This window comes from Neopelma chrysocephalum, unplaced genomic scaffold (genome assembly GCF_003984885.1).
Source record: "Neopelma chrysocephalum unplaced genomic scaffold, ASM398488v2 Primary Assembly neopelma1_88, whole genome shotgun sequence".
Taxonomy (NCBI): domain Eukaryota; kingdom Metazoa; phylum Chordata; class Aves; order Passeriformes; family Pipridae; genus Neopelma; species Neopelma chrysocephalum.
The window spans coordinates 4627527-4699615 of record NW_020897750.1 but is presented as its reverse complement, the minus strand read 5'-3'; the positions used below and the strand labels follow the sequence as shown (position 1 = coordinate 4699615).

At 41.3% G+C, this 72089-nt stretch overlaps 1 protein-coding gene across 1 annotated transcript; it reads left to right on the top strand.

The window, feature by feature from the left end:
• Window positions 1-30047: 30047 nt before the first annotated feature.
• On the top strand, window positions 30048-61940 carry RASGEF1B (RasGEF domain family member 1B). The gene is made up of 14 exons (XM_027692837.1): window positions 30048-30186; window positions 43231-43413; window positions 45260-45382; window positions 48338-48475; window positions 51161-51373; window positions 51473-51547; window positions 52827-52922; window positions 53489-53591; window positions 54309-54388; window positions 55652-55747; window positions 57571-57666; window positions 58903-59026; window positions 59667-59739; window positions 60925-61940. The coding sequence occupies exons 2-14, from the start codon at window positions 43237-43239 to the stop codon at window positions 60947-60949; spliced, it is 1419 nt and encodes a 472-aa protein (XP_027548638.1). The 5' UTR covers window positions 30048-30186; window positions 43231-43236; the 3' UTR covers window positions 60950-61940.
• The last annotated feature ends 10149 nt before the right edge of the window (window positions 61941-72089 follow it).

The window sequence follows — 72089 nt, the reverse complement described above, 5'->3', positions numbered from 1 at the left end:
GGGTACTAGCATAGCTTAAACTCGGCAGAGTGGTGGGCATTCAGTTCTACTACCCAAGCAAGAAAGGCAGGTAGTATGTTGTTACACTAGTACAGCAGTAGCTGGGCAAAAGGGAACTTGAGTCTCAGCCACTGTTTCTCTTCTGCATATCGTTTCTCCTCATGTAGAAGTAACTTCTCCATCATTGCACAGTTGCTGGCTGCTTGGATAGATTCTGATCAGATACACTGGGCAACAAGCAATTAGAAGGCATGTGCCTTTACTCCTTACAACGAGACAGAGGGAGGTGCTCCCTGGTGTGGATACTCACAGCAGGACCAAGCAGAGGGAGGCAAGCAGGCTCCTCTGTCTGTGCTACTCAGCCAAGAACAGCCTAACCTTGAGAGACTGATGAAGTCAGATATCACTGCAGTGTCAAAGCTAACATGTCATTTGACCTTGAGTGTCAACTGTGATGTAAAAGGAATGTGACTGGAATGACCCGGGAGCAGTAGTTGGCTGTCACTGATGCAAATGTACTGGTCCTCTCAAGAGCTGCAGCCTGAGATTTAAAGAGTATCATGGGAAGCTCTCACAGGCTAGAACTGCAGCTTTGCCCAAGCTTGCTTAAAAAAAGCAGAAAAACTCCTGTGTTCCTCATATGATTGCTGAGGTGAAATGGTGAATAGAAAGGCCATTCAGGAGGAAAAAAAAAAATCACATGGAGAGCTATTTATCCTTTGTTTTTCCATAAAAAGACCATCTGCATGCAGCGGGAAGTCAGACAACTAAAAAGAGTGAGAATAAATTTGCCTCCATCCATTGGAAAATGGAGAAATAATGGGAAAAAATTGTGGAGCAGAACTATGTCATGCTAGGGATTGAAATAGAAGAATGCTGTCTGCCCATTTACACAGAAACAGAGTGACTGTCCTCTTACCGTGGGATTGTCCATCCCTATTTTTCTGTGATATCCATTGCTTCCCATTGGCTCATTAATATGGCTCATTGATCTCAAAAGGAAGCATAGTTATAAGTAATTTTCAGAGATTCCATTTCCTTTTCTCAGTTTTGTGTGGCTCCTTTCTGTTATTATCCTCAATAGTAGCCTTAGACTTTTCTAGAGACTTTTCTTTCTTCACGTCTCTTTCCTTCAGACTCAGCAGAGGAGGTGGCATTGTTTGGAATTTCTGTTGTGAAGTGTCTGGCCCCAGGCACCCCCACCACACTCTTCAAAGGCAGAGGAGAAGATGGCGTGCTTCCACAAAACAGTATTTTTGATAGCCAAGATGAACCAAAGGATGAGAAATCTGTATGTTATTCTTCCTGTTTTATTGATCAGAAGATACGTTATTGAGGTTAAATTTACTGAGAATTGACTGCTCTCATTCCACATGCAGATTTGTGACTGGAGGGCCATCCTTCCTAGCATCCCCTCAGACCCACCTTAGGGAGGGGGGGGAAAAAAGGCACCCAAGTCTCTCAGATCCTTCAGAGAAGTCTCTTCATTTCAGCTCACAGACAGGAAGCTCTGTCACTGTAGGAGGGGGGAATAACGTGACAGGATATCATAAGACCAGCTGCTTCAAAAAAAATCCCCAAACGAACAAAAAAAAAACAACAAAAAACTCCCCCTGAAAAACAAAATGAGAAAAATGTCATCTGAAGTTCTCAGGCTGCATCCCAAAGGGGACTGTTAGCACTAGTTTAATTTTGGGCTCCAGTTTCTTTATTTAGAGTTTACTGCAAGCAAGGTAACGGCTTGGGTGCAGTTACTGCACACAGATCCCCTTTGCCTCCACTTAAGATGAGCTTGCTTTAAACTCTCAGTAGGAGACAGCAGAAGAACTTCAGGTTTCTTGGGAACAAAAGTATCTGTTGGCGGTGTTGCCTGTAAGTATTAATCTCGCTATCTTATTTATCATCTTTTTATTCCATGCTAAGAAGTATAAAGTCTCAAATCAATGCATATCCCTAATGTCTAAATGGGGATATGTACCCTCACGAAGAGGGTGGAACCCAGCAGAAGTGGAGCTCCTTCTGAAATGGACACAAGAGCTCTTGCACAGCCACCTGGAAAAAGCCACGACAGTCCCTTTGGCATAAAGGGCTGGTCTTTCATGCACCAGGATTGTCCATAGGCTGGATTTGGCAGTTATATGAGGAACTGGCGCAGCTGGCAAATCTTGCATTCTAATGTGCAAATGGGAAAAGTATCTTTAGCATTACTGATCATTGATAATGGGCAAACCTTGTCCTTTTGAGCACTAGAAAATATCAAAACACAGCCATAATGTAGGAATAAAATAAGAAAAAATAATTTTCAACTGTTTAGGCAAGATTTTGAATTGCTTACACAAATTCTTAGTGTCTGTGTGTGTGCCTTTAGGTAAAGTTAGGACTGTGTCAAAATTCCCTTGACACCAGAAATGTGAATCCCCCCAGCCCAGAAGGGTTAGGTTTGGTTAGGTGGGTTTGTTTTCTGGGTTAGGGGTGGCACAGCTAATGAGCTGATTAAGCTGGTGGGGTACACTGTATTTACAGCCTGTCTACTGGAGCAAAATGAAATTTCCAGATTTTCTTCTCTTTTTCTCTCTATTTGTAGACCTTTCTGGAGAAAGGATAATACTCTCTTCTCTTCTAAGAAAATCCCCCCCCTAATTTTTACAGGCCTGTTACTGCGGTTTTCAGGGAATTTCCGAAGAACCTGGTTTGCTTTATTGAAGTGAGAGGCAAAGCTCCAGCCTGTTCTACAAGACAGGTGAGGCAGAGCCTCTACCTTCCTAAGGAATTCCCATTCAAAAATACAATTCTTTTTATCACTTGTACTTTCTTGCTCAGCATTTTTAAAATTAGTTACTTGTGATGTAAGGCAGGATCTTTGCACTGTGGTAGACCTATTGGTAAAATAGCAAGTTGTTCTATAACCATAACACCAGCATCTCTTACCACTAGTAACAAGGACCAACTCCAAAGCCTCAGTTCGGTGCTTTGCTGACCTGGAGAGAGTATCCCCTTCTGATCCACTCTGGGGATGTGCCCGGGTGGTCTGGCAGGGTCCTTCCAGCCCTGGAGGTGTCCTATGCAACCTGGCTTGTCTCCAACCTTCCCATGGCAATGTGCAATCTTTTATTACATTAATTTGGGGCTAGATCCTACAGGGGGAGGATTTAGTGCTTTATAATCTTGCAGTTGCTGTTAGTTTATTAACCTGGCCGGTAACTTCCTCGTAAGGAGAACTGGTTTACGGTACATAAACAGCAAATTGATGAAAATTAAAACTCTGAAGGAGTTTCCTGAATTCTTGACTTTTTCAGAAGTTATGGTATTTAATGACACAATTAGAAGAAGCTGGAAAGTCTCCTGAGTGCTTTAAAAAAATTATTCAATGTCAGGATGTGCTTTTAACTCCTCAGATTTTGGTAATGCCATTTAAATTGACTTCTAGCATATGCCATTCTCTCTGTAAGGTCTCTTCAAATTTTGACTTAAAGATCTGAAGAATAATGGGTCTCTAAATTATTCCTTCAGGGATAAAAGGAGCATGGGGTCTTTCGGATGATTTTTTTTTTTTCATTCTACCCCCTGGTGACTGCTGAGTGAAAGATACTGTGTGGCAGCAGGCAGCTCTGAAGAGGGGAAGTACTGGCATAGCTGGTGCCAGTTTCTGGGTTTTTTTAGGTTTCTGTTTTTCCACGGCATCAGGCTGTTCCAGCCTCTTGTCAGTAAACTTGAGTGTACCGACTGTATCAGTTGGTTTTATTATTAGCCCAGGGTTACTGTTGGACACTGGATATTTACAGAGCCAAGTAAATACATTGCAAGAGGAGGCATCACTACTAGTGGAAGTGCATTTGAAATATGCTTTTTCACTAAACCCTGCTGTAACAGGATTTTAGAGGACCTGTACTCGGGACATTGAGCTGACATCAGAAGATGCACAAAGTGGAGTGGTCATGCTTGAGGAGGACATGAGCATTTGAGTGCTGGGCTTGTTCTGTTACAGAAATAGGTCCCAGGGGACCTCTGGGTCTCACCCTGAATCTCTGTAAGAACTTGTGTCTCAAGGAGTGCATGGCATCTAAATTTAAGATGATCTCTGCTCTAGAGATAGGGACATCACATGATGCTGAGGAAACATGAAATGCTGCAAACAGGCAGGGACAGCCCAACTTGTGCTGAAACAGCAGCCAAAGGGATGCTGAGCTCCTGAGGCACTGTCCATACAACAGATTGTACATTGTCAAGTATCCCTTCGGGCCTCAGGATTTCTGAGCATATCTCTGAAGACTTGGTTACATGCCATGGACCTCTGGCCTCTGTGGAAGCCTTTTTCTTAGTCTGTCCCCAGCAATACTAGCTACCCACCAGGGCTGTGCAGTTGCTATGATGCCACATCCAGTTATTCCTTAACTGTTGTGAAGTGCAGTGTTTCGGGAGTTTTCAGACAGCCAAACACACAGGTCTAGTTCAAGGCCTTACCCTCGAGTACTGCCTTTATGTTAACAGTAACCTTGCAATGATCTTAATTCAAACTAGAACTAATAAAAATTAAGAGTTTAATTAAAGTGTACAAAGCCCACTGGGGGGGAAAAAAAGCACAGAAATAAAAAGCAAGTTTTATCTGCTTATACCAGGATAATACATAAAAGGTGTCCCTCCTTTACTTAGCTACTGTGTTGCAGGTGCCTTCTGATCATACATCCCTGGAAGCTGATGGCCTAGCTGCAGTCTAGTTGGATTTCTCAGGGAAGACTCTTTCCTGGTGCAGTATATTTGCTTTGTAGTCCTTCTGTCTTTCAGAATTTTTCCACAGGTTCCACTCACATTCAGTCCCTTTTCTGCAGACCTTGTTCACTTCTGGCAGCTTACGACTGTGACAGCTCCTCGTAAACCTGAATATTTCACTGGAATATCATATATTACTTTCTGTATGGAATAAGAATTTCCTGACTCAACAAAGGGTTAAACTCTCTCTCCCCTGTTTTATCCCACAGAGGTACTCTCTGGAATATACAGTGTGTCATATCTCCTTAACTGCTCTACATGTTTGTATTAGTAATTATATTAGCTATAAGACTAAATATCAGAAGCAAGAATTAATTAATTCAGCCCATTTCTGAGACTTGGATGGACTCAAACATGATGATGATGAAACTTCCATCTAATTGATAGCTTGGGCAAGGGACCCCAACAAAGTCTGCTTTGAAGGGCTATTCTTTTAAATGCAGAGGTCTATGCCTGCTCTAAATGTGGCAGGTTATGGGTGTAGGATATGCAGCTCTGAACACAACACTAGTATTCATATTGTTTTGCCTGTGTTGCAGATTGTGTGTGCTAGCAGTGGAAACCAGGTAACCCCTTTCTGTCTTTACTTATGATCAGGAATATTGATTATAATAAGATTGGCTTGCTGAGTCCCTGTTTTCAATTTTTAACTTAAATTTACCAAAACCAAACACTCAATTCCCAAACAGATACTTGTGGTGTTTTCTTCTTCACGTTAAAAAAACCCAAACAAGACACAAAGAAAAAAAAATACACAAACCCAAAGCTATGCCCATTCATCATAATCTTTCAGCAGAGGGGTAGATGTTTGAGGTAGATATGAGTTTTCATGTACAGACTTGGAAAAAGAAGCATAGAAAACAGAGTAAGCAAGACAATAATGACCACTCAAGAACATTTAAAGGGAAGTAGGAGCACTTTGTAAAATACTACAGTTTCATTTCTCAAGGACTTTGTGAAGGCTTTATTTCTGGTTCTGCATCATGTGAATTCCCAGTAACTAGGCTTCAGTTTGCAAACCCTTTCAAAGCAAAGCTCAGCCTAGACTGCTCATTTTCACCATTTTTGTGGTTTGATCATATGAAGTTAACATATTTCCCATGGTTTCTAGCCCAAAAAATTAACCTAAGGTTCATCTGAAGCTCAGTAAAAATTCGTGTGGAATTGCACTTGGATTTTGAGGTGATTTCACTGAATCTGGACTGAATTTCAACAGAATTACAGTGTGTGCTGGAAAACACCTGTCTCCTACCTACTTCCTGGACATTTAATTTTTACAATTTAACTAGAATTTTCTGCCTGGGAATAGTAGTGAAATACAATTACGGTACCTTCTCCTATCACTCCCTGAGCAAAGAGAAGCAAAGGGGAAAATAAGGAGAAACCAATTTCATATTCACAAAATATGAAACAGTTGCTGGTTTTTTTCCTTTCCTTTGTTCTCTGGTGCTATGCTGTTTTCTGACTATAGGGGAAAGTTTCTGCAACCTAAAATGAACTTTAGTTTCATATTTTGAATATTTGGTGTTCAATACTATTTGTCTTTGAGTGTTAGAATACTATCACTGGACTGAAATAAATGGGGTAGACCATCTCTTCTGCAGTCATCTCCATAAAGCTTGATGATCTTAAGTTAGGTGCACCTAACCAGGTAAAATGAGCCATTGTCCAGGAACAATTGTGTCAGGATCAATGCTGCTAGGTACTGATGTTCTGGCCTCCATTCATCAAAACACTCCAGGAATACACAAAATACCCAAGAGATCTCTGGCAACTGCTTGTCAAATTGAATCATGATGGAATAAAGATTTTTTTAAATGCCATTTTTAGAGACGCTTACAATTAATGCTGCAGCTCAGTGCTAAAAATGCCCTTGAGCAGTGAGGGAGCAGCTTAAGCATTGAACGCAGTATTCCTTCTCTCTGAGTAGTGACAAAGGTTGACTCAATCTAACCATTCAACCCCTCTGTGCTCCTTCCCTACCTGATTCCATTGCTTTGGTTCATCTGATCCTTTCATGAGCTGGTTCACCCTGCTGGGGGTCTCTGCCCTTGCTTAACAAAAAAATAAAATAATTGACATAGGAGTGCCAGATAGAGGGCAAAAATTAGGAAGGACCTTTTGGGTGAGTAAATGTTGTCAGCCTGCACTTTAATATACTCAGTTTAAATGTCTGAATTGAATAAATGCTTTTAGCTGAAAGCTGTCTTTTGTTGGAAACCAAATGAAATTGAAATTAATTGCTTTAAGATGACAGGGCCTTTAAGGAGACTGACCTGCCTATAGTGGTCTTCTCAGGATCTTGATTACCTTTAAATCAAGGATGCTTTAGTGGTCATATTACTTTTCACTTCACATCAGACCCCAAAGACCAAAGTTTGCCTATAGTTCACTGTCAGTTGTATGCTTCTGCTAAGGTACTAGTTCTGGGGAAAAAAAGGTAAATAAAACGTTTCTGGGGTGACACATACAGCTGACAGTTTCCCCTGAGTGCAAACAAACAGAATATATCTCTGATCTACCTGTTGATAACAGCTGTGCATCCTCCAAAATTATAGCTCTTCAGTCTTGGGACAGCACGTGCAGTGAAGTTGCCTGTAGACACCTTCTGCCTGTGTATTACTTCCACAAAATAAATCGATGACACAAAAGGCTTCTCAAATCACAGTTGTCTCCCAGTGGGAATGCACTTAGCAGTTCCTCATGACATAGCTTATGGTTTTGAGAGGAAAATCCTGCTCCTGTTGGAATTATGTGCTCTGCATGCAGTGGGAATTTAACAAAAGTGCTTTGACAAGGCTGGTACATTCAAGGAAAGCAAATCTGTGCTTTGAAAAAATTCTGTTCACTTCATCCTCTGCCAGCGCAGTCTGTGCTGCTAAAACTCATCTTCTGCCAGTGTAACTGTACTTAAATAAAGGGTGTCACCACCACACAGCCTTTGTAATTTGGCTGTACTGCCAGAGATGTGTAGAACAGCCATCTGTAGCAGGATGCTGGCCAGACACTAGGGATATGTAAATGGCAGTTTGCAGCTTATGGGCTATCAAAGAGAACAGGCTCAGAACAATTTGTCCCCGCATCCACGCCATTGTTTCAAGTAAAAAACAGTTCTTTCACTTTAAACCCGTGCTTTTGTGCCTGCCTTAAATTGGTTTAGATGTATACAGTGCTGCCAAAAGGCGTGGGGTTTTGGACCTCTCAGTGGCTCTGCCAGCTTAAGTGGCTTCAGCGCTGACGAGAAGACCTACTGCCGGCAGCTCGGTGTGCAGCTGCAGTGGGGGCTGCAGGTTGTGCCCTGGGGGGGAAGAATGGCTGGAGTCCCAGTCAAGACACCATGAAGTGGCACCGTCCCTTTGACACTCGGGCGCAACAGGAGCCGATGACTCGGCAGGAAGACCCCAGCTACTGCCCTCTTAGACTACAATGGTATAAAAACCCAGGGTTTCCTTTTTTCAGGGTCCCTTCTCAGTGACACCAACTCAAGCTGTTTCTGTTCAGCTGTTACTGCAAAATGATTAAATTGTTTTAAGGATCCAGACTTCTGGGACTATACTATGGGAAACCTGGGGTCCAGCCAGTGAGGAAAACCTGTCTGACTGCGTGAGTGTGGGGTGTGTAGGGAGTCAAGCGGGGCACCGTCGGGTCACTGGAACCACCCGCTGCGAAGGGGCTTTGTTCCCAGCAGTGACAGCCTGGGGTGGTGTGAGTGTGGCTGCCTGAGTGGTCAGACAAGGAAGCTTTCCTAAACATCGGGCTAGTTGTTCATCTTCAGTTGTGGCAGTAGTTAGTGAGACAAAAGGGTGAAATGGACTGGGAGACTGGCACAGATGTTTTCCTGTCGGTTCTTTTCCACGTCCAAGCGACAATACTGCTGCAGCTTTACAGACAAACTGTGTTGGTACAATTGCAGGCCAAGGGTGAGCTGGGAATGAGCTGTTAGGAGCAAAAACTCTTTAAGCCTGTGCTTGCACTGAGAGGAATGGCCACAGCAACAAGGCACTTGGCTCTTTTCACGAGTTTCAAGAGAGGTTCTTTCTCTCTGTTCCTGCTCCACGTGGACAAACACAAGGCTGCTTGTTATATTGTTTACAGCATTTCTGTGCTGGCTACAGCTGACCTTGTCTGAATAAGTGCAGATTTGCTGTCATGTGTGTGAGTGCATGATCAAACAGCCATCCTAAATGTAATACCAAATGTCGAGAAGATTTAATCATATGAAGTGAAACATCTCCTGCTAATGATACAACCTAATCACAGGATGCTGTTTTGCATGCATCACTGTCAAGTGCTTTAATAGTTTTAGTCAGAAGGTATTTCAGTGATTACTGAAATCACAAGCTGCTTGTGATTAAAATTACTACAATTACACTGAAGGAATGGGATTTGTCTAGTTCTCCAAAGGCACATTCTGAAAAATAGAAATAAATTTCTTGTATAAACAAACCTAAGACAAAGTTTATTTGAAGGCAGTATTATTCCTAGTGACCCATGTGTCGCTGTCTCTGCCAGTTTGTTTACACCTCTTGTATGTTGTCAAAGAACATTTCCCATTGAAATACAGACAGACTTCAAAACATAAAAATAGCATGCCTGTCAAAAAGAAAGATAAATTTTATTGGTAAAAATAACCAGAGAAGGATATGGAGAAGAGATGTTCATTTTTCCCACTCTATTATTAAGCATGCGTGGTTATGTTATTTTTTCTGGAAAAAGCAAAAAAAGTTCAATATTTTTCCCCCAAATCCTTGCGTGTTTACTGAAAATTGACAAGTTAGTGGGGTGTGGACTGATTCAAACTAAGGCCACAAAGTTTAAGGGGTAGTTTGATTCCGTTAACCCCTGCCTAGCTGACACTCTCCTGCCCAAACTCTAGTGGAGTTATTAGGTAGGAACCGCTGTCAGGTAGCAGCAGCGTATTAATTTTTCTAAGCCTGAGGTCAGGCAAGAAGTCTTTATAAGAACCTCGTCTGGTCTTTTTATCCATGCTAATTTCTCACCATGTGTTCTTTTGAACATCAACACAGTAGTAATGGGCAGGGGTGCAGAGGGAATGTCTCTCTTCTGTGTCTGATGAAGGGATGGTTGGGGGAGATGTCAGGGGAACAGCCTCCTAAATAGCAGGAAGCCTGGCAGAGAGGAGGAGAAGAGCTTCTTCTGCTACAGGAATGGGGACAGGGCAACCTGAGACTGTGTCAGATAGGGCTGTTTACAGAGAAGAACTCTGCAGAGCTTAGTTCTCCCCTTACCCCTGTGTCTATAGAAGGTTAATTTGCAGGGCTATCAAGCTAAGCAAAACAAAGCACCCTATATATTTTCACTCAGTCCAACTGAAGGCAAGAGTTTCTGTGTCAAAAAATTGAGGACACAAGAGAGAAAAACAGATTCTGCTTCTCTGAGATTCCACTTAAAAAGACGAGATACACAGTTCCTGGCCTCAGTTCTTTGCCTTGATGTTAAGGCAATGCAGGTTCTCTTGAATTCTATTTGAATGTGCTGATAACTTGCAATTTTCTGGAAATCTTAGCTCCTAGAACCAACTACTTACATAAGAATCTTAGTTTACGTGTTTGTTTTGTTTTTCTGAAGCAGAAAAGGCATTTAAAGTCCCCAAACTATTAGCTAGAAAGCCTCAAAAACATGAAGATGACTAGATACATTTTTTAAAAATTGATTGGTAAGTAAACATGAAGACTTTTTTTTTTCCATTCAGGCTCCAGCTTTTGCATCTTGGGAATTCTCATTATTTTTTACTGGGTAAAGGTAGAAATGTTGTTTTAGTTCTAGCCTTCTTGTATTGAGGAATATTTAGTCTGTGTTTGGCTCTCTTTCTTTAAGACATTGCTGTTTCACAGGCAGTTTATCATAAGTTTCAACCCCTGAGGCTTTTTCATTTTTCAGAATCTGCTTTCCTTTACAGTTTTGTTTTAACTTACTGGGGATTCATCAGAACGCAGTCTTACTTGCTTGCAGAAATAGTTAGGAAATCAGCTGACTTCGCTCCCCAAAATATTTTGCTGAGCGAAGGATTATGAGTTATGAATGATTATGAGTCTTTGAAAGGAGATTCCGAGATCCAAGCATGTTTATGTGGCCAGGAGAAGCTGGCAGAGGCATTGGCTGGGAAATTGGGATGCGGGGCAGGGGTGCATGCAGTCATGTTTTGATTTAGGAATAATCTTCTAAATACTTTGCATTTTGGTAAATCTCATGGCCTGTTCACTTCTGAATTTCCTTTACTCGTCACTACAAAGAAGAGTTTTGAGATGTGTTTAAAGGAATGTAATATATTAGTTAGAAAAAAGTCCAGAAGGAGCTTTTCCTGTACCTGAATTACAGCTCAGGAAATAACCTATCTGTATGTTAATAAAGGCAGAAGGAAAGAGATGGAGGTGGGCTGGACAGCAGGGCCTGGCAGTGACCTGGAGAAATGGAATGGCACCAAGCCAGATTTCTTCAGTGAAAATTATTTTTATCTGTTTAGGGGTAAATAATTTTAATGGTTTATCATTATCCCTTTGCATATTATAATTAATTATATTCACAGTAAATAACACAGAAATATTACTTCCTCTACCTTACCTACCTGAGGGAAAAGGTTGGAAAAAGAGGATCATATAGGTTGTCATTTCAGCTCTCTCCCATGTCCCAGTAGCATCCTTTACTTTCATGCAGTAAATTGGAGGAAGGAGGTATTTGATGTGAAGATGAAGCAAGCTCCTATTTGCATTGTGTCTTTAAAAGAACACAGGTTTAAAAAAAAAATCTTACATTTGTTTCTGCAGTAGTAATAATCAGAAGGTGGATGGTGGTGGGTGGGTATTTTGATACCATATTCTCAAAGTTGCCTAACCCAAAATAGCCAATCTAAATATAGGAAGAAAAAAAATCATTTTATCCTTCAACCACTTAAATAATTTTTAATGAGGAGTTTGATCTTGCTTGGAAAACAAAGAAGGAAGCAAACACGATCTGCAACAGTCTGCTTTCAATGTACCGTACAGTTTAGCAGCTGTTCTACTGGACAGCATAACCTTGAAAGCATCATTTCTGATGCAAAAAAATTTGCAGTTTAGTTAAAAATATCAAGTTCAGGCGTATTTTGTGGCTGTCATATTGGTCGCGTTGTGGAGTTCTGTGTAGATTGTTGTGAGTGTTGGATTAAACATGTGCAGTTGAGAAGCAAAAGGAATAGCTTTCAAATCTTCAGCCTTAAGAACTTAGTGTGCTCTTCCTGAAATGCCAGATTAACTCCTTCCTGTTTCTCTATCCGCGTCACTAGTTACAGGGTTCTGAGTGCCAAGTCTTTGTCAGGGCCAGTCTTCTGTGCCCTTACTAAGTTCTTCATGGTGATGTAAACACATGCTCCAAACCTACCCACTAAGCATTTTGCCAAGTTTTCTTTGCAGAAGAAAATAGGTATGAAATAATTATTCAGAGTTTGTTAGCAAACCCACACTGCTGCTGTATAATCTTCCTTAAATCCCGTGAGTTTGGGGGAGTGTGATATAGTCAATCTGTCAGGGCTCCCCGTGTTCACATTTCAGCCATCCTGCCATCAGCACACCTCCATGAGATTGGTTAGAAGAATGCATTAGCAATATCAGTTGTGGCATAACAATTGGCTGCCTTTGACTGCAGTTCATATCGAAGTTCTAGCAGACTCCAAAAGTCTAGGGGTTGACCTTGAGTCTACTCTGGTGCTTTCTGCCAGACCCTCGGGGTAGGACCATTCTCCCCAGCTGTGCTGCAGAGGACATTTTTTACATTTTGCCCATCAGGACTGCAAGGTATGTGTTCCATTGATCCATCTGCCCCTCAAGCCTCAGAACTGGCATTTGTATGATTTGGCTAGAATAAAAAGAAAGGGATTTTTTTCCCCAATAGATACTGGTGTTTGGACAAAGCTTTTCCTTCGCTGTCAGAGTTTGTTTGAAGTACCAGCTTCCAAAAACCAAATATTCTTTTGGAGAAGAAGAAATTTCTTATGTTTAAACTGCATTTGAGGAACTTCTATTGAAAGGAAAACAGGCAAACTCTTTGCCTTTTTAATAAAGTTCTGTTTTCTCCTGTTTGCTGCCAATGGTATCCTTCAACATGTGGGTTTTATCCGTGACATGTTTCTTCCCAGCTTTTGAGAGGCCTGGTCAATAACTGGGGCTGATGGAAGAGACTGTCATTGGGTCAATGAAAATTGTCTATGACTGAATATATGTATACCAACTTTCCTGCCACAGTAATTGTCAGAGTTACTACAGAATGAACAAGCTCTGTGCTCTCTGCACTGATAAGGAAAGGCCTGGGTCCAGTGTTTGTTTGCAGTGTGGGATGCTCAATGCTGCTCTATTCTACCCTGCAGAAAAGAGGAGTTGGTTGAACTTCAGTTTGTCTCTCTCACAGTCATCAGTAACTTGACAAAAAGGGGTAGGAACTTGCATTAGGAAAAATTCAAATTTTCCACCATAGCTACTCCACACTTATGTTGTGATCTCATGTGGATTTGAAGTCAGTGATAGGTTGCATTCCACCTAACTGAGGTTGCAATATTTCAATAATGTGTTCAGATAACTTAGGAGTTACCCAGTGTATCAAGTCTTTTTTCTCTCTCACAAGCCTATTCTGGAATTTTTATTACAGGGATTACTGCAGCTCTTCAGCACTCCACGTAGCTATCCCTCCTTTGTAGAATGGTCTCATTGTCCCTGACAAACTTTGTTTTGTTTCCCAGGGGCTTCATAGCAAAGCACGTTATTCTCCTTTTATGAAATGTATCTGTTTTCCAGGCTCTGAAGATACACTCAGAGCATACCTATGCAAATCGATTCCCTTCAGAAATTTGATCCTGAGCTCTCTGAAATAAGTGTAAATATAAAAGAAGTGCCTCTCAGATTCAGGATTTGAGAAGCAAGACCTGCTCATGGTCGGAATTTGTGTGCTCAGTTTAGTTTTTGATACTCCAAGGAGTTTCCCAACCTGGTTTGTTGACTTTTTTTTTTTTTCTGCTAACGCTGCATACAGCTAGACTTGACTGTTATTTCTAAGTTCTGGTCTCCAAAATCTCCCAAGTATGCATGCTGTAGTAAAGCTTCTTACCTTTTGTCCACAAGCATTATTGTGGAACAACAAGCAGAGAACTCTGCAGGCTGTCTTCCTTGTTGGTACAGTTCCTCCCACATGCATGGGTATGTATACTGCAAGGATGTTGCTCTGAGCAATCTGAAGATTGGTTGACAGTGTTTCTTTATTTCTTGCATAACAGTTCTAGATGTTATCAAATACAAAACATATTTGAACTTTCTGGTAAACATTTAGCATCTCTTTGAAATGTAAAAAAAAACCCCAAACATATCATGGCCCCATTCCATAAAAACAAGCGGCAGTGTTTTTAGATGCTCTGGGGCAAAATCATGTGGAAACATTTGGAATGTTCTCCTTCATTTCAGCCACTGCAGAATAGTCTGCCAAATTCTATCCTTAAAGCGTATAATTAATAAAATCACATAAAGAAATTTAGAAACAGGTATTCCAATAGTCATGTGAAGAGCTGTAGCTACAGTCATGTTCTGAAAGGTGAAGGCTATAATATTAAACCAGCTGGGTGACTTCTGTTTGCATTTAAAAGTGTCAGAAATGTGCACGACTGACAAAAGATTTCCAGTGGCTTGATTCTAAAATGCTCAGCTCTGAGAGCTCCACTGCAAGGAGCAGCTTCACCTGCCACCCATAACGTGTGAACACAGGCCCACAGTGACTCTATTTGCCAGCAGTTCTTTTCTTGGGAGGTTCTTATTGTGACTTGCAGTTCATTTACCCTTATGAGTAAGATGTTTTCATTCCAAGTTGTAATTGGTAATACGAGCTACAGACATAAGGGTCTTTCAGTGCTGTCTTTTATGTGATTGTTCAAGGTACAGCAGACAACATAAAATGACGAATGATTTCCTGGTGAGGAGACTCATACAGGACTTTTACCCCTGAAATTATTGGAGTGAACTCACTCTGATGAATTTGCCTATCACTGGACTGAGCTGAATCTACTCAAGAAGGAAAATATGGACAGCAATGGACTGTATATATATAGAGAAGCTCTCTGAGGATAGTGGAAATGGAAAGAATGTCAGCATGTAGGGGATGGGAAAAAGAAAAAAATATCTCTGTGGTTGAGGATACAGGATGTAATTTTTAAAGTTACATAACTTAGTTTATTTGGGAGTTTAGGCCACTCAATTTAAGCTTAAATTTCTGATAAACTTTGCATAATTTGCAATCTGTTTAGTGGTCACTGCTTGGAGGCAAGAAAAACAAACCTCTCCTCTCTTTTCCTTCCAAAGGCAGGAAAAGTGGCACCTGCCTTTGAAATAACATACAGATGAAAGACTACCTGCCCAGCAGATGGGCTAGGAAAGATAGCCTAGAACCACAGTATAATCTTTCTAAGCTCAGTATTTTTTATTTGATCTGTGGATTTACATGCCTGCAAGCTAGATGGATCTGACAGGATCAGATAGTCTGTAGCCCTGAGTTTTGTTCATCAGGTTGTGCTCTCCCAGTTTAAAATTCTTGGAAGGTAAGAATCCATAATCCAATTGCCATCAGCTCACAGAAGCTTTATGACACTTCCTCAGATGCTTATGTGCACTTTTGCTAAATCCCACTAGCTGTCAGAGTTGAACTCTGAAAAATAAGTTGAAGAGTAAAGGGTATGAGAAGTTGTTGTCGTACCTCAGTCCCAAACAGCATTGGAAAGTTTAGGATGTATGCAAAGTGGGTAACTCCTGAATTTACTATTTATACTTCTGGAAGCCTTATTACGCCTCAAGAGTCCTAGGGATCAATGAGCCTACATCAACTTCAAAATAGGAGCTCTAATCTGCACTGTAATATTTACTGTCACAACAGTAGCTGCAGTACAAAACAAAGGACACTTGAGAGTTGGCACCAATGGGTTTCCCTGTAATGTCCAACTGGACAAAGAGAGAAGAGTAAGAATTAAAAACCCTGCTGAATTTTCTTTGAAGTTCAACATTACTTGAAGGGGCATTAGAAAGAACCACCTGTTCCTAGCTGGAGAACTTACTAAAGCACCTTAAGCCTACTCATGGCAATCTGTATCCAGCTCACGAGTTGAAAGGTGTAGCTTTAAGCTTATGGGGGCAAATGAGGTTGTTGGGATGGAGGAGTTTCTTTGCCCAGTAAAATTTTGAAAGTTGCCTTTGTTCTGTCTAGCAAATTTTTCCATCACTTTCCATGGGATAAGTGTATTTTGTAATCAGGGTACTATTTCCTCGGTTCCTTTTTCTGCAGTGCGTAGCGGTAGCAGTTACTTGTGGCGAAGGCAGCTTGCGTGGGATTTACAGGGGTTATTAGGAGGCAAAAGCTGATGGAAGAGAAAAGCAGAGAAACTGAGTTGGTACCTCAGGGGAAAGTACAGTTCATCTTAGTGCTGACATATGTGCAAAGCAGATTGCCATGTCCACCCCCAAGCAGGGCTGGAAGGGGTAAGAGACAGAGCAAAACAAAACCCCTCAGAGATCACAGCTGTGGGCATGACTACTACAAAAGCTGGTTCATCTCCCAGGTGTTGTTCCATTTCCTCATGTCCAGATTGGACCTTTGGCATTACTGAAGAAAACAGCTTAATCTAAAGGACTAAGGTTGAGGGTAAAGTCTATAAAGCATTAATTGACTTAGAGCCATTAAGCCTCACCCTGTCTCGTATCTTCAGAGCCAACCAATGTTGCAGCATCCCTGTGGCAAGGAGATTGTGCTGTTCAGTCCAGACCTGGGTTGCAGGAATAAAACTTTCCCTTTGTGCCCAGAATGCAGACAAAGTTTGGGAGCTATTAAGCTGAAGGAAGTGAACAATGGAGAGGGAGGCAGGCTTTTAAAGGAAGTGTGTGGTGGGGTGGTAAAACTCAAGCAAAGCAAGTATGTGATATCCAGAAGGGATGAAGACATTTATTGGATCCACATGTCACAACAAAGGGTAAGAGAAAGAAATATGCTTAAATGTGGGCAGATAGGGAGACTCGGCATGTCTCTCAGACAGATCCTGAACCCCCAGAAGCAAGAATTCAGCTCCATCTCTCTAGGACCTCCCTCTAAGTACTCTGAAGCCTTAATGTAATCCCTTAGCCAGAAGCCTTCACCATCTACAGAGCTAAACATGGTCTCAGGAAATGGCTGGAGAGCATGATCCTGTTAGAAGCAGAGAAATCACCTTTTCTCTTCTGCGATTTGATTTTAGCCAGGAATTCCAGACTTTCCTTGTTGCACACTGGAAATAATTGCACATGGAGTGTTCTGTTCTGGAGTACCTTATAGTTTTACTTCAGCGTTTTTTGTAACTTTCTGAGTTAGCTTCAGAACACTCATCCCCAATTTTTTGTGCTTGAGGAATGGTTTGTCTGTCTGCTTCACAACAGCAGTAATGACCTTGCAAGGCAGGAGGCAGAGAATGGTTGAAACTTTATTTCCCCTATGGAGCTTTCTGAGAAAACAGCTACCTAATTCACTCTGCTGATACTTGGTGAATCAGTGGAAAAATTGTATGTTGTTTGTTTATACTAATAGAAAATACATCCCAGACAACACTGTGTTTTACAAGCCCCTGTGCATCTCTTTGTCTGGTTGCATATGCCACAGAAAACAAGTTAGCTCCATTTAGAGCTATGAGAAGTACAACAAAGGAAAAGACTGCAGTTTTTGAAGTAGCATCTATTACTCTTGAACAGCTGGAATAGTTTCATTTGTTCATGTGCTGCATGACTTTCGAACTCAGAAGCATCTACGTAACTTGAAATTTCATTATCCTTAATACCATTTTCACCCAGAAAAAATACTGCCAATGAAAGTGTTCATAAGAACACTCAATTAAAGAAACCTTTGAAAAGTCTAAGCCAGATTATTTTTAATGATTTTTTTAAATTGCTTTTGAACAAGCTATTGTGTTTCAATTAATAATTCCATAGGAAATCTATCACATTATAGTTCTGTATGTTTTCTGCAGAATAATAAGATTTTTCCCATTTCTGAAACAGTAGCTGAGCAGTAACTATTCCACAGATATGTGGTAATAACACATGGTGGTGAAGGAAGGAGGGACAGGGAAGTGTATGCAGGGAATCCTGTTACCCAAGGCAGTGTGGTAAACTCTCATACTGGACACAATCCAGATTTGGAAATGCACAAGAGGCAGAAGGAAGAGTCCCAGGAGTTATATCTGTCTTCTGTGAGCAATAAGTTACCCATCATCAGGTGGTGGGGTAGAACCTCATGGGTCTTGTCTTGAGCTAAGCTATTGTGTTCAGCACTTTGTGTTCTGTGACCCTCTTGGCCTCTGGAAGGGAAGATGTCATTAGCAAGTCAGCCTCGGCATCGGAAGACTAGAGCTTAAAAGTGCTTAAATGATTCAGGGGTAGGTGTTTTTCTGATACAAATACCTAGTTCTGAGAGCTCCAGATAGGAGAGTCTTAACTGAGAAATGATGTCTTGAGTGGTGTGTTTCTGATGAAGCAACTGAACACCCTCAGTTACTGCTGCTGCCAGGACCTGAAGGAGAAGGATGCCACCCCTGAAGGAGAAGCATATGGGAGCCATAGGCTTCATTCTCCTAATGATTACTAGGTTTTAACTGTGTTAATAGTGAATTGTAATCTCCAAAGAGTGTTTGGACAGGTGGGCTGATTAATGTGCTGGATTAAACTTTCATTAAAATTTTTCCCCTAATTCTCATTGTTTGAGTAGGGCAATTTGGGAACTATGTCCCTCTGGGTCATACCCACCTGGGTATTTTTAGCTCCCCTTTAAAACAGATCAATTTGACAACTTCAGAGGGGTATAAAAAGAAATGTTTGTAAGGCCTTGACCAGAAGGGAAGTATTTGCATACCGTTATAGGACATTGTTTTAATATTCCCCAGTAGAGATTCGTGCTTACCTTTGTGTACAAATTTTGAACAATTGTTAAAACACGAATACAGGTAGCAGTGCCCCTTTTGAGCCTTTTCTTCCTTTGGATGAATGCAGCAAAATTCCTGAAACTTTCCGGGTTACTTCTGCTGCGTCTGATCATTGTGTTTAAAGCTCATTGCTGCCTAATCCTATAGAGAGTCCAGCAGACTGGAATGATGCTTGTGAGCTGTAGGTGATGGAAAAGCCTCTTCCTAATGGGTGGTATTGGGAGCCTTTCCTTGTTCAATTTAGTTAAAAATAGGCACAGCTCTTTGATGAGATGTCGAGTATGGTTTTGGTTTTTCTGCCTTCCAAAGAAGAACACACAAGAAGTCTCATGGCAACTACAACCAGCTGCTGGAGCCACGAATTTTTATGAAGAGATTTCTGGCAACCACATAAAATAATGCCTTTAGCTGACATATCGGCTCTCTGAAGTAATTTTTATATCAACAGCACTGCAGATGGGGGATTTGTTGCAGTGCCGGCTGATATTTGAAGTTATGAGCTCCTACAACAAAAGACCCTTCTACTTGTCCATGTTTTCAAGTTTGCAGTTTCTCTTCCACTCCGGGCGATGGTAGTAACATAGAAGAAAAGTGGAAGGGAGAGGAGGAGAGAATATTATTTCATGCCCCCCAGGACTCAGTTGGAATATCAGTGTTAACACCAGTGGAACTTCTTTCCATCTTACTACATGTTCCACCTTCTAAGCTACTGGAATTCTTCACACCTGTGGCTTCTTCAAAATGGCCTCTAAAAATGACGGTCTTCAAGAGTTCACCCTTCAGTGACTGATATCTCAGTCCAAATTAGCCCATATTATGTCATTCAGCAATACTAGAAGAAAAAGTTCTGTTTCCCCTTATAAGCATCACCTGCAAGCTTTCAAGACTCAGTATGGGAAAGTCTTAAGTGTTGTAGCAAAGGTTGTGTGCAGGCAGATGAAAACAGAATCTATTCTGTAGAGTGCAGGAGACACTTGTTGGTGAACGCTTCTGGAAAGACATGCCATAGGAAGCAAGCCAGTAGGCTCATTTTATTACAGTCATTCTTCTCCATGTTGTTTATTGAAATATGAATTCTTTGATTTTCACTTCCAACTCCATGGCATTGAAAAATACCAGAATCCAGAGTAAGATTCTTCTTCTAGTTATAGAATTAAAACTGTTGTAGTGATTATTCACCAAAGATATAACCACCACCCCACTTTGCCAGCACTGTTTTTATTTCAAGAGGCTGTGTCCCATCAGTGTTCTGCAGCTCCTCTTAATGCTGTGAAGTGTTGTGGTTGCAGTTGTAAAGGGTGCTCATAAATGTTTGCTAACTGTTAAAACCTGGTTCAGGTGGTGGTTTTAATTTCTGGTTGTATTTGAAAGCACCCTGAACTCAGGGTGCATGATGATGCTCCTTACTTTGGAATTGTGGATTGTCTGATAGCTACGTAAAAATAAGCTGGGTTTGCACTTAAAGGCTTATCCTGGATGAAACTGAAAAAGGGAAACAGGGGCATAGAAGGGAAATGATGCACATGCAGCTACAGAAAGCATTGGTGACAGAACCAGGAAAAGAATTTCGCACCTAGTTCTCTAGGTCATCAGTACCCATTGGCAACATTATCTCTCAAGGTTTCATGAAACTTCTTTTCCTTTGACCATGTTTCCTGATGGACACACACCATTTGGTTGTGGTTTTCTGCAGAGTGGACCAAGCCTGTGATGTCTATAAAGCTGAAGTCCACTAATCTGTTATATACTCTAGGAGAACAGCATGTAATCACCCACCTGCCTTTGCTCTTGAAGCTGCTCAGTACAGGCTTGCGGTTTTTCTATGTGGGTGACCCAAAGAGTTTTAGCAGACTGTCAGGTACATGAATTTCACACTGTTCCTTGCTGGTGTTCTTCCTGTTTGATCATAGCACAGCTATACAGAGCCTTAACTGCAATAAAATGGTTTCAGTGAAAACTGTACATAATGATCTCTGATTTCCTCTTAGGAACTACGATCCTACTTAATTATTTTCTGCATACTGGAGTTTTGTTATTACTTTATGCTTGGACTTCTCTTTTAGCCAGTTCTCCCCGTTTGTCCAAATGCCCTCACTCCTTCCCTTTTCGGAGGCATAATATTTGAGGGCATTTCTTAAGGAGTGGAAACCTTCCTGGAGCTTTGTGCTGCCTTAGTCAGAATACTTTCAAGGATAATCTCTGATCTGTGCGAGTGAGTAACTGAAACAAGGCCCATATGTCCCAAGGGAAGGAGAGCTTGGAAATGGGAGCCAGCATTGACTGTTCAGCAAATAACAAAACCCTTTTGGCTTTGTTCACATCAAACATTTGTGTTTGCCAAGAGAGGCAGAAACTTCTGCATGACTATTTAGAATGCCACCTGCTCGTTTAGCATTATGAATTGCATCTAAGCCTACTCTTAAATTAATCCTGTCCTCAAAGTATGGCTATTAATTTTGCAGGAGGAAGTGCGCTCTTACACAGATTATTCTCAGCAATCTGTACTATTTCTTCTTATTTCTCCCCTATGCTGGAAAAAGGAAGATATAGGCCCATCTCTTGATCAATGCAATAATTAATGCTTATTCTTCATAAATAGAGAGCTATGGTAATATATAGTTGACTCTTTAACTAATGGGTAAAAATCAATGTTGTATTGAACCTCTTTAGCTGGAATCAAATGGAAATTGTTTTGTGTAAATATTTTATTTATTTTGAAATATGAAATAGAAATCATTACAAAAATCACAAAATATTTTTCCTACATGATCCTAAACAAACCAGAGTAGATGTGTTTTGCCAACTTCGCTTTCCTATGCCTAGACCAAGGCCCACTACACAGGCTGTGAGGTATGAAGGTGAAGTGGATAACACACTCTCCTCCCCCCTCATCTGTTCTTTCTCCCAAACAATTGACAGATGAGCTGAAATACCTTGATGTAAAAATAGGGTTATTTTTGTGGGCCTTTTTGAGCCTTAAATATATATTTTGGTCATATATACATACTTCTTTCAATAACCATGAAACTTAGGTAAAACAAAATGAAGGAAATATTAGATTGTTTGCCTTATAAACTTTGTTTCAATGCAAGGGAGCAAATATTTTCATGCTACAATCTTTCTGATAAAATCTCTGGAGCTGGCAAATTGAACTGAATTGCTGAAAAATGACAGGACAATTCCAGCTTTTGTTGCAATAGGAAAGGTGAGTACAGTGTCACTCCAAAATCCCAGAAACCTGGAAATTGTGGCACTGCTGAGTCCTGGAGTGCACCCCCTCTGTTGGGGGCAGGAGGTGGGGCGGCTCCGGGAAGTTTTATTCTGTAGAGCTTTGTAATCCTCCTCTTCACTGGAAGCTGGAAAGGGACAGCTGGGGACACAGCAGGCAACCTTTCAATTAAGTGGAAAGAGAAGGAAATTTTCTACTGACAGTTTTATCCCTTCTTGAACTGACAAATTTGAAAAACTGAAAACTGCTAGGAAAAAAAAAAAGAGGTAGTTCTTGCAAAAACAAGCTGATAATCTTCTCCCATGGAGTGAATTGAAAAAGATTTGAGATTTTTCTACTTAGTTATTTCTGAATATTAAAAATTGGGGCTTTTTTCTGAAGCCAACCTTTTTTTTCCACACTTTGGCTAATTGGTTAAATAAGATCTTAAATAAAGCAAAATTTTTGATTTGAAATTTATGCTTTTAAAAACTATATAAATAAGAATTTCAGCCTGAAATATATTTGGAATTGTTGGTTCATGAATATGCAATTTGGGGGTGATTTCAAATTCATGTTCTGATTTGGGAGGAATTTTCAACACCTTACAAATACTTGTGGAATACAAAAGCCATTCCCCATGCAGCTGCTGGATGCTGTGGTGAGAGTTTGGAAAATGTGGATCCATTCCCTGAACTTGACAGAGGTTATCCACCAAATTCCTTTCACTTAGGCTGTCAAACTGCTTTCATAGTAATATGTCTTCCTTTTTCTTCACTGACCAGCAACTGAACTGACACCTGAAACATAATAAAGTCTTAATTTTCTTAGATTTCAGGACATCCTTTCTGTTGAAGTATAAAAGCCTATTTTGCAGCACATAAGGGTGGAAAACATCCCAGCTCCCTTCACAAAATTGTATGCACAGAGAAATGCGTGTGCATACTTTAACCATACTTCAAAACAAAAGCCTTGAAGTCTTTGAATCCTTTGTGCACTGGTTGTGGGTAGAGATGATTGAACTCTGGCCAAAGATTTTAAGAGGGCACTGTTAAGTTTATTAAACATCTGGGAGGCATACCAGGTTTCCTGCAACTCATCTGGCACAGAAGCCTCTTACTATTACCAGTGCTTTGAGGTTTGCAGTTACAGTTACTAAGAGCCCTCACTGCTGCAGGTTGAAAGGATTAATTTCCTCCATGACATGCTCTGACATGGTTGGTATGGTTGGAAGTGACAGAAGAGAATGTCTTCCAAGCTAATAGATCATCCATTATATTAGAGGCCCAGACTGGCTACATGCCAGGCACACACACAAGAGAAATAAACAGTGCCAGTAAAAACTTAGAGCAAATATAGTAGGATCAATTTTTCAGTTTGATAATCCATTAAAACGGAGGCTATTTTGTCCTTGTGATACTCGCAGTACAAGACTCCGCCCTCCAAAAGCAGTTCAGAGCTCTCCAAATGCTCTTCAGTAGCCCACAGAGTGTTTATGAAGATTCCAAAATTCAGAAGAAGGATTGGTTTTGGCTTTGGGAGAAGGTGGCTTATTTGTTTTGATCTAGGGTTTGGGTTTATGGAGGGGGGGATGTTGGGTTTGTTTTGATTTGATTTGTTTTGATTTGTTTGTGCTTTTTTTTCCAGAAGATTTCCTTTTTTTTCCTCTTTGCTCTTTCCTGTTATTTTCCTAAACCAGTGAGTCTGTTCCTTACAGCCCAGATTCCAATTATATCGCAGTACAGGGAAAGATGTTCAAAGCTTCACTGGCCAGAGATCAGGTCTCACTGCCTGGAATAGCAAAATGTGGCTGTTCATTCATGCAGGATGAATCCGTAGCTGAAGTCACCCCTCCAGCAGCCTTTCCCAGCCCCTAGGATGGCAAAATTTAGTGCACAAGGGGGTTCCTCTTGGCTGCCTGTGGGAGTGTATTGAGTCTGCATGACATTATTATTCAAACCCTTAAACCTTTGTCAGATCGTTAATGTCTTAATGCTTATGCAAGGGTCAGAGACTGCTGGCAGATGTCAGAGTAAATGGGAGGCTGTCAATAGGAAAATGACTTACCATTCACAGTGTGATTGCTGCAGTCTGTCAGGTAGCATATGAGAGGATGTCAGACTGAAAGAGGAAAGGATGGGGAGGCAGGAGAAGTTGCAAATGTTTCCTTTTCTTGAGGAAGGGAGGGAGAAGCCTCCAGCAATAGCAAACATAAATCAGTAACTAAACAGAAATAAAGATCCCAATATCAAGCTTTGGAATAATGCTACTAAAGCAGAGGTCTTTTAAAGCTTGAGGCAGATGGCATTGACACATTCAGAAGCATTTGCAGTTATCAACCAGGAACAGAAGCCAGACTATGTTTATCAGTACTTCAGTACTCCCGTTTCTCCTGTCTTTGAACACCATGTGTATAAAAGGAGACAAGGCCCTAAATGAGATATTTTACCCATAGTTAAACACAGTAGTTGTGCAAGGTATGTTATTTCTTCTAGATAACCTGCTTTACAGTCAGGGATACTTCCCAGTCCATGAGGTTCTGACCCCCCAAGTCACAGAGGACTTGGGGATCAGGATTTAATTCTATTCTTGGTGTTAGGTGTTCATGTGCTGCATCATCTGACTTTGAAAACACCTCAGTTTCTTTGTCTTTAAGACAAGGTGGAATATTTTTCAAATTTGCATGTGGCTGTAAAGATTTATTACTTAAGATGCTTTAGGGAGGTTTTATATAAATAAAAAGGAAACTGTTATTTCACTCTGGACAGTTTATTCCTTTGGGTGAATTAAATAGAGGTAATTAATAGTGCAATTATTAATTATTAATAATTGCAATGAAAAAACAGTGTATTTTAGAAATAAAAACTGGGATTAATCCATACTGAGTCAGGATCAACTTCGCTCACTTTCTGTGTCTCCTAGCCTGTAGGAAACATCAGGGACTAGTGAAACATCAGAGAATCGTTTTGATTGGAAAAGATCTTTAAGATCTTAGAGTCCAACTGTTAACCCGCCAGGTTAACCTTGACACTGCCAAGTCCACCACTAAACCATATTCCCAAGTGCCAGCATCTAGACATGTTTTAGATACCTTCAGGGATAGTGACCCACTTGCTTGATCACACATCGAACTGCACTTCTTTTGGTGGTTTTAGTCTTGTAAAGAGTCCCAATAGTACTGGCAAAGTTATGTTCACTCCAAAGTAAATAGAGCCATTTTCCTTCACACAGTGTCTTGGTGCTAACATGGAGGGCATGGAGAATATAGAAGAATCTCTCCGTTTCTCAGCTCTGATGCCCACTGCACTGAAGAGGATCACTTCAGTGCAGGTCCAGCTCAGTCCCTGAAGCTTGGGACTGATGTTGTCAGTTGTGAGAAGGTCTGTGAGAGTTATGCTGACAAATTCTCACCCATGCTTGTAGGGCAGGTAGAGAGTTTTCAGAAATTAGGAGCTTGTCTGAATTGGGCAGTTCTTGCATTAAAGGCAAAACATTAAAGACAAGTTACAGGGAGCATATTCTTTTAATTTTCAAGACCTGTCCAAGGCTTTGTCACAGAGTGTTTTCCTTCAATAGGTAACAGTAAGAAATCAGAAAGCTGTAGTTAACACAGGAACAGGAGTAATAACAGTAATTTTTTTTTTGTCCACTACCTTTTCAGGAAAGCATAAATAATTTCACCCGAATTTTGCCCTAGCCTGAAGCAGGCACCTGCCATCAACAATTCTAGCTGATTGCTTAAATTCTGACAAAGTTGTAAACAGCTCAAATCAGTGTCTCATTACAAAAAATCTGTTACAGGAACTACTGTATGCCTACCATTCAAGTGCCCCGAGCGCTTTTACATATCTTAATGTTCACACACAACGCTTGCACTGTCACACTACTCCATCTAAACATTGAAGACTGGGCTTGAATCCCTCTGCCAAACCACTGAAGTATGCACTTTATTTCAATCTTGATGCTGAGGCAAGGTTTAAGTGATCTGGTGGACTGAATTCCTCTGATCTACATTTTTGCAATGTGAACTAAATTTGAAGCAGTTTTTTGAAAATTCAAAGTGGTCAAGATTTCTGGTACCTGGATCTGCAAATAATTTTACAGATGTCTCAGATTCTGCTGGTGACTTGATGATTTCAGTAGCAGTTCTGTGCACAGGTCTAAACATGTGCTACTATTGCCAGACTAATGCTTGCCTTTGAATTTCAGACAATTGGCTTCAGACTCTAAATCCTTCCCTTCCACCCATTTGCACCAAGAGCACTCTTTGTGTATAGGATTCTGCTGAGTACTTTTTGAAAGGCACAATATGTTGTGCACTTTTTATGTAACACGACTTCTCTTCAGTGACTTAAATACTACTTTTCATTTACTTTGACTTTCGTCTCATTTAAAACCACAAGCTAGTTTTGGCAAGCATTAAGAGCTCTTAAATGATTTGTAATCTGTTTTTAATATGATCCTAGTTCAAGTTCAAACTGAATAAACATTGGGCTTAACTGAAACCTGCTGTCTTTCTGCTTTATTCGGGAAACTGCTACAAACCACAGGGTAAGGGCTGATATATTTGTAAAGCAACAAGTATTACAATGAAAAAAAGATGGGCATTGACTGTTTTAATTATTATTCTTCGGTAACCTTTTGGAGTTAACGGGAGTCAGAAAGCAGCTAGTTTAGCCAGTTGTTTGGCATTGCTCTGACAGAGAACTGTCCAGACAGTTACTTGCTGGAACAAGAGAGAATGTTCTCTCTTTATGTTTAAAATTCACCATCATTTAACTGTTTTACAGACTGTGCTTCCATGACCAGTGAAAGATTACTGGGTAAACTGAGGGAAATGGTTTCTGATTTATCACCTGGCAATTATGAGTATCAGGCTGGGGCATATAGCATAGGATCAGGATAAACCTAGAGATGGGGAGGGTGTAGGTTCTTTTATCAGTACACAGGTTTTCAACTGCATAACAGAAGTTAGCCCACAACAGAGGTTGCATGGAGTTAACAACTCTATTTTCAGTATTCCCAGGCTTGGTGATTTTTCTAAAGCTTCATTTCTTCAAGTTATCTGATGCCATTAAATATGCTTCCTCCCCTCCACCTTCTTTATAACTTTGAATTCTTGTGTCTTAGAGAGACGCTGGATAGATGAATATGTTGATTTGAAGCTTATTAGCTCAGCTATTAGTCACCAGAAAAGTAAACAGAAATGTGTTGGAAAAAAATGCATTTTCATTCTATACAAGTATTGAATTTTTAAAACTCTTCATTTTTCAGCAGTTGATATTGGCATTGCTGTTTCAACTTGCCTTTTCCGGAGAGGGTCTGAAAGCCCAGGAGCCTGGTTACAATTAGTCAGAACTTTAGTTTGTTTGCCCAGAGATTTCACAAATCTAACAGATAGAAAAATCATTTCTCTCCTAAAATCCAGTTTGTTTTGAAGTGACACATTCCATTTTCACATGCAGAGCAATAATATGTTTCTATAGTAATAATGGAGATAAGATGGGGCTGTGGATGAAATTTTCCACAACTCAAATGCCCAAGCAAAGCAGAGGCCTGATCTGCAGTCCAAGCCCATAGCCTGTATTTCTGACACGGTGGAGGGTCTCATGTTAAAGCCCAGCCTAGATGGGTTTCATGCCATCAGATCCAGGTATGAGACACAGGCCTGGATTTTAGGAGAACATTGCCTGCACAGAACTTGTTTAGTGGGCATTGGTTTAATTGGTTAGATCATCCCCCACCTAGTTTTTTTGGCTTTTTTTGTGCTTAATTCCCTTAATCTGCATTGCTGTTGTGAGGAGTACCATATCAAAATGGGAAGAACAAGTAAGCAAAAATCTGAGCAATGAAGATCAGGCATGTTCCGTGCTTGAAGCACTGGCTTATGACTGCACTTCTTAACTCCTCACAATTTTTTAAAACCCCTCTCAACTCTTGCCAAATTATTCATAACCACTTGCACTACTGCAAATGTGGCCTGAGCAACACCAAGCATACCAGATAAAATACCTCCCAACTCGCTTAACACGGTGCCTGACTACAGCCCACGCTGAGCTGTAGCATTTGCCCGTCCCACAACAGCTCAGGGGTGCTGATTCACACACAGTGTCGTTCAGTGCACCACCCGTCACTCCCCTGGGGGAGTCCTCTCTGCCAGGGAGCCCGCGGGCTGCCTTGGCTCTTGTCAGCTTGCACCAAAACAAACCAGGATAAATGCGTCTGTACATGCAATTACTCCAGTAAAATATTTCCACTTTAGTCCAAGATCTTGTGTGAGAACACAGGATACAAGGAGAGGGAAAAACAACCTTTTTCCTTCAAACTAAGAGGGGGGGGGAAGGGAGGAAGCACTTTATTTGGATGAAGTCTAAATCTTTTTTCCAGTAGATTTCTTGTATGTATGATAACAAGAGTTATCTGATGAAGAAAATTGTGGGGGTAAACGGCAATAAGAAAGCTAAGTAGTTTATTGTATCGAGAAACCCATCACAGGGAGGAATTGGAGGTAGAAACACCACAGAGCAGAACCCAAGGAAAATACGTAGCACAGTCCTCTGACATATTCATCAAAATGGGAAAAGTACCAGGATATGTGAGAAAGTGTTGTGACCTCTGACTTGGCATTGTATAATCTTCCTTCAGAAATAACATTGCAATGTCCTTTCCTTATGCTTCACATCATATGTGACACTGTCCAAAGGGAAACAGCAGGTGTTTGTGTGAATCCAGAACTTGAAGACTTGCAAGTAATTTCTAGGAACCACATGTGCCCCTATGACCCAATTTTAGAAAGAGTTGTGTGCACAAAGGCCCTTTGTGTTGGGATTCCCTTTACTATTACTTATCTTGCCAGCACAATTACTTTAAAAGTAGTTTTTACAAGTATTTATTTCTAGATACTGTACTTAAAGAAATGGAAATGAAGGTAGGCAGGATTGTGTGGTGGTCCACAAAATCCTCTGGCCAAAGGATGTCAGGTTTATGTGCTCCTTCTATGCTTGAATGTAGAAATAGTAGCCAGAGGCACTTGTCTTTCAAGCTTCAACTACCAGGGGCAGTTTTTTCTACAATTAGTGAAAGATCTGACATATGTAGCTAAGCCTCACATGTAAAGGAGGGGCTCTGACCTGGCTGCTGCCACTTGCTTGGAATATCTTGACCGGCTGTTCTGAGGAGTGACTCCAGCTTGGTGCCCAGGTGCATTTCATAAAAGAAAATTGAGCATTGATCAGGAAATGAGAGGAGGGATTGGAAAGCAGGGACAGTTGGAGCACTGGTCCCTAAATCTGAGTTTCAATTGCACCTTAAACTGTGCATGTGCAGCTCATTTCCCTCACCTCAGAAGGTTTAGAAGTACTGCATAAAAGTTGGTGAAGGATAACAAGGATCTTCAGAGATTTGGACCCTGTTCATAGAGTGACTGGGTAAACCTGGACTTTTCAGCCTGGAAGAGTAAGTAGGGACTGAGAATGCTATGCATGAAGGGGAGAAAACTCAAGAGTGCTCTGGAGAGAGCACACAGGAGTAGTGTTTGTCACTCCATGCATGAGCAACGGGATACCAGATCCAACTTTGTAAACTAAGTTGCAGCGAAAACAAGGAATCACAGAATCGCAGAATATTCTGAGTTGGGAGGGACCCACAAGGATTGATAGCGGGTGAGGAGTTGTAGTGGATCTGTGAGAATCCTTTTTGAAGATTATTGTGGATGAGCTGCCGAGGGAACTAGAGAGTACTGGAAAGAGAGACCTCCTGAAGAAACAGCACGGAGCTGAGGAAATCCAAGGAAATCCAAAGCTTTCGGCTGTGCTGGAAATACAATCTGGGAGACTGCTCAGAGGAGGCATCGTGCGTGTGTGTCCCGCTCCTGCCCATCTCTAAGCATCCTCTTCCGACCGCTACCAGCGGAATGATGCAGGGCCGGCCGGGCAGCGGCCAGTCACACACCAGTTCAGGTCAAGCCTGCCACTAGGACCTCCGACACCTGCCCGCCGCTGGCACCCATCCCCTGCCTTCCCGAGGGCCGGCTCCAGGCGGGCCGGGACCGCGCTCCGCCTCCTCCGGCGGCACCGGCGCTGCGGCGCGGGCGGGGCGGGGGAGCGGCGCTTCCCGGCGCTCCGCCTGCCGCCGGGAGATTCCCGTGGGGAGCCGAGCCGAGACGTGCTGTGCCGTGCCGTGCTGCGGGCCATGAGTGCGTGAGAGCGATAGCGCGGCGTCTGGGAACGGGAGCGCCTGCGGCCGCTTCCAGGTACAGTCCGTGAGTCTGCGGTACCCGAACGTGCGTCTTGTCCGTCCATCCCTGCATCCGTCTGTCCTCTTGCCAGCCCCGGCAGGATGGTCTGTTTTCTCCTGAGATTTAATCTCTTTCCTGGCTACCTCGTTCTGTACACCCCGGGCTGCTCTTTTCTGAGGGATCAGCATGTTGGGGAGGGGAGAGAGGCAGTGATTGGGTCCTTCTCCCTGTCCTCTTCCCTGTAGTAAGATGGAACAGGGTCCTAAAACTACACGATGTGATCTTTCTGTGGCTGTAATCCTTGGAGAAGCTTTCCCGGTTTTTCCTTAAGCCCGTCAGTTCAATTGATGGCTGGTTTTCTTGGATGCGAAGGATGAAAAAGCACTAATTTACCAGATTGTGTTGTAGAGATGCGTTAAATGGGTGTGCGGGCAGGATGCGTGTGTATGTGTTTGTGTGGTGTCACCTAAGGATGTTAATGGGCTTGTCTTTTGCTGGGCATCTGCTGCGTGTGACTGTGGTAAAACTTCAGGTTTCTGTGCTGTGTGAGGTGGCAGCAGTTCAGGGGTAGAAGGAGAGTCACGGATGTTAAATGACCCAAGACCGATGTGTTGCTTGTCAGCTACATCTCCTATGTTGTGCTTAGTCCAGACTGTAAACTAAGGCAGCCCTGACAACCAGTGCCTCCCTGTCTGCCTGTGCGTTAAGCTAAATATAGCACTGAGGGATGAGGAACTCTTTCAGCGGAGTTCCCCTGAATAGAGCGGAGGAGGGCGGACTCCTCTCAAAGGGCAAGAATGGCCTGAAAAATCAAAAGAGCCAGGAACAAAGAAGCACTCTGTACCTCAGGCAGCTATCCGTCTAAGCGAGGAATGTTGAGGGGGTTGCTTTCAGTGAGATTACAGCCATGGTGGGCTGAGATAACATACCATCTGTGGGAAGTTGGGACTTGGGCAGACAGGACTGGGTCTCTAGGTTGTCTCTGTATTTTGAACGCTGACAATAGCTTTCTGAGGTATGGGTTCCTCACGCTTATCTTACAGCTTCCAAATGAGATGCCTTTAAGAGAAGCTGGTAATCAGCTGAAAATCAAAGCTGAATGTACTCAAGACAAGTAGCTAACTGATGAGCTGTGCTGGAGAGAACCAATAGGTAAGACCCAGCACTGATTTTGGATAACGCAATGGGAATATCACTCCTTTAAACAGGCAGGACTGAAACAGGGCGCCGTAGGTTTTGTTAAATCTTTGTAAAAGGGAAAGGAAGTATTGGTTTAGCGAGGCTTTAGCTCACAGTGGTGCCACACACGGAGTAAACTGGTTTTTTTGTGTGGTACGATGAATCCCCGCTGGTTTACGTTCTTCATGGTTTCTTTCCGCAGAGATTTTTGGGGACAGCACACTGTGTTGATACCTGCGGTTCAGTTGTATGAGTTATCTAAACAGTCCTTAGGCAATGCAGAGTCATCATACCTGTTCATGGTCTGCGGGGTAAGCTGCTGTCACACTGTGTCAGAAATGACAGGCACAGTTCAAAACTGGAGCATTATCAGTGGAGGAATAAGAACTGAAAAAGCTGACAACATGGAATTTTATTTTTGTAACTCAACATAGTTAAAAAGTGAGGTTTTCTTGGGGTGAAAACAGGAAGGAGCTTTGTGTGGATCATATTGCCAGTTTGTGCTACATCACTGTAAGGGTCTGGTGTTATGACACGTACTAGAGCTGGGTGGAACAGGATGCCTGCATTTCAATGGAGGTGGCAGAATTTGTGATTGCACATACTTAAGCATTTTTTCCAAAATGTTAGTATACATTCAGGGGTATATGCAAGCACTGACAAGTGCCCTTTGCTTGGCATGAGTATGAGGGACTGAGCCACATTATTCAACAAACACTTTGCTAGAAAATGAGCTTGTAAACAAAAGTTCCAGAGAGCATTTTGCAGCTGCAGCAAGGACAATACAAAATATACAAACAGGAGGCAAAGACTAGCTGAAAGCTGTTGTTAATTTCTCCTCTATTCTAGCTGCTGTAAGAAGTACTATTAAAAAAACTAAATCATTACAGTGAAGAACATGAATGGATGGTATTTAGTATGACTGTATTTTTAACTGGAAAATGTGCAGGATCGTTGCAACAATCCAGCTCACTCTTCCTAGGCGGTTCTAGAATAGCACTGCATGACTCAGATCCATGCATTCTGACTGTTTTGGTTTTGATTCGTTAAAACGCATCTTCTCCCCAGAGTAAAATGTTCCCCGGGTCACCTGCTCCTCCCATGGGGCCAGGTACTCTGCTTGTGTCTTGTCACATCCGGAAAATGGGCCAGAAATACCAGTAAACATGCCAGTAGAGAGATGAGCCTGGGAGCTGAGAGTCTGCATCAGCCAGCACAATGAGATGTTCAGATTCATGAGGAATAAGACAGAGGATAAATATGCTTGAGTCAGACTGGGGAGTGGGGTGTTCTCTGAGATAATTGCTCTCATTGATACAAGGGACAGGTGCTTTCTGCATGAGTGTAGTGTGCTGAACTGACAGTACTTGTCCGTCAGGACTGCGAGTTGATCCTCCCTTAAACATCCTGCAGGGATTCAGACACTATTAGGCCATGTTTGTAACGATCTTTTCAGAACCCAAACTGGTGTACATTTGCTCAATACCATACCTACTGTGTGTTGACTTAATAGGTGTAATTGTTTCGGGACAGGGAGCCTTTGACCATGGATTGCAGAGCCCAAGGGTCCACCCTCAGTCGAACATGGGAACTGCTGGGTATTAAAGGTTGACACAAACCAGCAGATGCAGCGGGTGACTGGAGGAGATTTCTGCTATGGCCTGCCTAGACCAGGGAAAAAGTTTCTTTCAGTCATTTTGGCTATAATGAGTTTCTCTTTCATTTCCTGAGGAATCAGTCAAGCTGATCAGAGACAACTGTTTTATGAGTCCTCTGTACCTCAGACCCAGCTCTGCTCTAGAAACCTGATGGATACTCACTGACTGATACTCAGCCTAGATATAAACAGGTGTGAGCCAAGTATAACTGATGCAGATACAGAGTTGTATTTCCTTTCTTAACTGCCAGAGTGGGACCATCCAGTTTTATCTTCAACCTAAACGGTGGAAAGTGTATTTTTTTGTTGTGATGTGTTTTTAGGTGAAGTAAGTCACTGCAGAAAATGTAAATATACTCCTTTCAAACTGTTGTATGTCTAAATGTCAGTAAAAATTCTGTACTGTTTATGTAAACATAAAGTCTCAGCAAATAGAATAACAAAGATTATGGGAATTTTTTGCCCTTAAAACCAGCATTTTTTCTGTATCATCTAAGTAGAAAAGAGACATTTGGCAATGAGGTTTTAGGTAGAACCAATTAAATTAAATTAAGTACTGTTAGTTAACACTACTGCAGCTTTCTGTTGTAAATTATCACTTGGCTGCCTGTTATGATTATAAAAGGGAATGGTGCTTTCTTCTGAAATATATTGTAGGTTTCACCAAAAGGCCAAGCATGGGTGTCTGCAAAGAGCAACAGTTTTGGGATTCAGAAAGTGTCTTGCTTTGATGGGGTTGAAGAAGGAACTGTATCAAGAAAGCTTCATGCTTAAGGCTATTACTGTGCTTCTGGCATTAATATAATGTGATACACCTTCTGTACCCCATTTGAAAAAAGATCTCGGTGCTTAATGAAAGGAAACAACCCCACACTTATCCCTCTTTGTACTGTCAAACAGAGGAATGTGGTAATGAGAAACTGAGTGACTTGACTAAGCCACGTGAGGAGCTTGTAGCAGAGTCAGAAGCAGATCCAAACTACCAGCTGCCAGGTTTAAGCACTGAAATAATGCTTTCTCTGCTGACTGTGGATGGATATGTGAGGAGTTCTTGATGAAGCTGGTTATCACTCTGAGATAGTTCAGACCCACACTTAGCTACCGACCATGCAGATAGAGAAGGTGTATCTTTTGGTCTTGATCTCCTGAGATGGGTTAGGATTACAGAGATTCACACATCCCTGTCACAGAAAATGGATCATATTCCCCAAGGTTAGTGAAAGTCTAATACCACAATGAATTCAGTGATACTCTTCTGATGATAGTGTTGAGGAAACTGCTCCCATTTCTGTTGACGACATCAAATTTCTGTTTCTTTGGTTTGAAGTATGCAGGAAGCACAAAGCATGCTACAGAAATGATGCAGAGTACAGAACTCTGTACATACAGAGCTACAGAGCTCATGTCAGAGTTCTGATTCACTAGTGGGGATAGCATAGCATGGGTGTCATCCCAGGTCTCATCTGTCCACCTCACCTCACGCCCCATTCCTGGACATCTAAGCCACCCTGAGTCAGCTGCTGAATCACTCGATTTACAGTGTGATGTTTTGAAGTAAATCTTCACTGATGTTCACTTGCCTTGTAACTCCTGACCTCAAAACTGCAGCAATTCATCAGCTGATGGATGAGCAGGATCTCAGTAGCGTGGGAGGCTGGGATGGTGACCTCCTTGAGTCTGTAGAGCTCTGCACCTTGCTGCTGGATGGAAGCCCTGGCAAACCAGTCTGCACCTGAGTCTGGATGAGTAGAGAGGTGGGTTTTTAGTCTTTGATGACTGTAATATTTAAGAACCCTCTGTTCCCAAAAGAGCAAATGGCAAAACTGTTCTCTTCTTTCTGCACTGGGTGCAATGAGGGAAATGTTGCGTTCTTCTGAAATCCCCACGCTGCCTCAGTAAGTTAAAGAAGTGTAAGGCTTTAGTAGCATTCTTGTGTTTTCTTTGCATTTAATACACTTGTACTCTTATGTTAAAGCTCTCAATTTTGCCATCAGCAGTTGTGGCCAATTCCTGAACACTTTGTGCTGGCCAGCCAGTAGACTGTCTGCCTTTCCTGATGGTATTTGATTTTGAACAAAATTTAACACACAGACTGAGGAGATCATACTCAGCTTGTGCATTAGTTTGATTTTAAACTAGATGCTTGGAGGACAGTCTATTTATGAATTTTTCTAAAGGAAGTAGATCTTGGGATGAAGAGAAGAAATTGTTTCTTAATACGGTCCCACTACTGATTGTCTATCAAAACTTCCTTGCTTTCAGTCCAGCTGTTTTCTCAAAAGTTTTGGTAGAAAAGAGTAGCTCTGTGTGTTGTCTGTTGTTTAAGTTGGGTGATACTTCATTGCATCCTTTGTCTGGTCTGAGGCTTTTGTGCATCTTTTACCATTTCATTCCTTCTGTAAATCTGCCACGTTTTGCAGGAGTCACTCTGGAGCATGCAATGGACTGAATTTTTCTAGATTCTCTTCTGCCCTCTGACATATAATTACTGCTGTGCTACTCCATCATGTCACTTAAAATAGATACTTATCCTATATGGTTCGTGTTTAGAACCTCTCTTCTGAAACCAGGGGTAAAAAAGATATGGGATTATCAAAAAGATGCGCAAGGCTAAAAAAACCCCCACACTTATAGCAGAACAGGAGAATTTGAATTCAAATGCTAAAAGCATGCTATCCAGATGAAGAAATTATCCATAGAATTAAAAATAACTTACAAATGAACTTAATAAAAAGATTAATCAGTCAGTGATGAAGCACACTTCATGTAGCGTGTTTTTAAATAATTGTGGCCTCCTCAGTTTTAACCTACAGATGGAAATCTCAGCTGTGTTGAGATCGTGGTAAGAGACAAGTGCATTGCAAAAGGCAGTATTTATATGTGTGGTCTTCGTTTCGTGCTCTGTGTTTCAAGGCTGTTGCTTTTGTGTGTCCAGTAATACACACAAATTGCTTCATGTGTTTTGGTTGGGAGGAATATATGTCCTGTCCTCTCCCTGGACTGGGTAATCTTCCTGCATTTGGAATTTTTGCCATGATGTAGTTTGCCTGCAAGTGCTTGTCTGGCACTGCAGCAGTGCTGTAGCACATCCACCCTCAACCTCATTACGCTCACATCTCTCTTCCTGCCCCACAGAAGAAGGGCACGGGGAAAAGGTAGAAGGGGAGTTGGTTCTTGGTGCTTCAGCAGGGGACATGGATTTACAGCACATCAGCAACAATGAGGAACTTGTTTACGTTTCCTTCCCTTTTTCTACCCTTGCAGAGTTTGAGAAATTCAAGACGTTCTTAAATCCCCACACACTTTTCCTAATGCTCCCAAGCACACACAGGAATATATTCATACCCATCACACTTTTGCAGTTCAGTATTCAAGGACTTTAATTTCAAGTCATTCGGGATTCACTTAATTTTAGTGCCAAAGTTCTCATACGTGAGTGATCAGTCAGCAGTGCTGCATCTGACCTTCCCACATCATCAGATGGATCTATTTATAGATCCAAGAAAGATGCACATTCAGGAGGAAAATACTTCTAACTGAAATTCAGTTCCTGGTTTATTCTTTGCCTACTGGGGTTTTTCTTTTTTGTTTGCAGCTTATTGTTGCCATGGTAATTTTTTTAAAACTTTAGAAAATTGTTCATCCTCTGCTGTTTCAGTGGAAATGAAAAAGTACTTTAAGGCTCAGTCAGGTTTCTTATGTCTACCTCAGGTCTTCCCTTGCCCTACCAACAACTGTGCAAGACGTATTTCTATTGTTATGTCACTGTCCAGCAGTATCCCCTATAGATAGTTTGATCCTCTTGTTGTTTTGGGGTGGATTCCTTCTGAGTTGTCCTTAATCTTGCTCTCGATTTCAGACAGGAAAAAGCCAATGTCACTCCTCTTTTCATCTCCTGTGTGAGTATGAAATAATATTTTTTACTCTGCCTCTTACAAGATACAGTTAAGAAGAAGTATTTCTAGGAAGGAACTGTAAATCAAAGTTGGTGCTGAAGTCACACTCAGAGAATTGTATGGGAAATGCTTCATGAAGAGTGGAAGCAGGAAGATTTGAGCTGGCACATGAAACACCGATCTGGGAGTTTTTCAGGTTTCTTGCCTTCTCAATAGCTCGGACTGTAGAATTTCGCTTTACCTTTCAGTGGGAAAAACAAAAGCTTCGTAAGCAAAGTGCACACACACGGAGCTGTACGGAATGCGACCACTGGCCTCTGTGTCTGGTGTGCTTTTGTTTTGGGTAGCCTGGGTGGATGCCCAGAGCAGTGCAAAGGTATTCCAGCTGCTCCAGGGAGCGAGTCAGCTTTATCAAGGGCCTGGCTCATATGCCTCTACACAAGCACAGGTAGTATGGGGAACAAAGAAGAGGAACTAGAGATGTACACATGCCTGTATGGATGTGATATCACTGGCATCACAGAGATGTGGTGGGATGGCTGCTATGGCTGGAGTATTGGAATGGAAGGTTATAGGCTTTTTAGGAAAGAGGCTAGGGAGGCAAGGAGGGGGTGTAGCCCTCTATATCAGTGACTGGCCAGAGTGTATGGAAATCTGCCTGGGGATGGATGAAGAGCCAACTGAAAGCTTGTTGGTAGAGACTAAAAGGGCGGCAGAGACAGGGGATGTTATAGTGGGTGTCTGCTACTGTCCACCCAATCAGGAGGAGGATGTGGATGAAGCCCTCTGTAGGCCTCACAGTCACAAACCCTGGTCTTAATGGGAGTCTTCAACCTCCCTGATATCTGTTGGAGGGACAACACAGCAGGGCACAAGCAATCCCAGAGGTTCCTGGAATGTGTCGATGACGACTTCCTCGTACAAGTGATAAAGAAGGCAACAAGGGGAGGTGCAATGCTGGATTTTGTGTGCTCGCTGACAGGGAGGATCTGGTGGGGGATGTGATACTCCAAGGCAGCCTTCCCAGGGTCTGCAAAAAGGGAAATATAACCCCGATTTTTAAAAAGGGGAAAGTGTACAGTTCTGGTGTCCCCAGCATAAGAAGGGCATGGAACTGTTGGAGCAAGTCCAGAGGAGGCCACGAAGTTGATAAGAGGACTAAAACATCCCTCCTCAAAGACAGGCTGAGAAAAGTGGGTCTGTTCATCCTGAAGAAGAGAAGATTGCGCGGAGACCTCTCAGCAACCTTTCAACATCTGAAAGGGCCTACAAGGAAACTGTAGAGGGTCTCTTCATCAGTAACTGTAGTAATAGGACAAGGAGTAATGGGTTCAAACTGAAAGAAGGGAAATATAGCTTAGATATATGGGATAAATTCTTTATTGTGAGGGTGGGGAGGCACTGGAACAGGTTCCCCAGAGAAGTTGTGGATGCCTCATCCTGGACAGCATTCATGTCCACATTGGATGGGGCATTGAGCAAACTGGTCTAGTGGAAGGTCTCTCTGCCCATGGCAGTGGGGTTGGAACTAGATGAACTTTAAGGTCCCTTTCAACCCAAACCATTCTGTGATTCTGTGATCACCTAAAATTCCCCACACTCTTCAGAAATGCTTAAGAGAAAGCTGGATGTTGCTGGCAAGCACCTATTCCTTACTTACTTTCTATATATTAAAACTGAGGTTTATTCTGACCTGCTCAGACTCTCCCAGGTTGGTGCAAGCTGATAGTATCAGTAGTCCTTTCCCCATCAGAATTTTTTTTCCATACCTCAATTTTATGATGCCATCTATAAAAACAGTGATGAATGGTAATCATCTGCTAAATGTGGGTAGGGGTTTCTGACTGTATAGGGAAGCAGCTCTGAGGGGATTTAATTGCATTTCTGAAGTTTTCATCTTCTATGGAGAGGTGTGCCTTGGGACTTACAAAAAATTCAGACACCATTCTTCTGGTTGAGGATATAGTGTGGGAGATGACTGTACATAACAAAGGAGCTGAAAATTTTTGGCAGTGGCTTTAAAAGCACCTTTTGTGTCTACTACTGAAATCGTCAGTGGGTACATCTATAAAGGATACAAGCTGTTCACATTGTTGGTTTTGTTTTATACATCTGATGTGCAGCCTGAGCTCTTTAATATAAATGAAGACAAACCAATGCAACCTTCCACTGTTTATAGTAGAAAACAGATACTTTTTTTTCTGTTGCTAAACATGGAGGTTTAGACAAGCACTTGGCAGCCTGGACACTACGTCTGATTCCTTTAATTTTGCCAAGCTGGAACTCAGCTCCTGAAGGAAATGGGAGGGTTTTGAGCACATCATCTTTGGCTCTGACTTTCGATTTACATTGTTGTTACTGGGAAGGTTGAGACTTCTTTCTTGTCAAAGGCTGCTCAGAGTCAGAATTTGGACCTTAATGCCAAGGTCTCACATTCTCCATAATGATACTAACTGCAGAAAAAATGTTGTATTCCTCTTTCCACTGCAGAGAATTACCGACTTTTCTCTGTCACAGGAGTACATCACTGGTAAAGCCAGGAAATTATTTCACTGTTCTTTCCTCCAAGTCAGATCTTTACACACAGGAAAAAAAAAAAAAGAAAAGAAACGAAAGGAGAAATAAATAGCTTTCCATGTGATTACTAGCCAAATGTTTCCAAAGCCCAGTTAAAAAGTTTCAGTTCTTATCTCTTGGGATGTTTTTCGCTATAGTCATATTTCCTGTCTTTTTGTCTAATTCCTGCTTGACACATGTTGTATTGCTGTTTTTCAACAATATTTTTAGGTCCGAAGATACTTCTGCTCTATACACCACATTTTTGTGGACCATTCTCTGCTCTGTTACCAAATTTCAGTTCCACTCAAGTTAGTCTGAAGGCAGGGTTTGGGTGAAGCTTTAGCTAAAGAAGCTTCTAATTAGAACTAAGCATGCTGCTTTGTGTCTCTGCCTCCATATAAAATACAGCAGAAGAGTCAAGGTCAAGGTAATAGAGGAGTCATGCTGGAAAAGCACATGTGTTGTATGAATCATCCTGTTGGCTATGCTATATTTATCTCTGTCACACTTTGATATCATCCCTTTTCATCGCGTGGAAAACGTGTCCTGTCCTGTTCACTTAGAAGTGAAATCCAGTGTCTGAAAGCAGAGCACACACATCATCTCTTAGCTACTACAACTTGGTGCCTCACTGAATCTCAACTGAGCCCTCTCAATCAAGCAGCGTGCAGAAATAAATAGCAAACAAGTGAGTTTGTACCTTTTGGCAATTTTATTTTATTGTTATGAATCAGTACATCTGTTAATGACCTGATGATTTTTTCTTTCCTCTGGGTGAGGCACTAGGAGGCTGTGTCTCAAATTTGTTTTTGTCTGAAGATCCACGTGGTCCTGGGACTAATTGTTATGCAGAAGAGTTAGGGGCTACAAGGTTCAGAAAGATCTCGTTTCCTTTGGGAGTTAGTTATTAGAATTTAAGCACCATTGGATGACCTTCAAAAAAGTCTCGTATTTTACTGGTTAGTAATATATACTGTGCACGTATAAAATATGTCAGAGAAAAGCCCTTCAGGGATTCACACCTCCTTCAGTTCTTCCCATATGAGAAGTTAGTGATATGGTGGAAGTGGAGGTTTTTCCAGTGGATTAAGATGCTCCCTGTCTGGTTTGGGTGGTGAAGGTTGTATGAAATCACTACTAATTGCTGGCTAGGCTGGCTAAATCCCCTGCAGATTCCAGTCTCACCCTGCATTAGGCTGTTTATGCTAATACGAGATCTGGATTGAAACTAGTGTTCTTGGGGTTTTTATAGTGACAATATTGATGTCAAGATGTTTTACAGATGCAAACCAGCCTTTCTCACTTTCCCTGTGGTGTATTACCTTGGAGTCAGAGTGCTACGAATGTTTGGTGGGTGGCAGTGTTAACACTCCGTTCACTACCACTTGCATTTTGACTGAATAAACTTCACTACAGTAGCTGGAAAGAATCATGATTTTTGGTGCAAATAAGACATCTTTCAGTGCTTGTGGGCTGAAAAGTAGTTTGGAGTTGTTCAAGTCTGTGGCCTTACATACACAGTGTGAAAACCTAGGAAATGCTACAGAAGGTTCCTGTCAGCTCCTCAGTAATTTTTGTTTCTTAAATTGTGTTAGCCTTGCAGAGAACCTGAAAGTCCAGGAGTCTTTATGCATCAGAATGCTTTATTGTTGCAGAGCATGATCGTGGTTGGGTTGCACCTCACCTGCCCAGTAATTTGAACTCTCTTTTACAGGAACCCTGTTTTGGTCAGTCCTGCACTTCCTGCTCTCATGCTGCGGCACGTGTATTTACTTTATTCTTCTCTTCTCCCAATTCATTGGTCTGAGTGGAATTGAATCACTGGTTGAACAGCTGCACTGTGTCTAATGTCACTTTTCAGACATGTGGACTCCTTACTCTTTCCATTTTGATGCAGATATCTTTTGGCGCCTTGGAAGGTGGGACTAGCACAGGTCATGTAGAGCCTCCTCTCTTCACTGTCTTTCTCTGTTTTTGCAACCATTTTTGGCTTTCTTTTACTGTTTACTTACTGAACCACTCAGTCTTATGCTAGTTTGAATGTCTCCATTGTCCAGACGTGCTGCCAGCAGCAGCAAGTCTGTGGCTCTGTGTGTGGTGCTTCAGGTCCTAGCTAAGGAATCTAGCTAATAACTTATTAGCTTCTCATCTCCAGTGGGCTCACTATGAAAAGTGTTTATTGTGAATTGTGGAGCACACAGATGGCAGCACACTATTTATCTCGAGGCTTCACATCACTAGTTGTTCTCAAAATGGAGTGCCTTCACAGACTGGTGTCTGCTGAGGTCTGGGGCTTTAAAAGAGCCTTTTGCCGAATAGGATTTGATACAATGGAGAGAAAAGGAACAGCATCTGCACTTACAATGATGGCTCAGGGGCATTAATGCTTTTCTCATGCACACGCACATGCTCTGTCAACACAGAGCACAGCAGCCTGTGGATATTGTCTTCTCAGTTTGACCTCCTTTGTCCCGAAGTTGTGGGGAGGATGGGAGGCTTGTGGGGAGGATGGGAGGCGATGTGCAATACTTTTTTGCAGTTTATCTGTCCATTCCCTGAATGCCTATTAGCACCCACAGCCCAGGAACTGCTGTAGTAGAGTTAAAAACAGCACATATTTGGGGTTAAAACCGGGCATGAACTTAGCTCGCTGTAGAGGCTGTAAAACCTACCTTCTTAAACTGACAAGAACTGCTACTCCCAGAAGGCAGGGGAGAGGGAAGGAGAAGGAAGGAGTTTATAACTCAACACTCAAGTAATCAGAGAGATTTTATCTTTTGGCCTTTTCACATACTGCATCACCAAAAGAGATCTTGGGTGGTCATACGTTCCATTGCTGCCCACCCACTGCTCTGGATAACTGAACAGCCTGCAACACTGACTGATCTTTTCCTTGGTAAGACATTTTTATTCCACAGGCGCTGAGATGCAGACTGATGAGTAATCGTTTTATTTTTCCTTAAGCTGGAAAACATAGGGCTGGATTTTTCAAATTTTCACAGAATTTGGGGAGAAGATTTAACAGATCTCTGAGTCTGCTCTTGGCTTTTATATCATTGGTGGTAGTGGACAACATTGGTAAGCAACCTATACACGGGCATATTTTTCCAAATGTCTGTAGAGCCACTCAGAGAGTAGGTGGAGCAGATGTGCTGAAGCGTCAGGCTTAGCCTGGGTCACACTTGTCACAGTGTAATTGGAAAAACCCAGCAGTGATTTACCAGGGTGGAGTTGGGAAATGGGAGTTTTTGATTGCAATTACAAGGCTGTCATGTTGCACAAGGAGGCTCTCCTCTCACATAACCTCTGTGAGGCTTCACTTCAGTCTTTCTCCCTCTGCACTGGCTGGGGGTGTGTCACCCTGTGACATGCTTCCCCATCAGACGGGTGCTCTTAGGTAGTAGCTATTTCTGTGATTTGCCCAGAGTTGTTGGTGAACATTATGCCAAAAGCTTTGTAGAAAGTCTGAGTTCCCACAACCTGTCAGGATTCTTGTACGCTCCTTCTAACTCTTAACCCTGATGCCTTACCTGTCATTTAATGAATAAACAACAAGTTATAAAAGAAGCACCTGGCAATTGTGATAGGCCCTTTCCTGAGATATGTGCACAGGCTTGAAAACAGTACAGTCTTTACTGCTGTGTGCAAGCAACCCACGGTGTGACACTGTGTTTCCTTCCTCTCACAGTACTATCTCTGGAGAGTAGAAAGCCTCTTATGTTGTACCTTCTGTGAGTTATCCTTTATCTCTCTTGTGTGTCTCCTCAGGGAAAGATGCCACAGACACCTCCCTTTGCAGCTATGTTTGACAGCAGCGGCTACAACAGGAACCTGTATCAGTCAAAAGAGGACAACTGTGGAGGGCTCTGTTATCATGACAACAATCTCCTGTCCGGGTCTCTGGAAGCTCTGATCCAGCACTTAGTACCCAATGTCGATTACTATCCTGATGTAAGTCTATACACCCAGCTAACTATATGGCTTGGCCTGATGCGTCTCCTAAAGGGGAACTGTCACGTGTGCAGCAAAAGCAGAATGTGTCACATCAAATTGCTAAGGAAGGGGTTCAAGTGACTGATCAGCAACAATAGGATGAACGTGTGCTTTATGTGAGTGCAGCGTGCAATAACTCACCTCACCTAGCAAGTCTAATTCTTTATTACTCCTGTTATAAGGTGCACAACTCTGGTGAGCCGCTTATAATTTTTATTATTATAATTTATTGTATTTATACGTGTATATAAAAATTATAATATTTATTATTATAATAATTTATATAATATAAGCCTAGACTGGCTTACTGTTTAATGGATTGTATGTACCATTGACCCTTAAAAATCTGTCAGGTAAGGTGAGCAGAAAGGCATGACCACCAGCATGACAGGGTGAAAGTATTTATTTCAAAACCAGTTTTTAATGCATATTTCCCATTGTTCATCTGAGATCCACATGTATCTTGAAATGGAAATGTTGAACTAGTACCACACTGTTTGGAATCAGCAGAGGCTGGATGTGAGAGTAGGATGTTTGTCATATGAGAATTTTTGGCCTGTCTAGACACAACCGTGCATTGAGATGTTTTATATAATTATTAGAAATGAAGATAAAAAACAATGATATCAAGAGGTGGCAGAGGGGCAGTTGGTTATGTCCAAGGGATGATGAAACTGCATCTCTGCTTGTTGAAAGGCTCCTTCTGAAGACATAACCCTGCTTATATTCAGCCTCTATCATAGATCTATTCATGTTTCCAAGACAGTGTCTTTTTTAACTTGGGTCAGAATTAGCAGCAGTACAGAACTGTGGTTAAGCTAGTGCTTGTGCAATAATGCTTAATGTAAACTTTAAACATGCAGCAATTTAGACACTGGTTGGTCAAACATTATCATTTATTCCAAGTTCCTAGGTCTGGAACATTGTAGAATCTTTCTTCTGGGTTCCATAGATATTTAACTACTGGCAATGTGGAGAGTGCAATGGATATTTTGAATATCCGTCTCACAATGAGTTAGATGTATGACATATGGAAACTGAAGAAAAATAAAATGACCCTTTTCTTGTAACTTCGGAAAGAGTTACTAGTTTTTATTCTTTAAAATTCAGCTATGTGGTTCCCTCCCCTTTCACCAAGGAGACAAACAATACCATGAGAAATGAGCAGTATTTGGGGATTCTTAAAGGACGTACAAGCTCATGGTGTGCAGTGTACTGAGGTTAGACAGGCAAACACAGCATAGTAAAGATGGTGTGTGTGTCAAAATTGAGTCAGCTGAACAATCTGGTCAACTGGCACCATTTTTTGTTCTTTTTCTGAGGAGTATTTACTTTCACTTGCAGTGTGGAAGCAGACAAGATTTCTCTGTTGTTGTTCTAAGTAGCTTGGACTTGCAGCATGAATGTTATTCCATTGTCAGGCTAGAAAGAGTTATGTAATCTGGTAATGACTTTCGCAAAGGTTTACTGTAGAGCAGGAGAAGATGAGTTGAAATTTTATTCTGAGTGATTTCACCTAATGGGCTTGCAATAAGACTGTGTGCAATAGGAGAGCTAAGCTACCTCTGCCATGCCTTGTTTTGGTTAAATCTTGCATAACTTGGCTCAAGCACAAGCTTATAACACTGATTCTGGAGCAGTGCTAAGTGCTTACTTCTGTAGTAATTGCTTTTGGCACAGCCACGTGCAGAGCTTTCTTCTGCAGGTAGTAAAGTATTGGGAAGAGATTTGTTAGGAACACATTTTAAGAAGGTATCAAAATGCTGGTAATTTATTCCTTTCTCTGTCTTCCTCTTGTTTGCAGAGGACGTACATCTTCACCTTCCTTCTCAGTTCACGTCTGTTCATGCATCCGTATGAGCTCATGGCCAAAGTCTGCCACCTGTGCATTGAGCAGCAGAGACTAAGTGAGCCTGGCCTGCACAAGGTAAGATCTCAGAGACTCCTGTTAGTGCCAGTCAAACATCTCTACCCTGCCCAAAGCAAAATGTTCCTACTCAGGAGAGTTCTCGGTAGGATTAAACAGATTGAAAATATGACACAAGCAACTAGAATTTGTCCCTTTATTCACTGACATTCATGGGAAATTTCCACGCTCCTAAGCCTGTCCTCCATGAAGACTGTTGCTTCTGCTGCACTGTTTGTTTTACCAATACATGGGCTAGAAACAAAAGTGCTTCCTGTTTATGAAGTATCCTGTACTGACCCTGCAGTGGTTGCTTTTCTTTCAGGGTTCTGAATGTCTTGACATACAATGCCAAAATGTTGAAAAGATGAGTTAAGCACATCAATGGGAATTACACTGACATGTCTTGCATGCTTAAGCTACGCTTCTTGCTACACTTTTTGCAGAGTGGCTTAGATTGCTGGCCCCTTTGCAGGGGAATGCTTGGGGTTTTGTGTGTCACCTCCACCCCAGCAGAAAATTACACAAATGAAAAGAAGATACTTGAATAATTCATAGAATCGTAGAATCATTAAGTTTGGAAAAGACCTTCATGATCAGCAGTTCCAACCTTTGACTGAACACCAGAGCACTAAGTGCTGCATCCAGTCATTTCTTGAACATGTCCAGAGATGGTGGAGTCACCACTTCCCTTGGCAACCCCTTCCAATGCTTAGCCACCCTGTGAAGAAATTCTTCCTGATGTCCAACCTGAACCTCCCCCAGCACATATTGAGGCCATTTGCTCTCTCATCCTGTCAGTCATTGCCTGGGAGAAGAGGCCATCCCCCACATTGCTACAACCTCTTTTCAGGTAGTTGTAGAGAATGATAAGGTCTCACCTGAGCCTCCTTTTCTCCAAACTAAACAACCCCAGCTCCCTCAGTTGCTCCTCATAGGACATATCCTCTAGACCCTTCACCACCTCCATTGCCCTTCTCTGGACTTGCTCCAGCACCTCAATGTCTTTCTTGTAGTGAGGTCCCAGAGCTGGACACAGCACTCGAGGTGTGGCCTCACCAGTTCTGAGGACAAGGGGACGATCACTGCCCTGGTTCTGCTGGTCAAACTGGTTTTGATAAAGGCCAGGATGCCACTGCCCTTGGCCACCTGGGCACACGCTGGCTCGTGTTCAGCTGCTGTCAACCAGCACCCCCAGGTCCTTTTCCACTGGGCTGTGAGTACACTCAATCCCCTCATCCAGATTGTCAATAAAGATACTAAACAGGACTGGGCACAGAACTGAGCCCTGGAGAACACCACTGGTGACCAGACACCAATTGGATGCAGCACATTCACCACCATTCTCTGAGCCCAGCCATCCAGCCAGCTCTTAACCCAGCAGAAAGTGCACCTATCCAAGCCATGGGCTGCCAGCTTTTCCAGGAGAATGCCGTGGGACAGTATAAAAGGCTTACTGAAGTCCAGATCAGCTGCATCCACAGCCTTCCCCTCATCCACCAAGTGAAGTCACCTGGTCGTAAAAGAAAATCAGGTTGGTCAGACAGGACTTGCTTTTCCTAAACCCATGCTGGTTGGGCCTGTTCCCCAGGTTGTTTTGTATGTGCCATGTGATCACACTCAGGATAATCTGTTCCATAACCTTTCCCAGCTCCAAGGCCAAGCTGACAAGCCCGTAGTTCCTCAGATCCTCCTTCTGACCCTTCTTGCAGACAGGCATCACCCTGGCCAGCCTCCAGTCATCTGGGACCTTCCTGGTGAATCAGGACTGATGATAAATGATGGAGAGTGGCTTGGTGAGCTCTTCCACCAGCTCCCTCAGTACCCTTGGATGAATCCCATCCAGTCCCATAGACTTGTGAGTGTCTAAGTGGCACATCAGGTCACTCTTTCCTCCTGGATTGCAGGGGGTCTATTCTGCTCCCTATCTCTCTCTACCAGCTCAGGGGGCAGCTGCCCTGGGGATAACCAGTCTTTCTGTTGAAGACTGAGGCAAAGAAGGCATCAAGTACCTCAGCCTTTTCCTCATTTTTGGTGACAATGTTCCCTTCTGCCTCCAGTAAAGGATGGAGATTTTCCTTGGCCTTCCTTTTGTTGTTAATGTATTCATAAAAACACTTTTTATTATCTTTCACAGCAGTGGCCAGATTGAGTTCTAGCTGAGCTTTCACCTTTCTAATTTTTTTTCTACATGACCTGACGACGTCCTTGTACTCTTCCTGAGTTATCTGCACTTTCTTCCAAACATCATATACCCTTTTTTTTTTCCCTGAGTTCCAGCAAAAGCTCCCTGTTTAGCCAGGTTGGTCTTCTTCCTCGCCAGCTCATCTTTTAGCACATAGGGACTGCTCCTGTACCTTTAAGATTTCCTTCTTAAAGTATGTCCCACCTTCCCGAACCCCTTTGTTTTTAAGGACTGTTTCCCAGGGACTCTCTGAAGCAGTGTTCTGAAAAAGCCAAAGTCCATCCTCTCAAGTCCAAGGTACAGGTTTTGTTATTCCTTACTTCACTGAGAATCAAAAATCATTTTGTGGTCACTATGCCTAAGACAGCCTCCGACCACATCTCCCACCAGCCCTTCCCTGTTCATAAACAGCTTCCTCAGCGTATGGTGCAGTGTGTGCATAAGTCTTGGCAGAACTGGAACATATCACTTTCATCACTGACAATTGAAAGACTAATAAATGTCTTGCACTGAGACACTCCTGATAATGAAGGGAGTCATCCTAAGGTTTCCACCTACCTGAGGCCTAATTTCCAGGTCAGTTAATCCAATGAGACTCTCTTCATTGGCTTCCATGGCTATTGACTCTGGCCTGTGATCCAATGCTGAATTAAATTAAGCCTAAAAATTTAACTGACGTTCATAACCTTATGCTCCACAGTATCCTGCAGAACGGAATTCTGTTTCCTTTGAGTTAGCTATTTGCTGCACTGCTGTTACATGTAACATTCCTCACTACTGTTTTCAAATAGAACTGGATGCAAAAAATTGCACCGAAAATCCTACAGTTATTGACTGAATGGACGGAGACTTTTCCTTACGATTTCCGAGATGAAAGAATGATGAGGAACTTAAAGGAGTTGGCACAAAGAATAGCCAGTGGGGATGAGGTAAGTTGTCTGTACACAAAGTTATTGGATAAAAAGGCGTTCCTTTTGCTGCTTTGATATTGCAGGTTTGTTGCTGTTAATAACATGGTATGGCCCTGGGTGGTTAAGCTAACTTACTGTGAAAGTGCTGGTAGGCTAAAAGTTCTGTCTGGCACCTAGGCTTAGGAAGAAACCACACGGCATAAACAGATCTCTTTCAAAGCATGGGCAAGGTTCTCCTCATCCCTAAGCCCATAACAGAATTCCATATTGTGCAGACTGGCACAATTTGGTGGATGTTAGCATTTGTCATTTTAGTGATTCTGCCTGGAAGAAGCTAGCTAAAAAACCTGGAAGCCTTGCTTATCTGAGAAATCCCTATCCATGGTGATAATTTCTTCTATTTGTGTAAGTAAGTTTTGTTGGAATTGGACCTTTGACCTGTAGGTCAATGGAAAAGTTAATAACAGGTTAGGGGAAAAGTTTCTAAAAGAAGACTAGACCAGGAAGAATTATCTTGAGCTTACAGCATCAGCTATGGACTCAGAGGAGAGCTGTCACATTCCTTCCCCTACGTGAAGCACACGAGGAAATCACTTGACCTTTTTCTAGGTCCCACTTTTCAGATGAAAGTTCCATGGGGGTATTATGAAATATTTTGATGCTTAACTGATGATTGTCTTTTAACTACTGAAACAAACTCAGCCAAAAGCCAAGGCTTATATTTCCTTAGTGGAAAGGCAATTAGCAAGGTTTCAATAAAGCAGATCTTGTGTAGCTGGCATAATAGTAAGATTACAGAGGACACTGGAGTGGCATTTGGAAGAACTATAAACACACAGAGTGATTGCTAAATGGCATCGTGTTTCCAGTGTTCCTCAGGGGCTGGTGTTCCTTATGTAAGCTTTTGAATAAAGATATGGATGAGGCAACAAACAGCACATTAACAAGCATGTAGGTAAGAGCTGGGAGGAGTTGAGAGTGCTGCCAAAGGCCGAGGAAGATCTTGAGAGGCTGTAAACAAGGATGGAAGAGAACAAACCTAAAGGGAATTTGAAAGCTGAAACACATTTTGATGTTGTGAAAGTGGGGAGGGATGAAAGAGGATGAGACAAGAGAGTGAGATGCAGTATGAAATACAAATGAAGGAGAGACTGAATTTGATGGGCAAGCTGAGAGTTGCTGCAAGATAGCTTTAGGGAGCTTTGGACAGTGAAGAGACAATAGGTTTGCCTTCACTCCAGGGATGCCAGGAGGCCTCTTTCCCTGTACAGTTCTCCTATACTGTTGCTTTTTTTATAGGTACTCTTAAAAGGAAGGTAGGAAACTGAAGTTCACTTCAAGAAAAGGTTGTAAGATTGAGGACTCACACCCACTTGAAAAATACCCATTGGCACGAAAAGAAAGAACTGTTTAGCCTGGAGGAAGTTGAGTTGGTGGATGTGAGAGTGAAATGAGATGAGTGAAGGGCTGCCTACAGTGAAGTTTCTGGCTATACAGACAGTTTAAACAGTGAAATCATCCACTGAGGGGAAAGACAGATGTACAGAACTGCTAGAAAATGAGCACTAGGGAGCAATCTTACTCTGACAGAGAGCTATAAATCCTTTCTAGTCTAGCTTTGAGGAGTTTTTGACTTTGAAGTTTCCTTCAGAATGACAAAGGGAAAGCAAGCGCTGCAGTAAATTGACTTGTTTTATTGTGAACTGCTTGGAACAGTAAGTGGCAATTTCCTTGACCTTGCTTTTCTACAGATTGCTTGGATTTGTGTGAGTCATAACCTTAAAGGATCCAAAAGAATCAATGTTTCCTATTCCGGTTCTCTACTGCTCTTCTACTTGTAGCTTCTTATTCCACTTCCTGAATTATTGAACTCTGATACCATTAAGAGCTGTCAGTAAGAGTCCACTTGAAATGGCTCACCATGCTAACATATTGCTCCTTCAAAAAAACGTTTTGGAAAAAGCTTGGGAGGGAAATGGCAAGTTCATCAGAATAAAGGAAACATTGCTGCCTTGGGCTGATCACACCACAGTGTGCTGCCAATAGATTTTGGATGATCCTTTTTGCAGCCGCTTAGGTGTTGATTTAATGGCTTTAGGATGGTATGTGGAATGTGGGAGAGTAACCACCTTGGTTACACAGATCTGTCTGCTTAAGAGTTGTCCTGCCCCTCCTTTGTCACTCCTGTTAACTTAATCTGCTCCATGGAAAGGCCTGCAAAGGTGAGATAACAGAGAGATGGTTTTATTTTCTCCTTTTTCACAGATTCACTGCAAGTTTTACTTTGGTGAAACTGGTCTTGATTTGCTCCAGAGAGAAGCAGGCCCTTTATTAATCACTGAATGGCCACATATTTATTTTTTCCTGTGGTCTTAAGCAGGAGAAGATGGAGCATTTTCATTTCTTGTTTTTTTCCTCCACTGGTTGGTGACACTTTTCAGGAAGTGGATTGTGCACATCTTTTCTGCTGTTCCTTGAGCTAACTGATTCAGTATTGAATCTGTGAGACAATCACTGTTTAAATCCTCACCTGGCTTCCTTTGGTCTGATGAAATGCTAATATTACAAATTCACATAGTAGAGCTTATCTTAAGTTGACAACAAATACAGGCATCGGCATCCATCTGTTTTGGTGTCATGCAGACTTTAATACTGTCTTCTCACATTGTTAAAATGTCTCCTGATTGTTCAATGTCATAACAGATGTATCGGAAGAACGTACAGCAGCTCCTCCAGAACCTGATCCGGAAGCTTGCTGCTGTCAGCCAGTATGAGGAAGTGCTTGCAAAAATTGATGCCACATCCACAGATCGCCTCACGGTTCTAAAGACCAAGCCCCAGTCCATCCAGAGGGACATAATCACAGTCTGCAATGATCCCTACGTGTTAGCTCAGCAGCTGACACACATAGAGCTTGTGAGTTGTTATGCTTCCAAGTATGATTTCATCCTACCCCTCTATTTGAAGTGCAGGTTAACATGGGATATGACTTGGCTGCTTCTGTGCTTTATTTAGGAGAGACTCAATTATATTGGACCAGAAGAATTTATCCAGGCGTTTGTGCAGAAGGATCCTTTGAATAATGACAAGGTAATTGGAGCAGATCTGGAGCAACTCTGAAATGCAGCATTTAACACCATGGAGCTCACTCAGGTGCACTATGAGCTGGAAGTGAGGTCCAGCAATAAATGAGGACCAGTAGAATCAAGCTTTATAGTGAAAAGGCTTTAGTATTCCTCTTAAACATTATGTTAATGCTTTTTTCTTTCTGGAGCTCCAGAACTCAGCCAACAAATTGACTTTTTGAAAGAAAAAACACAAAAACACATTTGCTGCGGTCTACAGCTGGAAGAGGCTGAGTTTAACTTTGGCTTTGGCATTACTCAGTTTCAACATCTGTTCTTCCTTTTAGTAAACCGAATTCTTTGCAGCAAATTGGCAAGTGGGACACTTTGCAGGTAGGGCATACATCACAAAAAGGGGACAGTGAGCTCTAGATCTATGTGAGATGAAGGGCAAAGATGCAGTGGTTTTAACTGGCCGTGATAGAGTTGTCATCTCCTTGAGTGCTATTTGCAAGATGACTTTTTTTTTATGTTTTTTAAGTTGACAAATGCTCTGTAAGTGAACTGTGCCAAAGTCAGTCTGTTAAAACTTGAATTAACTGTCCTCCTTAAAACTGACAAACAGAATAGAGTGACACAAGTTTACAATTTGATGTTCAGTCAGATGGTCTCTGACAATGATTTTGTAGATAAAACTGCTGTCTACCCCTTTTTAGGTAACCCTGAGTTGTGGTATGGGAATCATTCCAAGATGCTACAGAATAGCACTGGTCAGGAAAGGGAAAATCCAATCAAAATGGTAGAGCTAATCTCCCAAAGTTAGGATGCAGTATGTCAACTTGTCATCAACAGCTGAACATAATGTGCCCATGGATTGGCCTGGCCTCTGCTTTCTTTCTGCACTTGCAGAGAGCATAATGTTATGTTTCTGTATATTCCTGTGTGGAACAGGAGTAGGGACTGAAACAGTGTTCATGTTCAAGGAAGCTTTAAGCAGATACTTGGCTTTGATTGTTTGCATAAGTCTATTCTAAGTCCTTAAAGCATCCTGGTAGGACTTAAAGCACGTGATGGATTCCACATGCCTGCTCGAGTGCTTTACTGGGCCAACAGCTCAGAAAGAAGTTAAACACGCTCACATACTATCACTGCTGCTTTCCCTCTAAGGTTTTTGTCACTTTAAGTAAATGAGTTATTCCTGGTTGTTTGACAATGTTTGGGAATGGCAAGACAGAAAGCCAAAAGGTCTCTCAGGGAAAAGACAAAAACTGCACTAAAAGTTGCTATTTTTCTTCTGTCTGTAGAGCTGCTATGGAGATCAAAAGAAGACTCGGAATCTCGAAGCCTATGTGGAATGGTTTAACAGGCTCAGTTACTTGGTTGCAACAGAAATCTGTATGGTGAGCGAGGACTTGTGCTGAAAGATTTTGTTTAGTCTAGTTATCTAAAACTGTGAAGCCTTTTCAGGATTGGTACCTTTTGGAGTTTTCATTCTCTCAGCTCTGTACTTTTTCACATTTGGATGAAGTCAGCACACGTCTGAAGAGGAAATAAGTTCAGTGTTTTCAGCATTGTATTGGTGTCTCAGCCTTGTTCCTGTGGCACAGTGGTGATGTTATGCTGGGTTAGCCCTTCTTGTACAGGAGTGCATCTGGCCTGCAGTTCTCTCCTGTGAAAGCCGCTTGCGAATGGACCCTCTTCCCTTTTTTTCTGTTCTTCATACCCTTCTTCTTGGCAGAGCCTCTTTGCCTCTTGTCCTTGCTCTCTACCTGCCTGGCATCTGGATTGTCTTTGCTGTCCGGAATGCTTTTGAACACAATAGTGTGGGTTCCTCTACATGTAAAGAATAGTGTGAGGCTGTGGCACATGTGGAAAAGACTTTTAACAGGGGTGTTGTTTCTTTTGGGGATGTGTCAGAGTGCTCAGTTTCCTGCTGAGCATAACACTGTAATGGCATCTCTTGCAGCATGTGAAGAAGAAGCACAGAGCAAGAGTGATAGAATATTTCATCGATGTGGCACGGGAATGTTTTAACATCGGCAACTTTAACTCCTTAATGGCTATTATTTGTAAGTATGTGTACTGAGATATTGCGTCCCTGTTTGAATCTGGATAAAGGAAGCATGGTGCTTTACACAAAAGTCTGCTGCTTGGCTTGGTCAGCAGTGTGAAGTTGGGAGGGAAAGTGGTGGAGAATTGCTCAACACCGTTGTAATGCCATGTAGTATAAATTACTCAAAACCAAAGTTTTCATTGCAACTGTTGAGAGATCTAAATCCCCACTTTTTAAAATCAGCTTCAGGGCTAAATTGAAATGGTAACTTTTCCTGTAATATGGAAAATTGATGTCTTCCGTAATTTCTGTCGTACCATAAATATCCTAGTGGTTTAAAAATTTCACAGCTCTTTACATCTAATAGGAAAATATTGGGAATATTTGTTTTAATTTCAAATGCAAAAACTTCATAGTTATGTGTCATTTTCAATGAAGAGATGGTGTTGCGAACACTCATTTGAATTTGCCTACTGTATATTCATGTTTTATCAAATCCGTATTAAATAATAGCATAGCATTTTTTCAGAGCTTTCATTCTGTAAGAGGAGTAGATTTTGTTTCCAATATTGTTTTGGAATTTAAAGAAAACAATGAGTTCAATTTCTTGAGTAGCTCTGTTAAATATTTGTTATTGTTAATAGGTCCTTTGCTTTAGAAATAGTTACTAGTCCTAGCTACTTGAAAGATTTTTTGTAATAATACTCCAACAACCTCTTTCTCTTACATCAAGCTGGGATGAACATGAGTCCTGTGTCTCGATTAAAGAAAACCTGGGCTAAAGTGAAGACTGCCAAATTTGATATTCTTGAGGTAAGTTTGACCAATATTTGGACAGGGGACTATTAATAGCATTTTACTTTTAACTGCTCTAAAATACAAGTTTGGCTTCATTATGACATGTTTAATTTTGTATATTTGTGCTGTTAATGGAAGTTGTAGAAGACATAATAAGAATTGTCCAGCTGACTTCTGCTCTTTTGATTTGGAAGAAAGAAATTGAAGTTTGTTTGTTTAGATTTTTTTATTTCCAAAACCACCTCCTAAGGATTATGAAAAAAAAGTGGGTAAGCCCTTTAAAGGGAGATATATTTGAGAGGGATTGTGTAGACTGACCTTATGCAGTTCTGCCTTTGAAAATCAAGTTGAACTGTAAGGCAGCTGCCTTGCACTTACTAAAGGATTTGTCCTGAATTAATTGATTGACACTTACCTTCAGATGGCAGAGAACTCGGTCAAAGATCACGTAGGTGCAGCACTGTACGTGTTTGTGATTTACCCAAGAGATTATTTGCCAGCTACCTAATTATCCTGCTATAAATGACAATCAGTTAATTCAGGGTATTTATTAGTAAGGTAGTGTAATGTTTTGTACTTGACACAAGCATGAAATATTTATTAATATCATCAGGAGATTGGACTTGGGTTCTGGCAACAGATTAAAACTGGATCACTGTAGCCACCTCACGCTCCCTTCCCCCACCCTTGGGTGGAAAATAACCTTCCTTGCGTTAAGGGTGGCTGCACAGCTCAGGATTACAGCCCTATTTCCTTTGACCCGATTATGCAGGCTGGACTTTGGTGGTTAAGGTCATGCTTTGTGAGCCATGTCATCAAGGTGAGCAGTGGAGCAGTGAGGTGGAAGCGCTACCAGCTTTAGGTGTCTGATCTTACTTTGCCATTGCAAATGCATCAGCTCTGAGAAACCTGCATATTAGGAAGAGCAGAATATTAGTGCCAACCCATTGTTTTCTTAGTTTCATGATTTTGACTTTTGAATTAAAGTTGAGCTACCTTCTTTTTTGAGAGAGAGAGAAAGGAGGTCCATGAAACCTGCCTTTTCTTTCCTGCCCCTGACTTGTATTGGATCCTTTGTTGTGCTGAGTGAATATTTTTTAAAATAAGGTTCTCTTTTGATGAAATGAACAGGTAAAGAGATACCACAGTCCTCTAAAAAGCTGTACTGGGGGTGCTGTTCAGAAGACTTTTCCCTTTTCGAAATAGTTGCTCAATTGAAAAAGGATTGTGTGTGGTGATACCACTATCTCATTATTTTAATTCCTTCATGCCTTGTAGCATCAGATGGACCCTTCCAGCAATTTCTATAATTACCGAACTGCTCTGCGTGGAGCCACTCAAAGGTCCCTGACAGCTCATAGCAACAGAGAGAAGGTATGTTTACAAAGGACTTGGCAGGAGGCAAAATGAAATGTGCTTGTTACGTTGCATTGTAAACTTTTATCCTGGAAGTCTGACTCTAAGCAACTCTGCCTCTGGTGGGATTGTAAAAAGCCTCTTAGGGCTGCCAGTCCAGTTTGGTGCTGACAAAGCTGCAGACATTAAATGGTCGCTTTGATTGTTTAAATAAAGTAAGTATAGTGCCTCAGCTCTTTCTTTTTTTTTTTTTGACAGAGAACTGTATCTCACAAACCAGTAAAACAGATGGAGAGGCTAAGGACTGAAATGAGGTTGCTAGCAATTTGTTCTTATAACTGCTACTTGTGCTAAATTTTAAGTGATTTATGGCTTAGGGTGGAAAATACTTTAAAACTTGCTCAGAAAAGGTTTCCTAAAACTCAAATCTAGACAGAGCTGTGGAATCCCCTTCCTGTGTTATAGTCTTCAGATGAACTTTGGAGTTTTTTAGTGGGAATGGTGATATTAATCAGGTGTTTGTGCAATGCACTGGGTCAAAATCCACCTTCCAGATTCAAGGGTGACTGTGAACTATGCGTTAAGAGAGGTGGTATATTTTTTTAGTCTTAAAATGAATTAGCTTTTGAGAAACAAACTCTATTTTGTCATACATTAATGCAGAATCTCAGTTGCAGTTATTGTGGAAAGGAACCAAACAGCTTCCTAGCTGCTCTCCACTTAGAAGCAGTTGCTCATCAACTGCATATAATATTAGGACTGTGTTTAATAAATCTGATCTTATTGCTCATAGAGTGAACTACCAGGGAGATGAAGCAAATCCATGTGCTGTCAGCTGGTCTATACTGTTGTTATACAGGGAATTTTTTTCTGAGTCCAAAGGATCTGTTCAGATATCATTCAAAGTACCAGAAGTTTAAGATGCTTACTTCTTTTCAGAGAAAAGTGAGTTTTAAGGCTTCAAAGAAAGAACTTACAGCTATTGACAAACTGCAGTGAAGTCTTCCATGGAAATAGTGATAAGGGGTATTCGTTTTATCCTCAGTTGTGAGAAGGATGTGTAGCTGTGAAAATTTTATTAGAATGAAAATGAAAATAGAACCACTTTAAGAATGTGAGAATGTTCCAGCGTTCTCCAAAGAAAAACACTTTGATTTGTTCAGTTGGCAGGAAATGCTTCATTTTAAGCCAATGAGTACCAAAGTTCAATTTCTTGCATGAGCTCAGGGAGTTGTAGTTCGAAAACCATTTGTGCTGCTAGCCCCAAATTTTCCCTGCTGTGCTTTAATGCATCTCCCCTCGTTTACCAAGCACATCCTGTCAAGAGGGAAAGCTACACTATGAGATACCCTGCAGGGATTACATGTAAGTAGGCACCTCTGAACATTTATCTCCTGGAATCTGCAAGGAAGAATTAAAAAATGAAAACAAGAGGGATGTGACATAGAAACAAAATGTTAGGCATATTGTTGTTCTAAACACGTCTCATAGCCACAGCTGACAAGCAATGAAGTGCTAACGGGTACTTTGGTTGTGATCTTGAGGGAGCTATGTTGCCAAGAGGAGTTCAAGTTAATGGAAGCAGTTTGGCACAAAGATGAAAGTAAAACTATAGGGATTAGCTTGCCATTTAAGGGAGGACTTTGTGGAGAGACATCATGTATTTTAAAATGTAGTGAATGCAAAATTTTTATGTGGTGAGAGAGAGATATATCACAGAGATCTTAGTCCTTTGGTATTTTGCTTATCTTTTGTACCACCCGGCTTCCTTTTATTTTTCTCTGTAGAGCATTATGTCTTGTTTCAGGACCAGACTGAGAATAACATTGTTGTTTCCTCAGATCGTGATACCTTTCTTCAGCCTCTTGATCAAAGATATTTACTTCCTCAATGAGGGTTGTGCCAATCGTCTTCCAAATGGTCATGTCAATTTTGAAGTAAGTAGAGCACTGGGTGGGGTATTGATAGAGGGCCAGCCCCTTTAACAGAAAACTGAATCATACCACGGTCCAACTTCCACTGAATTCTAGGAAGAGCAAAATTAGACTGAAATTTGAGTATATCTGTTACTTCTCAGAGGAGCTGGGACATAGTCAGGAAGAAGCAGTTTTTTTGAAGATTGAGTGTGTATAGAAACTTTCAATATTCATACATTTTTAGTGGAGAAAAGAGTCAGAAGTTTTTCCCAGTGCTCAAATTCATCTCAACGTTTCAATTCACAAGTTTATTATACTTAATGACAAAATCATTCAAATTAGTATTCAAATTTTAGAGCTTAATTTTTAAATGCTCATATAAAAGGTGAGTTCCTTCTTTGACAGGATATGTAGGCAGTATTTTCATACGTGTAAGTCAGAGATTGTCTCTGAAGAAACATATGATAGAGCAGCAGTGAAGGAGTTCTGAGTCTCTTGTCTTCCAGTAGTTCTGCCTCTGATTTCATGCTTGTTACCCGACAGTGTGGATTACCCAGTGCTTTGTTTTCTGGAACTTTCAGTTCTTAAGAAGCCTGGATCATTCACACAAAATTACAGTGCATTTGACTTGTAGTCATTGACCTGAATTATCCTGATTCTGAAGCTCGGCTGTGCGATAATCTGGAATGTCCTTTTGCTCAGGGAATCCATGCGCAGTTGAGGCATGTTGAACTTTAATTGAAAGAGTTTATCAATGAATGACATCAACACAGGGTTTATTTTTGGCATAAATTTCCAGCAAGAAAATAGAGCATTTCATATTAACTAACTAACAAAAAACATCTGGATTTTGAAATGTCAGTATTAAGCATCTAGAGGCTTCTGATGTGAAAATCACTAAGTATTTCATTGCCAAACATAAAGCATGAGCATCATCGAAGTTAAAGGTTGGCATAAGAAGTGTTACCAACTCCTTGAAAAGAAACTAAGTGCAGTTCATGATCTGCTATATTTGTATTCATAAATAACAGCAATTTTACCAAGGTGAAAGAGTGGGAAGTTAGAGCAGTTGGAAACATGAACGCAAAAGTTAGAAACTGAGTTGTTGAGTCAGATCATTTTCAATTCTATCTTAAAACCAGGGGACAGTCCAAGGCTTAGACTCAAAACCAAGATCTCTCTCTCTTTTTGAAAAAGTGTTCAGAGCAAGTAGTGCAGCTCAACATATAGCACCTCTTCTGTTTTCTGTTCTGACAGAAATTTTGGGAATTGGCAAAACAAGTCAGTGAATTTATGACATGGAAGCAAGTGGAGTGTCCTTTTGAAAGGGATTGGAAGATTCTGCAGTACTTGCTTACTGTCCCAGTCTTCAGTGATGATGGTAAGGAGCTCTGGACTTCCTGCAGGTCTGATGTCATTGGCCACTGCTTAATCACTTTCCATGTTAAGTTGTGGCTTCCTCACAGTAAAGACTTTGTCCTGAGACATCTCTTTCTGGCAAGTAAAAAGCCCTTCTCCCTTAAAAATGGCAGAGAAGATAAGATTTTTCTTTTATATGCATGTGGTCTGTGATAGTCAACATTGTCCTCTTCTCTGAAATGGAATGAAAAAAATTGATGTCCCTCTAAATGTCATATGAAATATATTTATATGAATTTCAGGATCCTTTGCACTAAAGGGTGCTGCTTGAGAAAGAAAAGAGGGACTTCACTGGTTACTTACAAAGCAACGTGTCCCTGGGCTCAATGTTTTTTCCTTTTGAGTGCTTTCTTCTACTCGTGTCTGAGTTTCCACTAGTTGTTTTTTTGCCCCCTCAGGGTAGTCTTTGTTCTCATGCACAGTTTGTTAGTGTCGTCTGGGCGCAATTATAGGCAATACTATACTTCCTAATGGGATTCTGGAGCCCTAATCTGAGGGATGGATAATACATGCCTGCTTCATTTAACTCAGTCTACTTTTCAGGGAGAGCAAATTTTAAAATGCCAGTAGGCCTAACATAATGTATTTGCTTCTGATTGCAGCACTTTACTTGGCTTCCTATGAAAGCGAAAGTCCCGAGAATCACGTTGAAAAGGACAGATGGAAGACACTGAGGTTTGTGTCAGAGGTTACCCAGATCAATAAACAAACAGAATGGGATACAGAGCAAGCATCAAACAGTTAAAACCAAATGGCACACTACGTGTTTCAACAGATGGAGCACAGTATCATTGTAAATCCCCCCTCCAATCTGAGACTCTTGGAAAAATATAGAACAATCGGTCTTTATCTTAAACCCTCTCAGTCCTTCTTTCCCTCAGGAAATGGGAATTAGAATAAGTAATTTTGTATCTTCATTTCTTGTGTTACTCAGTGTAGGAAAAAAATATTTTCTAAACTCCAAGAAACCTCTACCTCCTTGCAAGTACAATACAGAGCACTCTGGTTTCCAAGCAGATGTTTTCGCAGCAACCACGTCCCTTTATGCACCAGCCTTTCAGACAGGGCTGAGGTTTGCACAAAGATCACTCTGGGCCAAATGCATTCATGAAACCAGTTAACAATTTGGAGTCCAGGCTGGGAAAAACAAATTTCATCAAAATCATATTTTTGGCTTTTCTTCTACTGCTGGTTGAATATAGCCTCATCAAGTCTTTCATTTTTACTAGCTATGGAAGGATATATGAACCATTACAACATTGTTTTAGACCATGATTTACCATTTGAATTTTAATTTTTCCTTTTTTCTTTGAGTTGAATTCATGGCGGCAGAGAAAACTAATCAGGTGCATAAATAGATGTAGAATTAAGCAGGTGTAGGAACAGTCTGTGTTTCCCCCCCTAAGCCATACCTCCACTTTACTCTTTAAACTGATGATATGCCAAGGAACTGGCCATTAGTCAGGTGTCCTTGTCACCGTTGCAGGCAGTTGGTGTGTGAACATCTAGAGGTACCCATGGATATAACATCCCAACTCTTACAACTCTGCAGCACTGCAAAGAGACATTGAACACCATAACCCTAAGGATTCTCCTTAGGCCATGTTGGTTTTTCCTGGAATATCACGAGGGGACGTAACAATTGCATTTGGTTAATTCCACTTATTTTGAGGAGGAGACAGAAAATTACATCAGGGCACAGACAACTCCATGTTACACAGGGTGGCAAGATGAAAATCTGTGGTAACACGAGTCTCAGCTTCACAGGATCCTTTTCATACGCACTCCAAAGCTGTCTGAGAAGATTTACATCATTCTAATGATTGTCTTTACCTGTTTACATTTCCCTCTTCCTTTCAGGTCAGCGCTTCTGGGCAGAGTCTAGTGCACAAAATGTCTGGTGTTGCTGCATTACGTGGATTACCAAGGGGCATGGCTTGGTTTATTCTTCTGTACACTGAGTGGCATTCAAAGTGATGAACAATGTGCAGTCAGTTGCGATATTGTGTCAGCAACGATGAAAGAAGTTTACTCAAGAACAAACAGGCAGCTTCTCACATCTGACAGATGAGATAAAATCACAGCCCCCTCAGCTGTGATTCAGGCTTAAGTATTGATTGAGAACAGTGCTGACAGAATCCTTTGAAGATTTCAGATGCCGCCTATGAATCATTTCACACCTGGATGAAATATTCTTCCTTTTTTGCTGCAGCTTGCTGCTATGAGGACTCTGCAGAGTTTGCAGCAGATTACAAAGGGGAAATAGTCACCATTCCTTTCAGTGAAAACCAAGCCTGCATTGAAGAGCTCCCATTCCTAATAAGCTGAATATAGCCCAGAAGTTTTGCCTGATTGGGATTGCTGAGAAGGAAAAGGACTGGACACAACAAATTGGCTGCTGAGGAGAGTTTCTCTCCACCACTATAATAGTGGCTGTGGTTTTTTTCTTTTTCCAATGTGTTTTTGAGTTGGCTGCTGGTAGGCAAACTCATTATTATTGTAAGTTATTTAAAAATTATATAGTAATAAAAATCAAGGCTGTGGTAGAAAATACACCTGCTATAAAAATATAGGACCTATGTAGCTCTACAACTTCTAGGGAGGTTTTTACTTTTGTTCACTTCTTTACAACTAACCACTACATGTTACATTCTTATTTTTACTGTATGGTTTTGTTACTCTAATTTTCCATACTTGACCTTCTTCTTGTATTAGGTTGAACAAGCTGACTTTTCTAGAATAGTCTTTGAGAAACTGGTGTACAAACTGCATTAAAATATTAAAGTATGTTTTTATTAAGTAATTTTTATAACTGCTTTTTTTTGGAAAGGCTAACAATGGAGAACACAATCCACTTTGACTGAAACAGCAAGATGTCAAAAAGAAAAAAAGAGGCTTTTTCTCAAATACAGCTATGAACAAAATAGTATTCCCGTGTATTTGCTTTAGGGATTATGTTTATGACTGTGAAGTAGTCCACTGTGTTACACACCTAATAAGTTTTTAGTAGCTCAGAATACTTGGTCACTCTATCTATCTAGGAGGAACTGATGGAAAAATACCCCAAACATGTAGCTATTGATCACCCTGGATGCCAAATCAATAAGCAAAAGTACATACCTGGCAAAAAAAAAAAAGGTGTTTGCAATTATTCTGCCACTGTTATTTTAAAAAAAAAGAAAATAAATAAGAATAAATATATATATTTGTTGCACTGCATCTCTTGAGTTTTCAGATGAGCTGGTTTTTATGTTCTGTCCATGACTTTTCAGGCAAGTATTTTAATTTTGAGTTCTGTAAGAACTGCTGAAGCAGCCTTCATCAGCGAGGATACTGTCCTTAACTACAGCCTGTTTGCTGGCACAAGGTGCTGAAAGTAACATATTCCATAAGGACCATCACCAGGGCCTCAAGCCCTGCCAGTGGAGAAGGATTCCTTTCCTTCTCTCCCATTCATGGAGTTAGGGTGAAGGAGAAAGAAGAGGCTAACTCTTTGAAAGGAGAAGACTGCTTTTGCAGTTCACAGACTGGCCTCCCAGCTTTCATCAGGTGAGGTCTTTCCCATCTTCCCCTCTACATCCTTCCCCTCTTGTTAAAGCTTATAGACAAGGCTTAGTTTATGTACAAATGTGGGGAAAATTGTGTATTCCTCTTCCATAACTTCTGAAAGTAGAATGATATGATAATAAGGTAAAGAAATGAGCTTCCATGATGAAACATTTTCTATCCTCATTAACCTGCTTTTTTTTTTACGTTTTTAGTTCTAGCCAAAACCAGAGGATTGAACAAAGTGTTAGCTTACCTGTAAAAAGAACTTTTCTTCTTCCCTCCTCCACTGTAACACAGTTTGACTGCTAATCTGGTTTAGAAATGGATTTGTTATTCATGCAGTTGGATTGAAGCCTTTGTAAATAAAAGGAGAAATAGCATTACTCAGCCTCCGTCCACAGAGTGGGCTTTGTGTGTTTTGTGGGCCAGAAAAGGGAGCACAAAGAGGAGCTTTGGTATAGAGAGAACTCAAGGTATGGAGAGGTGGCTGCTGCCATGGCACAGAAGATCAGCAGCAGGTGCAGGAGCCTGTGACTGGTGCTTGAAAGGGGAATGCCTCAGGCAAGCCAGGGGCTGCTCCTGTAGCCATTATTGAACTCTGTGTTTGATGTTCGATTCACTGTGCCCTCTGCTACATCATTGGATGCAGCCACTGTGCTGAGTTTAAATTTTGAACATCCTGACCTACTGTCAGACTGTTGAACCACTGGCTTGGGAACAGCCATTCCCATCTGTCTATAGCAAATAAGAGAGAAAATGACTGATTCTTCTGTGGTCAACCAGCTCCTAAAGGAAACATCACAAACTCTCTGAAATGAGGAGTTACAAGAACTCGTTAATTCTACAAGCTGAGTGTTCAGACACAACTGAAAATCCCAGCTCAATGCTGACAGATGCTCAGTGCTTCATGGGGACTGAAGCAACATCAATGTCTCCTGTATAAATGGCTCAAACATTGCTTATTTCTTTGTGGTGCACTTTTTTTTTGTGGTGCAGAGACAAAAGCTCTGTCTTATGGGCCCTTGTGAACCAATGTGTTCCAAAGTGTCTAGATGTCTGGCTAAGCCTGCAAGAATACTACTTGTCATTATCATCCAGCTATTTCCCTTTTCTCCTATTTGAAAAAATCTTTGTGGCATTATCACGAAAAGAATAATCAGTTGCACGCAAAAATGTGCAAAAGCCTATTTACAACTGTCATCTCTAAAAGAGCAAGGAAGAACTTATGCCTCAACGAGGGTATTTTGTGTTTGAGTTGGTGGTTTTTGTGAACCTTCCCAGACAGACTCTTCTTGACAGAGCTGAAAATGGCACTTGATCGAGCACTAAAAATAACTTTTTTTGGCTAATAGGCAAAATTTCATTCACTACAAAACTTCTGTTATTCTAGGGAATATTCCCTATCATTCTGGGAGGCTTTCCTTGTACTAGTTGTGTGTAGCAGGCTCCCTTGTGGGCTTCTTGCAGTATTTCTACTGGAAAAGGAGAACAGACCTTTTGTAGTGCACCAGTGTCTGTTTTTTCTCTCAGCTCCTCTGTCTCATCTTGGTCACGCTGAGCAGATTTTTCCCACATAAAGGGGAAAGTTAATCCCTCAAGAGATGCATTCCCTCACAGCTGCCTCTGTTCTGCTGCTGTCAGTCAGATCCAGATAGGCTGCTTCTACCAAGCAGCTGTATCCTGTGCTTTATGCTCGTGGGGTCCTGTGTCATCAGTTGCTTTTTTATCTTGAGAACATGGCTGGCAAGGATATTTACAACTTTACTGTGGTTAGTCATGTGCTAAGCTGACACTTCACACTCAAAAATTGATCAATGAGCTTAGAAGTGAGAGTTTAGCACCAGAAAGGGTGATACCAACTGACACTTTGTCATTATGCCGCATTAAGCTCTTGTGGATGTTTTTTCCTTCTCCTTTATTAGAAAGTTTTAGTTATAGTGTGACCCAAAAAGATGTCTCATTATAAGCCAAGTACACTGTCCTTCTTTCATGGAGATTGCTTTTCAGGAAGAAAAATGTAAAAGATAATGTGAGTAAAGCAGCTGTTTTTCATTGGTTATTTATATAGCCAAAGTGATCTGAGTGCCAGTGATGCTCTGGGGCAGGATTTTCTGCTTTCTGGTAGTATTTTTCTTCCCTGCCTTGTGAAGTCCAGAAGTTGGAAAGGACAGTGGTCCTTAGATGGACTTCTAGCTGCAGAGGAAAGCAGCATCTGGAGCCAGTACATTCCAGAGAGCGATAAACCAAACAAAATACCTGTCTTGGTGTTATAGCAGGATCCTCTGCAGGCCCCAAAGTTTGGTCAAGTGGTCAAAAGATTAAATAACTTCCCTTAGAAAGAACCAGCAAGCCATTTACCGGTCCTTATTGTCTGATAACTCAGTAGCATTGACATGTAGAATGCCTCACTGCTTTTTAAATGTGGTTTTTTTGGGAGAATGTTGTATATAGAAGACCATCACAAAGCGCTGTGTTTGAAAGTTCAAGGCTAGTAGTGATTCAGAACACTGTGAATGATGGGGGCAAAGTTGTTCAAAGCAGCTCATCATGTCAGTCAAACAGATCGACCCCATTTTTATGATGATCCATCTATTGATAATCCCACTTTTAATGACAAAAATATGTTTTGAAGCTTCTGTGGAACGCATTAAAGCTAACACAATGATACTTTGTTTTCTGTTTAACCATAAAGGTATTGATACACTGGGACAGCCAACATTCCTGTGCCAGAGCTATTTTATTTCTATTTATGTGTACAACTGTGAAAATAGGATAGCAGGTTACTATTTCTTCAGTAATAGAGAAACATGTTTTCTTTGCTGCGTCTTTCAGAACTAAGCCATCTTCCACATTTCTAATCCTGACAACCTGCTGAAAATTAGAAATATGAAAACAAGACAGAATCCATGTGAAAAACTACGCTTCTTGCTCATTTTAATGTATACAGGAGGACTCTTTCCACTAGAGATTGGTAGAAAATCAGAAATAATTAGGTCTGGGAGAAAGTCAGTTGTTTCAGAAGGAATTACACTTTCCCTATACCTCTTCTTCTCTGGATAGTTCAGAGAGTTGCAGTTCTGCTTTTCCATAAAAGGCATTAGAAGAGTATCTATGGAGTAATAGAAAAGAGAACCTGCTAGGAAATTAATTGGCATCCTTTTCCTGAGGCATATCAAATTGTGACCAGCAGTACTGAATAGGAAGAAGTGCAAGCAAGAAAAGTTTGCCTTACAGGAGTTAGTTTGGCATGCACATGTTGAACTTCAGGTTTGTTGCCAAAGAAGCTCCACTGATTCTTAGAAATACCATAATGACTCTCTTGTAAAGAAAGTCAGAGATGTGCTATATCTGCTACCAGGCTTAAAAGGAAATAATGTCAAATACCAACAAGAGTAACTTAATAGTATGACAGCAGAAGTTTGTATAAAATCAGAACAATTTGTAAGAAATATACTTACCCATGTGCTTAGGTGATAGTTTGAAGAAACAGCACGTGAAACATGAGATAAAAAAAGGGTATTTTTTGGGCTGCATACAACATGATGTTTCTTCCTACTGCTGCTGAGAGGGTAACAATCTACTCTGATGCTCACAGTGGAGAATGTTACTGATTTTTCTTAATTTCTGTTTGAGCAAACATTACTTTTTTGATACTTACTTCTGTTTGGCAATTCAGAATCAGAACTAGAGGAAGTAGCAGGTGGTGTTCCTTGATCCCTGTGTGAGCCAATTTGATAACCAGCAGAACTAGTATTCACAGGCAGTTTTCCCCAGCAAAAAAAAAAAGTTATTTACAGCATTACATATTCTCAAGCAACATCACAGAGAACAGATCTCATTTGAAGATTCAACTTGAATTCTGAGGGCTGAGCATTAAGGAGACCTGATCTGTGAATCTCTGTTTCAACAGGTCTACATTAAAAACTTTAAACTGCAATACATGTTGAGCTATTTACACAAAAGAGTAGTGAAAATATATTCTGGAGTGATGTTCACAGGGTTTGTCATTACCAGATTAAGTTTCAAGAAAAAAGAAAGGTAAGTGTATGAGAACAGAGCATCACAAATCCAGATTCATCACAGAAGGTTGCTTCCATAATACAGAGTTTTAGGACACAGTACACTTTTTTTGCTATGGTGTTAGATACTTGTTATACTTAAGAAACAATGTCACCTTTAGAAGCAAAATGTGCATTTATTTAAGTCTGTATTTACTCCTGTCTATACAAATTTCCATGTACCTAATAGAAGCATATGTAATTGGATTATTTAAGTGCTGCTTTTCTTTGCAAAGAATAAAACTCTTTCCTTTTTATTAACTGCCTTGCAAAATAATAGTTGCATAATATCTTGTGAAGAGTATCAGTTTTATATTTAGCTGGTTTTCAGTAATTATTTGTGAATATGGTAATGAAATTAATGTATCAGAGGCCTGGGTTGTTTTAAACCAGGCTGTTTCAGTGATGTCTGAGGTTGGTGTCCCAGGGGTGTATTTCAGTTGCCTACAAGCAGAGCAGGACTTCAGGTGTCTTGGGGTGTCAGATACTCTTCACTTGTGATGGGCAGGCTTGCCCCAGGAGCTACAGGAGACCCAGATCCTTCCAGAGGAGCTACAGGGAGAAACCCTCTATATGTCTTGAAGAGGCAAAAGGGGCCCAGAGGGCAAAGTCTGGTCATGGGCAATTACAGGCACCTACTGGCAGCATACAGAATATTTCAGGCACAATTCTCACTGGGAGCCTGGAACCTTGTTCACAGTGGAGGAAGCCAAGCAGTTGGCAGCCAAAATAGTGCTGTTTCCATAACCTGTCAAAACAGTTTTAAAATTGCTTTGGCTGTTGGTTTGCTTGGAGGTCTGAATAGTTTACAGTGAAGGAAAGAAAGGAAGAGTTGCATTTCAACTAGCTCCAGCATAACTGAGTTTTCAGTGAAGAGTGTTATACAGTTGTTTTGTTTACGTGGCTTATTTTTAGTCTGCTACCTTTGAGTTCAGTTTTAAAAATTGCAGGAGTCTTCTTCCTACTGAAGAAAAAGGACAATGTTCATCCCTCTAGCCCAAGGAGAGGGCACTGACATTGCAGGTGCAACTGGCTGTTGCCTTGTGACTCTTTCTTCAGTGCCCCTCTCCATGTAAACCCATTTCAGTCCCAGGACTTTCCTGTTCTCAAGATGCGGATGACAAACTGTAGTCTGAGGCAGGGTGCCCTCTTGTGATATAAATGAAACAAATCTGGGAGGATTTGAGGAAATAAGAATGAAGGTCCACAAGAAGAAATGTGTTTAGATTGTGGCCATACCCAGCAGCCAGCAACAGATTTATTTGCATACGCTTCAACTTCTACCAACATGTTTTAACTTAGCCCATATTGCAGCTGATTTCACTGAATGGGCAGGGGACTGGCACACCACAGAAGGAGTTTCTGGGTTTCTTCCATGGGATAGAGAAGTTTGCTGCGTACGGACAGGGTGAGAGCTGGAACAACTTGGCCATCATGTAGTGATTGTCCCAGGGAAAGTCCCCTCAGCACATGACAGATGTTATCTTGCTTAATGCCCTGCTGAAAAGTGTTCAGTTATTCTGAGTTGGAGACAAAGTAAAATGCAAAATGAAAGAAACAAAAGCATCAAGATCATGGTCAGAGATTTCTCCCTGTAATTTTACAACCTACTGAGTCAAAATTGAACTCATTGAAATGTCTCTCTTGAGATTGACCGAATGGGGCATATGATTCAACATAAATTTTCTCTTATAGTTCTTTTATTTCCTCTAACTGCAGAAGGAGAGGTGGAAAACCCAAAAGAACCCCAAAAAGAACTTTAACTTTGTGTGGAGAAAAAAGCAACAAGCCTGCTGTCACACACATATATACTCAAGTACTTGGGGAATTAACCCAATGAGTATACAAAAATATTTTTAGATAAATTCATTCTCCCTCTCTCCTTTTCCCCCTGCCCCATCAATGGTTAAGTGCAAAAATGTTAGTTGTAACTACTGCCTCTCACCAGTTGTTTTCAATCACATTCTTGCAGCTTTTGTCAGTCCATTCATGTATCAGTTTGGTATCACATTGCTTCCACAACCTCCTGTAATCAGACAAGTCGTCTAATTTACAATTTTGAATAGTTATAGAATAAATTATATAATGTAAGTAAGCTCACGTCAGCAGGCTGGCTCTGGCTTTTCCAGCTGCAAACATCTGAAAACAAAATGGCATTAAAATAGTTGTCTGAAGTTGAGGAAATTACTTGTCTTGGAAAAACACTAAGTTTCAAAGAAACACTGAACAGAGATAGAGAGAGAATACAGCTAGAGGTTGGGATTAGCTGCTCATTCTTGAGATTGGTTTTTTGTATCAAATTACATTTGTATTTGGCTCTTCAGGCAAAAGAGCTTTGTATACTGAGAGTTTCACCTGATGTCACACTTACAAGCCAGGGTGTCGCACATGTAGTTTAAGACACTGGAGAGAACCAGGCACCTGCAGAACTTGATTCATCTCATCTCAGGTGAAGTAATCTCCCTCTTTGCTGCACTTCCTGGAAAAGTTAAAAATAGGGTTGATCCTACCTTTAGCAGATGGAGTATGGAATAGTCCTTCACCCTACAAATTTCTATATTTCTACTCTATGTGTGTTCTACCTGCGTGGTATCTCTGTGGGAGAGCCTGAAGACCCATCCAAATATAACATACCCTGGAGGATCTGTGTTTCACATAAAGCAGTTCTTCAGCATGTACTAATACAAAGTGATGTGTAACTCTTTTCCCCCATTGCACTGCGCAGCCAAAGCAGAGGCTGGCAGAGCTGCAAATGCTATAAATTACTAGTGGATATTGTGAAGACATTATTGCTCCCCATTCTCATTTGTACTATAATCATTGCATTCACTGAACTAAAACCAGAAAATACCAACAAAAGAGAAATAGCTTTTACTGTTCCTCTGTGGTCATCTTTAGAATATCTCATTTCCTGACATTATTTTACCTGTCTCAAAGGCAATTCAGAAGGAGGAACATGATGAGCAGGCTGACCACCTGGCCTGACCTCAACACATAGATTTGGAATCAGGCCATAATGGAGAACCATTTGCAGCCAGGTGGGGGCCCACAAAAACTGCTGGACATGTTGCAAGGGATTGAATTTCTTACACAGGGAAAGAGAACAGAGATCAGGCTTCTCCTGGGAAGCTATAAGATAGGAAGTTAGGCCGTGTGAGATCCGTGGAATGTTTACAACATGCTTGCAAAGTGGGAGTGATGAAACAGCACACATGATGGGAGAAACTCCTGTTAGACCAAGACTGGCCACCAGGTTAATGTGGCCCCCTTGGTTCCATCAAGGCTGGCAGGTGCTGCAGTCTCACAGCGGTACAGCCCTCACCATGGTGACTAGAAGCTTTCTGCTGGGAAAGCAAACAGGAGTAACATCCTAGGAGGAATAAACAAGCATATATGTTACCATAGAGTGCCACTAGAGCTAGAGTCAGATAATGAAAGCTCTTTCAAAAACAAAGCCATCCAGGAATGGGCTGCAGATCATGGAATAAATAGACTGGGTACACCAGTCCTGTCACCCTTGGCCAAGTGGAAAGATAGAGTTGTACCATGGCTTACTTAAAGCCATGCCTATGTGCCCTGGAAAATCTCCAGGGGTGGGAACCTTCCCTCCAGGAAGTTATGTGACTAATCAGCACAAGGCCAGGAAACTGTCATCCTGAGTGTCATCATTTTTTTGCCCTACAGAAAACTTTATATTCCCAGGCCAAAAAGTGCTAGTCAGGTGTGTGAATCCTTGGATTGGGAAGTGAGTTTGTGTTTCTTACCCTGCATCTGTTGAAATCCCTTAGGAGAAAATGAGATCTTAACCTCTAATTCCAAAGGGGGAGATTTCCTTAGCACATAAACATGTTCTTGTTTTCAGTAGGAGCATGTGCTTGGTATGAGTCAGTCCATTTTTATACTGAGGATGGTGGTGGTGCATGTTCAGTTTATTCAGTATGTATATAATAAATAGCTGAAATACGACCAAATCTTGATATGGTTATAAAATGTGTAACACTGCTGTTGCCCCAGAAATGGGTTAATTGCTCTCTGCTGAGCAGTTAGAAACTCCATTGTCACAAAGTTCATATTTAAGTTAAAAATATATTTTTCTACTTTGTTCCTATGGGACTCATTATTTTGGGGAGTATTCTATACATGCTGTACACTCACTTTTGCTACTCCTTGTGTCCTGGCTTGATCAGCCAAGGATTGTTTCTCAGGATTTTTGTTCACTGTGGCAGGTAATCTAGGTAACACTGACTGAAATCAGTTTGGGTTTGAAGTTCAGTTGCACAGGATGATAGTGTTGTGATGATGACACAGTAAGTTTAATGAGAAAGAGGAGTTACATCTAGAAAAAGATTGGAGTTGATACATAAAAAATTATTTAAAAAAATTAGGTGTTAATCCAGAATCCAGTCCCTTCCCACTTCTTTTACATATGTATGTGTGTGTGTGTCTGTGTGTCTGTGTGTATATATCTTCACATGTTCAGGCATTTTAGCGCTGATGCTTTATATATAAGAAGAGGGGGAAAAAAAGTAGTTTTACAACCAGTCAGACCCATTTCAGAGCACAGATCTGGGCCAAGTGCAGAGTGTAGAGATGTTTGCAAAATGCATCTATGAGACATCTGTGCCGCTTTTCAAATAGGGTGAAACTAAGAGCACCATTCAATTATTCTGGATTTACCAAACTGATCGTGGCCATCAAACAAAGCAAAACCAAGAAAAACAGAAAGTTCATGTGAACTTTGGTGCATTTTTTTCAGACTACAATGTGTTTTCTTATGCTTACATACAAGTGACACAATTTGCTGTCAGTTTTAAGCCAGTTCTGCCATTGCCAATTTACTGTTTGCCCATTGCTTGTGGGTTTTACTGCACAGCTGCACTATGAGTGATTGATTCTACTATGACATGGGGATGGTGGAGCAAGCTGACTAGGAAAGCCAATTTATCCTCAGGTGTGGGAGGCATCTCACCTCACCTCAGATATATCTGCATGATACTGGCACTGTTGTGCTCTTTCTAAAGAAAAGGAGAGTTTTCCAGATGTCCTCTTCTGTCAATGTTATAAGAAGCAAGATAAATTAATAGCTCTCAACATCATGAACGTGCATTTCAGCTTGCCTCTCCCGAGAATTCCCTCAAGAGTATGGTTTGACTACAGAGGTTGGAACTGAGACTAATGATTTCTTTAACAGGGAAGAAGGTGGTTTTGCTGAAATGGTTTAATATACAGTCATGAAGGGCATTTTATATGGTGCTTTCCATGAGGTCCTCAGACTCCTCTAAGTAAGGTATGGGACAATGATACCCCCTTCAGATGTGATTCATCCTGATTTTTTTGCCACAGTGCTAAGGGCAGTTGTCCTCCAATAAAACAGCTCTAAAAATATTTCTTAAGGAGGTTGGTCATGTAAGTGTCACA

Coding starts and splice junctions, on each gene's coding strand:
- RASGEF1B (XM_027692837.1), top strand. CDS start 43,237: ATGCCACAGACACCTCCCTTTGCAGCTATGTTTGACAGCAGCGGCTAC. Junction 51,548..52,826: donor ATCCTTTGAATAATGACAAG/GTAATTGGAGCA, acceptor TTCTGTCTGTAG/AGCTGCTATGGAGATCAAAA. Junction 55,748..57,570: donor CTCATAGCAACAGAGAGAAG/GTATGTTTACAA, acceptor TTGTTTCCTCAG/ATCGTGATACCTTTCTTCAG.